The following is a 72,089-nucleotide window of genomic DNA, read 5'->3' on the forward strand; positions in this document are numbered from 1 at the left end:
AATGTCAAAATAAATGTCTTTACTAGTGTTGCATGATACAGATACTAGAAAGGTATCTCGATACCCAGCTGTTAAAAACAGTTCAATACTTTTTTTTATTACTATCAGTATTAGTATCAATACTTTTAGAATAGCCTGATGCTGTATTTTCTGTGAGTTGAGTGGATGCATGACCAGAGCACTAGCTTTAATAATACAATAATATATTTGATTTGTAGGGCACTTTATAGTTGTGGAGCAAATCCCAAAGCGCAACATTGTAAAAGAACAAAGCTAGCAAGAGTAAAACAAAAAGATTTAAAAAAAAAAAAGGTTTTATTTTATTTTTATAATCGATTATGTTTCGTCCCTGCATCGATGCTGAATCGTCCACGTCCGCATCGCGATGCATCTTAGAATCGAGAAATGTCCACACCACTAATCTGAGATAATAACTTATTTAAATCACATCCTAAACAAGGAGATGGCTGATCCCATTCAACTCAATGTCGGGCCTAACTCAACGTTTCCACACTTGGCACCAGTGTGTTCACGTGCTACACAGTGACGTGATGACCCTTCCTTCTTTTATAGTTTCCTTGTATCTGTGTGTGTGTCTGTGTGTGCGTGTGCACGTGTGCACACGGCACGCGTGTGTCTGCCTGTCTCCGCCTGAATTAATAACATTACCATCCGACAGATGGACGGGTGAAACCTGGAAGGATAAGTGGTTACAAGGAGCCGCACCTGTTTCCCATAACGTTACCCCCCGAGTTCCTCTCCTGTGGGGATCCTAGGAGTGCTGACTCTCCACATCCTGCCCTGTGCCACCCTCCAGCTCATTGTTAAACCACAGTGGATCCACAGTGACCATTACATCAGGCACATACTGCGATCTGCTCTCAAAAAAACCCAACTAGATTCCCGAAAGTGGCAGAAATAGTTTAAAAGGTTGCCTTTATTCATTCACAGCAGGCAATTAACCGTGACAATATCTGGAAACCATTTCAACCACCCAGTTTCTATGGAAAACTCACAAGAAGTCATGATTGAAACGGCTAATTAAGTTCCTACTTTGCAAGTTACACGCACTATAGGCAGCCATAATCCTTGTTGCATGCCAGGTGATCTTGGTTCCTTCCTATGGTGTAGTATCAGTTTTTTTTTTTCACATGTTTGGTTTAAAAGACTCGCCCAACGCCCATGCTTATTCACAGGGTCAGTTATTTCCATGGAGGGAGGGGATGTGTTTTTTTTTATTACCAAATCAAAGAAATTAGAATCAAATTAGGATGAGGTTATTATACACAGATTAGATCATCTTAGATAAAAAAATATCTGGGTTTATCGCAGTATCACGTAGGCCAAGGCATGCCAACAGTGTCGTGAATGGACCAGTCACTCACGCCAATTCATTTTTAAAAAGCAGTGACTTGGAAGCGATCTGGAAACGATGCGTCACCGTGCAGTTTTTTCTTTCATCTCAGAGCCACGGCTGTCCGGGACCGGACGACGGACGCATGCCACGGCTAGAGGTCACAACACGCTACACACTCCCCTAATGGACCACTGGGGAGCAGCCCGGCCCTGGCAGTCACATGTCAGGGGGGGGAAGACGAGGCCGAGGGTAGAGGGAGGAGCCTCGGCGACCACAGCCTGCTCCCCGATCCCCGCACACACAGCCGCCGTGTCCCACAAGAAAGCAAAACACTCATCTGCCGATGGCCTTCCTTCAAAAAGGGAACCTTTTAATGTGATTAGGAGATTTCAGCTTGCTGCCTCCTCGCGAACCCCAGACTTAAGATCAAATGGGGATAATCAGATGGAGGCAACAGCTGTGAGCCACAGAAGTGTGTCCAAAAGAACACAACTTGTTCTGAAGCTCTCCCCTGCATAACTTACCATTAATTTATCGCTAATAAATATCGTCATATAGATATGTTTTTAATTCATATTTATATATAAATATCTATATTCGTCTTCTTTTTTTATTTGATATATATAGGCCTATAAGACATTTTATAATAGTTTAGGTGCACATTATCAAGCTCAAGACAAAACAAAAAAAGTGTAAAACTAAGTTCTACCTAGAAATATGCATGTTCTTTTTTTATGCTCAACTTGGCCTTGGATTGGAACAGCCCATACACCTGCTCCTGAACGGAAACTAGCTTGTGTGATAAAAGATCCAGGTCTGGTCCATCTGATGTCCTACTGGGACAAAGCCATCTACCAAAAAGGACTAAACGATGGGACGACGGGAGAACTGTGTTCATCCTCCTCCTCTCACTTTTTTCTCTGCCACTTGCCACTCACTGATATAACTTCCATTAGTGCAAAAATGGCTGTGCTGGTGCAACGCTCCTTTTCAAATCTATTTCTGTATCGAGTCTGTAATTTAGGTGGCTCCATTACTACATTATTTATTTATATTGAGAATCACACAGCCCCAAGAGGAGGAACCACAAAACTATGCTCTTCAATTACAGACCTCACAGTCTGTAACCACGCCTTAAAAGTGATCCCCTCCTCACATCCCCGTCTGGAAATGACACAGCCGAGGAGTAAAGAGAGCACACATTCTGCCCAGCCAACACAAAGATATACCGGCCGAGACTAATCTACATGTTTTACAGCAATACAATGTTTATCAACTGTGTATCGTGATTTATGATCCCATTGTGGTTAGATACGGAAGGGGAAGGAATTTTGTTTGTGAGTGTGTGTGTGTGTGAGAGAGAGAGAGAGAGAGAGAGAGAGAGAGAGAGAGAGAGAGAGAGAGAGAGAGAGAGAGAGAGAGAGAGAGAGAGAGAGAGAGAGAGAGAGAGAGAGAGAGAGGAGAGAGGGAGAGAGGGAGAGAGAGAGAGAGAGAGAGAGAGAGAGAGAGAGAGAGAGAGAGAAGACTGGAGAGAGGGGATACTGGAGAGAGAGGGGGAGGAAGAGAGAGGGGAGGGAGAGAGAGAGGGAGGAGAGAGAGGGGGCGCAGTGAAAAGGTCATACAATAGAAGTGGTAGAGCATTGGCTTTGGATACATCTGTGCTTGTCCATTCTTTTGTGGCTTGTCACATCAGCTGTGTCTTCTCCCAACATTGGGGGGTGTCCCCCCCCCCCCCCCCAACACACACACATCAGCTCCGCTGTTTGTGAGTGACAGGGAGACTGGAAGGTGCTCTGGCATGTCGCCCAACTGCAGGTCAATACTTCCAGACTCTGCGGCTGCAGTGCTTTTCCTCTCAGTCCCTGAAATATGTCTTCATTTCCCCTGCCACTCCACACACACCCAGCCGTTACAAGAGTCTCTCCTCGCAGGGTAGGGCTATGCATGCTTCTCCTGATGAATTGAAAATGGGGGACCCTGATGTAAACAAGACGAAAGTCTTTCTCTGGTCTGACTGCATCCCCTTAACAATTGTGTGTATTGAGCTGTACTGTATTGTACCCATTCTGCAATCTGTTAATAAAGTTTTCAATCAATCACATCTCCCTCACATATCTCTCAAAAGAAACTTTACCAACTTTTCCGCAGGAGTTCCCCTCTCTCTCTCTGGTGGTCTCCCAATACAACAACACCCAGGCCGTCCCTTATTAATCAAGTGTTTTCGCAGACAACAACATCGCTAACGTTACTATTTAAGAAATGTTGAGTCATATTCGGAGTGAGAGACCAGTCGTACCGCCACAAAACGTCACCCCAAGTGAGTTAGCTATATAATCCATTAGCGTTATTATATATCACGTTAAAAAGGAAAGCCTAGCAGCGATCATCACAAAACGTGCTCACCGTTTATCTCTCAAGACTGACTCACTCGAGTCAAATGCTGTGATTTGTCCCAGACCGGCTCAGTCAGTGTGACTGGTGGAAATCACAGTTGTTAATGCTGTTAATTAATAACGTTACCCGGTGGTTGTTGTGCGGATAGTGTAGCTAAACATTAGTTGAAATGTACCGGGCAGCAGGTAAAACGAACAACCGGCAAAAGATGCAATGTTGTTGTCCTGCGTTGCACTGACTGTCTGACTAAACAGCCCGTGGTGTTGCTCGTTTTACTTGTCCGGTTGACACACTCACTCACACGCCGACAAGGGCAAGTTGCTTCGTCAGTTTCAGCACCATTCGCCGGGTTACCGTTACCGTTACTTGTCTGCAGAGAGAGACCCGCTAGCTAAAGCTTCTACAGCTCGAGAGTCGAGAGGAACCGCTACTAGCTGCGAGTGAAACAACACAGCAGCAGCAGCGACGGTAACGAGACACCGCGAGGAGGCGAGGAGAGCCATCATGCAACTTTAACTTCTGCAGTGTTCACTCAAAAGTATTAGGAGGAGGAGGGGGGAGAAACGAATAACTTACATGTAAATCCATATATGATGAGACATAATATTGTCGCTCGTCGTTGTCCATTGAATGGCAAAGTATTCTGCAATCTTTTCGCCATGATTCTCCTCCGTCCGTGCGCTTTGCCACTTTAGGTTCCGTGCCTCTCTCTCTCTCTCTCCCTGGCGCTCTTCTTGGGGAACTGTTTTCCATAGCGACCGACACGCGTGGGTCGTACCATTTCACACACACGCGCGCCCCCGCTCACGCACACACACACACGCACGCGCGCGCGCACACACACCGTTTTGACTTTTATTCTTCTTCGACAGATTATTTTTCTTCTTACTTTTTTTTTTTTTTTTTTAATAAGCAACACATTCATTCAAACTTTCGAATCTCCCTCATGGAAAAGTATCATGGTAGTTTCACCAGCTATATATTGCCATTTTATAAATATACAATGATAGTACTGGGTACAAAAGATACAAAGTACTACTATAGCCTACTGAGTGTAGTGCTAATCAGATGTACAGAGTTGTAGTACAATGTACAGTGATACAGCCGGTATAAGTTACAGGAACTGTCATGGTCAAAGTTATGTATTGCCAATTGCCATGGTACCTTTGTAGTTTTGTACATAAATGGTGATATGTGATTTAGTAGCCTTCCATGGTCAATTATTTATACAATGGCAGATACCATTGGAAAACAAAACAAATACCATCAAACTACAATGATACTTTCTTGTAAGGGAAAGTCGGTCACTAATTTATCAATGAACCAACTCCAAAATGTGTCACTTTGACACTTAACCCCTAATTGCTCCTGATGAGCAGGTTGGCACCTTGCATGGTCACCTCCGCCATCGGTGTGTGAATGTGTGAGTGAATGGGTAAAACGTGAGGAACAAATTGTAAAGCGCTTTGGATAAAAGCTGCTATATAAATTCTCCTACACATCCCTTGTGGATTGTATTGTATTATATACGTAATTGTTTTTATATGTGTAAATAAACAAACAAACATCGCATCACATCCATCACATCACATCCATCACATAACATCACATCCATAACATCACATCAATCACATCACATACATAACATCACATCCATCACATCACATCCATCACATCCATCACATCACATCAATCACATCCATCACATCCAGCACATCCATCACATCACATCAATCACATCACATCCATCACATCAATCACATCACATCCATCACATCAATCACATCACATACATCACATCAATCACATCACATCCATCACATCACATCCATCACATCACATCACATCAATCACATCACATCAATCACATCCATCACATCAATCACATCACATCAATCACATCACATCCATCACATCACATCCATAACATCACATCCATCACATCCATCACATCACATCCATAACATCACATCACATCCATCACATCAATCACATCACATAACATCACATCCATCACATCACATCCATCACATCACATCAATCACATCACATAACATCACACCCATCACATCACATCAATCACATCAATCACATCACATAACATCACATCAAGCACATCACATAACATCACATCAATCACATCCATCACATCAATCACATCACATCCATCACATCACATACATAACATCACATTCCATCACATCACATCCATCACATCCATCACATCACATCCATCACATCAATCACATCACATCACATCCATCACATCCATCACATCACATCAATCACATCCATCACATCACATCCATCACATCACATCAATCACATCACATCCATCACATCACATCACATCAATCACATCACATCCATCACATCACATAACATCAATCACATCACATCCATGACATCACATCCATCACATCACATCCATCACATCCATCACATCAATCACATCACATCACATCACATCACATCCATCACATCACATAACATCACATCCATGACATCACATCACATCCATCACATCACATCCATCACACCACATCAATCACATCACATCCATCACATCCATCACATCCATCACATCACATCCATCACATCACACCACATCACATCAATCACATCACATCCATCACATCACATCCATCACATCACATCCATCACATCACATCACATCCATCACATCACATCAATCACATCACATCCATCACATCAATCACATCACATCCATCACATCACATCCATCACATCACATGCATCACATCACATCAATCACATCACATCAATCACATCACATCACATCCATCACATCACATCCATCACATCACATCACATCCATCACATCACATAACATCAATCACATCACATCCATCACATCACACCACATCACATCAATCATATCCATCACATCCATCACATCCATCACATCCATCACATCCATCACATCCATCACATCACATCCATCACATCACATCACAGCCATCACATTCCATCCATCACATCACATCCATCACATCCATCACATCACATCACATCCATCACATCGCATAACATCCATCACATCACATCACATCCATCACATCACATCACATCCATCACATCACATCACATCCATCACATCCATCACATCACATCCATCACATCACATCACATCCATCACATCCATCACATCACATCCATCACATCACATCACATTCATCACATTCCATCCATCACATCACATTCATCACATCCATCACATCACATCACATCCATCACATCACATCACGTCCATCACATCCATCACATCACATCCATCACATCACATCCATCACATCCATCACATCCATCACATAACATCAATCACATCACATCCATCACATCACATCAATCACATCACATCACATCCATCACATCACATCCATCACATCACATCCATCACATCCATCACATCCATCACATCCATCACATCCATCACATCACATCACATCAATCACATCACAGCAATCACATCACATCACATCCATCACATCCATCACATCACATCCATCACATCACATCACATAACATCAATCACATCACATCACATCCATCACATCACACCACATCACATCAATCATATCCATCACATCCATCACATCCATCACATCACATCAATCATATCCATCACATCCATCACATCACATCCATCACATCCATCACATCCATCACATCCATCACATCACATCCATCACATCACATCCATCACATCACATCACATCACATCCATCACATTCCATCCATCACATCACATCCATCACATCCATCACATCCATGATCCATCACATCCATCACATCACATCCATCACATCCATCACATCACATCGCATCACATCACATCCATCACATCCATCACATCACATCCATCACATCACATCACATAACATCAATCACATCACATCACATCCATCACATCACACCACATCACATCAATCATATCCATCACATCCATCACATCCATCACATCACATCAATCATATCCATCACATCCATCACATCACATCCATCACATCCATCACATCCATCACATCCATCACATCACATCCATCACATCACATCCATCACATCACATCACATCCATCACATTCCATCCATCACATCACATCCATCACATCCATCACATCCATGATCCATCACATCCATCACATCACATCCATCACATCCATCACATCACATCGCATCACATCACATCCATCACATCACATCCATCACATCAAATCACATCACATCCATCACATCACATCCATCACATCACATCACATTCATCACATTCCATCCATCACATCACATCCATCACATCCATCACATCACATCCATCACATCGCATCCATCACATCACATCCATCACATCACATCCATCACATCACATCCATCACATCCATCACATCACATCCATCACACCACATCACATCCATCACATCACATCACATCCATCACATCACATCACATCCATCACATCACATCCATCACATCACATCACATCCATTACATCACATCCATCACATCCATCACATCACATCCATCACATCCATCACATCACATCCCATCACATCACATCCATCACATTCCATCCATCACATCACATCCATCACATCACATCCATCACATTCCATCACATCCATCACATCACATCCATCACACCACATCACATCCATCACATTCCATCACATCCATCACATCACATCACAATGGATCACATCACACATTTAAGTAGTGTGCTCTGATTTCCATCTTAGGGAAACAGTTGTCTATCTGTAGACTTAAAGGACAGGTTCACTTTTTCCTATAACCTGTAGGTCATATTTAAACACTGTCTGGCATGATGTTGAGCAGTACAGCCAGGTCATCACTGATACCTTTAGTGTTGCGAAACCTAGCGCTGAGCTGTATCCTCTCGCCAGACTCCAATGCAATCCAATGGGGCCAAGTGCTTTAGCCTTCAAAAACCATGATACATGTCCTTTTGCAAAACAGGTTTTGTAGGCCAGTTACACATGTGACTGGGCAAGCAGCCCAGGCCTATGAAACTCATTATAATGTTTGATATGATGTATCGTTTCCAACCATTTCCCCAGTAAAACACACTGTATCTGATTATACTGTGAGATTCATATTTCTGAAAATTACATGTATCATGGTTTTTGAAGGCTAAAACACTTGCCTCATTGGATTGTATTGGAGCCTGGTGATAGAAAGCAGCACATTGCTAGGTTTCTCAATACTAAAGCGATCTGTGAAATGATGCCTTGTATCAGTCAGCGTCATGCCAGACAATGTCTAAATAGGGCCTGAGTTCCAAAAAAAGTGAGCGGATCCTTTAACTGTTCAAGATCATTGGAATATCATATGGATTTTCCCTTTTAAAAAGCTAAACTCATAAACCCATAACTTCAAGTTAAGTCAAGTGTTCCTTTATTAATCCCCTTGGGGATATTGAAGTGTCATACCAGCATGGGGGGGGGGGGGGGTGTACAGGTAAGTACATAGGTAATAGAACATAGAACAAAGTGTGCAGGTAATAATGACAATAGTAGTAGTAGTGAACAGTAGTGGGTGGCAGGATTCAACCAGACAGTAGTAATAGTGATGATGGTATACATGGTCCAAACCGTGCACCAGAGTCTGTGCAGTGTTTATTAATAAGAGTCACGTAGTCCTAACAGTTCTCAAGTTCACCAGCCGTTAGTTCTCCAGCAATTGGCACTAAATTGGCATAATGTTCATATTTCCTTTTTTAAACAATTGGTTACCAGGGTAAAGTTGGTTTGATATTGAATATTCACGTATTTGATTTCTCTCTGCAATACCTCTGCCCCTTTGTATATAGGGAAGTCAACATCTTTATTTTCATACTAGGGTAGGGTGGACAACAATAAGCTAACTTTTTTTTTCTTTTTTTTTATCCACTTTTTCTCCTTATTTTTCTCCCATCCCAATTTCGTGTATCCAATTCTCCCCTCCCCTGTCTTGAACGTTGCTCGACTATGCCCCCCACTGGTCGGTTGTAGAGAGGATAGAAGCCTTGCATCACGTGTCCCCTCCGGCACACGAGGAGGCAGCCTGTCACATCTTTTCGCCTGCCAGCGCGGACTCTCATTGGCGAGGTGTAAAGCATGGGAGGCTCACACTACCCTCGCCACTTTCTGTCTCTGCTGTGCAGGCGTCTCCCAACCGACCTGTAGGGGTCGCTGTCCACAACGTCCAATCCCCACCCATCGACTTCCACCCACTGACTCTGCCAAATGAGCCCGTACGACGGCCGGCCCAAGCCGAAGGCAATGCTGAGACTGGGATTCGATACCGGAGTCTCTTGCATTGGTGACGAGCGCAATCTCCGCTACGCCACCCAGCCGCCTGCAGCTAACTTTTCTTTTGTATTTTATCACCTTTTTTAATTATCATTGAAATTCAACAATGTTAACAATGAAGACTTAGAGTTCCAAAACCAATGCTGGTTTAATTCTAGAGATGAAATGATGTAGATGAAAAAATAGCAACCCCTATTGCTATCTTTATCTCTTTTTCATCTACATCATTTCATTGAGCTGTAATTAACACATAATATAGTATCATCTGATGACATCACAGGAGGAGATATTCAAACGTATTAACTCTCAATAACTGTCAAACTAAATGAATGTGTGCAAAACAGTTTAGAGCCTTGGGATATGTGTGAGATTATGCAATGGACAAAATAAATCAACATTGTTGATTTGAAAGTTAAAGTGCCCCTTTAACTAACAATAAATTGATAATGATTTGATCTGTTTACTAATGAAGAGCACATGCTATAATTGATGCCATTATTAGATTATGTAATAAAAATGAATGAATGTATCCTTTATATACTATATCATAGCTGATGAGAAATTATAATAATGACTTTATGATTAAGATGCTATATATAACATACAGCCACTAGAGCAACAGCATGTCATTTATCCAATGAGGTGCATTCCACATGGGAAATGGGATGTAGGAAGGGGATACATGCCTGCAACATGTAAACAACAACATTCATTAAATTATAACTTCATTAATCAATCATTTTTGGTGGGGGGGGGGGGGGAATCAATACTCCACACCTTTCTAAAAGATCTGTAGATGTAGTATTCAAAACAACTGATTACGTTACATAAAAATGTTATCTAGGCCTATTTTTAACGCTTTTGTTAATACACACATTTACATATAAGGTATTAGTTAAAGATCACCTAACTACCTTTAAACCTTTAACAAATGGTTACATCAAACAAATCTATACAGATAGATGCAACCTATATTTTATAATACTTTGTTAATAGTTAATAATTTGTTTGTAAAGCATCTATAAACATTATCTGGATGGTTATTGTAAAGTTGCTACTGATGTTTATAATGCTTTGCAAATTATTAATAAGTACTGTGTAGTGCATATATAAAAATAATTTGGATGGCCATTATAAAGTTGTAATGTTCATAAAACTTTAAAATAGCTTAATAAATGGGTTATAAAACATATAAATATTATTTGTATGGCTATTATAAAGTTGCAACTGATGTGATAATACTTTGACAATGAATGCTTTGTAAAGCATACATAAATATTATTTGAGTGGCTGTTAAAAAAGCCTTCATTAACCACAGACTGACAGGAATGTAGAATCTCCATTTTCCCCACAGAGACAATACTTAGAAAACAAAAGTCCATATTTTGGCAAAGGCTGAGACCCTGCAGACTTATGAGGCCTAAAAAAACAAGAATGAATATGAATTAATGAAAGAAAGGATATTTTATTTTGGTGTCATACCATAATTTATGTTTTTTTCTCCATATGGCATTTTATAGGCCTACACCTATTGAAATGAATCATTCCATTAATTTTACCATACACGGCAAAGGTTGGGGGTTCCATTCACAGTTGTAGCTCAATAGGTAGAGCAAGGCACTAACGCTGCCAGGGTTGGGGGTTTCATTACCTGTGTAGCTCAATGGGTAGATAAAGGCACTAACACAGCAAGGGCTGTTGGTTCAATTCCATGACTTTTTGAGGTCTTCACTCGACTACAGGCAGCGCTATACAGTTTTTAAATGGGTACAAGTTGCTAAATTAGTACAGGTACATAGTGCTTACCAGTACTTACACAAAGTATTAAACTTGCTGATGAATACAATCTTCAAAGCGGAACTTTGTCCAGGAAGAGATACTGAATTCCAGAGGTGGGTGAAAGTTATAGTATCTGCAAGACAGGTTTTCTATAGTCAGCTATAAGAATCCTTGCCAAGGATTTAATTAGCACACCAGCCATCAGGAAGTTATGGGGGAAAAAATAATTATTGTCTGTCAAGAATACCTTTTCAAATTAAAACAATACCCTATATCAGCAAGCTACGCCAATATTTTGTAAAATATAAAAAAGTGAAAAGATGTTGTAAGTTAAACTACCCTTCACAATGAGAGACAGAATAAAACACTCCACATGCACAATGATAGACAGTTGAATAAATCACTCCACACGTGGAAGCATGCACAATGAGAGACAGTAGAATAAAACACTCCACATGCACAATGAGAGACAGTAGAATAAAACACATGTGGAAGCATGCACAATGAGAGACAGTAGAATAAAACACTCCACACGTGGAAGCATGCACAATGAGAGACAGTAGAATAAAACACATGTGGAAGCATGCACAATGAGAGACAGTAGAATAAAACACTCCACGCGTGGAAGCATGCACAATGAGAGACAGTAGGATAAAACACACGTGGAAGCATGCACAATGAGAGACAGTAGGATAAAACACACGTGGAAGCATGCACAATGAGAGACAGTAGAATAAAACACACGTGGAAGCATGCACAATGAGAGACAGTAGAATAAAACACACGTGGAAGCATGCACAATGAGAGACAGTAGAATAAAACACACATGGAAGCATGCACAATGAGATACAGTAGAATAACACACACATGGAAGCATGCACAATGAGAGACAGTAGAATAAAACACACATGGAAGCATGCACAATGAGAGACAGTAGAATAAAACACACATGGAAGCATGCACAATGAGAGACAGGATGCTTGCTTACTCATATATTCCACAATGTGTTTTCAAGCTAGCACAATGGCTAGTCTACACACTGGCGTCTTCCTCAGGGATGATTGCGAGGAAGACTGTCAACACTCTATGTCTCGATCAGAGGTATATAAAAAATTGTTTTTGCCAAAATGGTGCCAAAATGCAGTGTAGGCCATGATATTAACCTAGATCAGGGATATTTGAATAACAATTCAGTAGCTATTGTGTGGCTAGCTTTCCAGATTGCCCACAACTCACAACTCAGCAGCTGGGCTATTCTGCAGCACTACCTAATTTGCATGAAAGCACACTCTACCCATTGAGCTACACTGTGAATGGAACCCCCAACCCTTGCCGTGTTAGTAAGTATGATCTTAGGGCTTACCATAGCACAGAGTCTGCCTTGTTGAAAGTGTCCAATGACTTGCTCCTCACTGTCGACTCTGGTGACCGCGCCGTCCTGATTCTTTTGGACCTCAGCGCAGCGTTCGATACAGTGGATCATGACATTTTAATTGATTGTCTCCACAGTATGGGGTTGGTGTTCGTTGCACTGTCTTGATCTGGTTCTCATCCTATCTCAGCAATAGAGGTTTCTCTGTCAATGCACACAACTGTTCCTCCCTCCCAGCTAGTCTCTGCGGGGTCTCCCAGGGTTCCATCCTAGATCCCATTATGTTATCTATTTACATGCTTCCCCTTGGTGAAATCATTCAAAAGTCCATTTCCTTCCACTGTTATGCAGATGACACACAGGTTTATCTCCCCCCGAAACCAAGCGAGCGGTGCAATCTCAACAGTCGATCGACTGCCTTGAGGACATCAAGTATTGGAATGGCACAAAACCTCCTGCAGCTGAATGAAAGCAAGTCTGAAGTTGTCCTATTTGCCCCCCTCCCCTGACTCCATCAAATTGATTACCAACAGCCTAGGCAACCTGTCCACCCTTGTTAAACCCTATGTCACCCTGGTGTGATATTTGACTCTGCATTTAAGTTTGACAAGCAGGTCAGTGCAGTAGTAAAAGCCAGCTTCTTCCAGCTTGCCAAAATCAAGTCTTTTCTCTCATGCCTTTAAAGCCCTAAATGGGCATACCTCTTCTTATATTACAGACCTCTTAACCCCCTATTCTACCTCCAGGTCCCTAAGGTCATCTGACTTGGGGCTCCTAGCTAAACCTAAGCTCAGGGATTGACCACACCTTTGCTGTTGCAGCCCCGAGACTGTGGAACAGCATCCCCCTCTCTGTCAGATCTGCCCACTCTGTTGATTCGTTCAAGTCCAGGCTGAAAACATACATTCTTTAGCGTTTGGATCCCCCTAGTGTAGTTGTGATTTGTGATTTGTGTCTACATGTATGTCTGATTTGTTAATTTGTTACTAAGCACTGCTGTGTGTTTTAGTCTTGTTTTTTTGTGATTTTACCTGCTCTGGTCTGTGCAGCACTTTGGTCAACGTGGGTTGTTTTTAAATGTGCTTCATAAATAAATTTGACTTGACTTGATAAAATTAACGACTTAGGTTGTAGGCCTATAACATGTCACATGATAGAAAACAAATCAAATAGTATGACCAAAATTAAATATCCTTTATTTCATTAATTCATATTCATTCATTTTATAAGACTTTACCCAAACATGGACTTTCATTTAGTCTAAGAATGGAGATCATACATAATCATTCCTGTCACAGTCTGTGGTTAATGAAGGCTTTAAAAAATATTTATGTATGCTTTACAAAGCATTTATTATCAATTCAAAAAGTATTATAAACATCAGTTACAACTTTATAATAGTCATACAAATTGTAACTGCAAAGTTTCATGTTCCAATGTCCCGTTTTACCTTGCACGTTACTTCACAGGTAGGGTATGGGAGTGATCGTACGCAGTAGACAGCAACAAACACAGGACATTGGAACATGAACATTTGCCGTTACATTTAAGTAAGAACGGTGTGGCTCCTCAGTTCACTACCTGTGTCCTCCCTAATCACTGCACCTCAGTGCAGCACCTGTGACCCTTTAAATACATGACCAGTGCTGTCAAATCTAAAGCCCGCCACCAGGTGTCTAATAATAATATTACAAAGAATAAATAATATGCCACCATCATAATTGCTCCTACACAAATAATTGTTATATATGCTTCATAAACCATTTATTAAGCAATTGCAACTTTATAATGGCTATCCAAATGTTTATAGATGCACTATACATTATTTATTAATAATTGACAAAGCATTATAAACATAAAAAGGTGATTAAATATTAAAATAATTATAATTAAAAGGTTGCTGATTGTTGTCCACCCTATCCTGAGTATGTAAATACAATATTTGCATGCAAAGGGATGTATTGAAGATATAAATTGAATATGTGGCGGCCAGGTAGCGCAGCGGACTAAGCGTCTGTCTACCACCACAGAGCCAGTGGGATAGAATCCGGCTGTGGTGCCTCCGGCTTGGCCGACCGTCCATACTAACACAATTGGCAGTGTTAGCGGGTGGGAAGCCGGCGTGGGTGGGTCCTGGTCGTTGTAAACACAGCAAGGGAAGGATCTGGGAGAGGTAGTGTGACCTTCCACACGTTACACTCTCCCAGTGAGAATCCGTGCTGCCAGGTGAAAAGAAGTGGTGGGCTGGCTACACATGTGTCGGAGGAAGCATGTGATAGTCTCCGCCCTCCCAGACCGACAGTAGGGGGTAGAGTGCGCAACGACCAGGAAGGGGAGTGGGAATTGGCATAATGACTAACATTGAGATGGGAGAAAAACGGAAAAAGAAGGGGGGGGGATATAATAATAATAATAAAATAAAATAAATCGAATATGTGAAAATGGGAATATCCAATATCAAATCAACTTTACCCCGATCAAACAGTTGCCTAATTTATGTTCTGTTGTTACAGGTTATGCATGACTTCATCTGTCTTATGCTATTACTATATTACTGTTCACTATTCTCATATTACAGGCTACTCTTATTCTTGGTCGTACAGACTTTAAAATGGTATAATATTAAACATTTGAGGCTATGAAGACTAGATGATGACTAGAATTATACTACAATTAAACCTAGCTTCATTCTTTTTAAGTTTGAGACATTACAATTATATGATATGTATAATATACTTCATATTATTATTCATTCATTCATTCATTCATTCATTCATTCATTCATTCATTCATTCATTCATTCATTCATTCTAAACTCTGACGAGAATAAGATCTCCATCCTTATCCTGTTAGATCTCAGTGCAGCATTTGATACAATCGATCACGATATTCTAATCGATCGTCTTGAAAACCATGTCGGTTTCTCAGACCATGTGCTAGGCTGGTTTAAAACATACATCAGAGGGAGGAAATTCTATGTTAAACTAGGAGATCACATGTCTGATATATACGACAACAACTATGGAGTTGCACAAGGGAGTTGCTTAGGTCCTTTACTCTTCTCCCTTTACATGTTACCGCTGGGTGATATCATCAGAGAACATAATGTAGATTTCCATAGCTATGCGGATGATACACAACTGTACATATCTGCTGAACCAAATGATACAGCGATTAGCTCCATTACAGACTGCTTACTGGCAATAAATAAATGGATGAGTAAGAACTTCCTGAAACTAAACGAGAACAAAACTGAAATTCTAATTATCGGCTCCAAAACTAAAAAAGAAACATTAATAAAGAACCTGGGGGGACTAACCCCTTGGATCAAATCTGAGGTCACTAGTCTTGGGGTTGTCATAGATTCAGAACTGAACTTCAATTCTCATATTAGCAAAGTGACGAAAACATCGTTCTTCCATCTCAGAAATATAGCAAAAGTACGACCATTTATTAATCAGAACGATGCTGAGAAGCTAATTCATGCATTCATATCTAGCCGGCTAGACTACTGTAATGCACTTTTCACAGGTCTCCCTAAGAAAACCACAGAGAGGCTTCAGCTAATCCAAAACTCTGCAGCCCGACTGCTAACTAGAACCAAAAGGAGAGAGCACATTAGTCCAGTCTTAGCCGCTTTACACTGGCTTCCTGTAACATTTAGAATTGACTTTAAGGTCCTTCTCCTTACATACAAAGCTCTAAATGGACAGGGACCTAGCTACATCGCCAACACTCTAATAAATTACACACCAGCAAGAACACTGCGATCATCAGCTGCTGGACTACTAGAGGCTCCCAGAAGCAGTCAAAAGAGGATCGGTAATGCAGCCTTTATCAACTATGCCCCAAAACTATGGAACAAACTACCCCAAAACATCAGGGAAGCCAACTCGCTAGACATCTTTAAAAGACAGCTTAAAACCTATCTCTTTGCTCAGGCATTTCACTGATAGATATCTGCTACCACCTAGTGGCAAGAGGAAACATCAGGGATATCCTGACACAACTTGTATTTATTCTTGCCCTGCCTACTCTTTTACACTGCCTATCAAATTCATGTGTCGGCTATTGCACTTTTTACTTCTTACTGATGACTATTTTTAAACTGAATCATTTTAAACTATTCTTATTATTCGCTATGCTCGCTCATGCCTGTTTTTTTTTTTTTTTTTTTTTTTTTTTATGTCCGTCGGTTAGTGAACCAGGTTAACTGTGTCCTGGCTGTAGCATTGTAGAACCAGGTTAACTGTGTCCTGGCTGTAGTAGAACCAGGTTAACTGTGTCCTGGCTGTTGTAGAACCAGGTTAACTGTGTCCTGGCTGTAGTAGTAGAACCAGGTTAACTGTGTCCTGGCTGTAGCATTGTAGAACCAGGTTAACTGTGTCCTGGCTGTAGTAGAACCAGGTTAACTGTGTCCTGGCTGTTGTAGAACCAGGTTAACTGTGTCCTGGCTGTAGTAGAACCAGGTTAACTGTGTCCTGGCTGTAGCAGTTTGGTTTGTTAGAACAGACTGTAATCTTATGCTTATGGCAGATCAATCAGCATGGATTGTCTGTAAACTTTAATACATGGCAGTTTGGTTTGTTAGAACAGACTGTAATCTTCACTTGCTTATGGCAGATCAATCAGCATGGATTGTCTGTAAACTTTCACTTGCTTATGGCAGATCAATCAGCATGGATTGTCTGTAAACTTTATGCATTGTTGTCATAAAGTGCACCTCGTCCATTTATGCCTTGCACTATATAGCATTGTATATTAGTACACTGCACAGTATTGTATATTGTATGGTAACTACGTCTACGAACATTGTACACATGTCTAAACTGAACACTGTGACCTCTTTTTTTACTTCTAATTTTTACTATGTTTTTATTTCATACTTATCTTGTCATGCACAGTCTCTGGAGCGCAACAGTAAGAAGCATTTTGTACAAAAGTATTCTGTACTTCTGTATGACAACTATTAAAGAAACTTGAACTTGAACTCACTTGCCATATCTTGCTATGCTCGCTCATGCCTGTATTTTTTATGTCCGTTCTATTTTATAATTTTTATTTTATTTTATTTTATTTTTATTTTACTATTTTTAAACTGAATCATTTTAAACTATTTTTACTATTTGTGTTACTGAAAACTGTAAGCGGAGAGCCTATTGGGATGCTAGATCCTAATGTGAAACACTGTGATTCTACCTGTCTATCTTTTTATGCTCGCTTATGCCTGTATTTTTTACTGTTGTGAAGCACTTTGAACTGCAACCTCTGTATGAAAAGTGCTATACAAATAAAGTTATTATTATTCATTCATTCAATCTTCAAGCCAATTTTTTGCTGCAGTTTGCTGGCAAGATTTTCTATATGGTATTTAGAATTTCTCATCAAGCCAAATGCCAAGATATTTGTATTCTGTCAGACCCATTCACAGTCGATAATATGCAAATTATTGTAAACAATATCTCTAGAGAACATGATGATTTAAATTTTTTTGCATTTAGTACAAATTTAAGATGAATAAGATTAATATATTTCACCTTTCACAACCCGGACCTGGCCAAAGCCGGCTGGGACTGTGTCATCATGATTTAGCTTGTGTACCGTTGGTGGTATACATTTTGAAAGGTGGCCTGGCAAACGGAGAGCTTAGTTCAAGTTTCAAGTTTCAAGTTTCTTTATTAGTTGTCATACAGAAGTACAGAATACTTTTATACAAAATGTTTCTTTCTGTTACGCTCCAGAGACTGTGCTAGACAAAAGGATAAGTATAAAATAAAATAAGTATAGCAAGTATAAAATAGAAATCATGTACATAGACACAAGTGTTCAGTATGTACATATGTACAATGTTCAATGCAGAGTAGAAGTAACTGAGTTACCATACAATATACTATACAATATACTAATTACAATATACTAAATAGCAAAGCAGAAATGGGATGAGGTACAATTTAGGTACAATTTACAGTAAGGTGTAATGAGGTATGGGTTGTAGTGCAAATTATTTGCCAATAAATATAAAGTGTGTTTAGGTGTTCTAAAGTGTGTAGAGTTGGTGCTGCAGTGAGTTTGCGTGACCGCAGCAGTTCAAAGAGGCAGTTGTTTGGGTGGCTGGAGTCTTTGATAATTCTCTTAGCCTTACCCATGCACCGCTTGTTGTAAATGTTCTGGAGAGTGGGAAGCCCCCCTCCAATTGTGCGTTCGGCTGAACGGGCCACTCTCTGTAGTCTGCTGCGGTCTTGTGCAGTGCTATTCCCAAACCAGGAGGTGATATTGCCAGTCAGGATGCTCTCTATTGTGCATGAGTAGAAGTTCTTAAGGATCTTCTGACTGACTTGGAACTTCCTTAGGCGCCTGAGGAAGTAGATGGGGGGGACAGGAACCCAACCATATACCATACCACACCAGACCATGGCTAGCCCCAGCCAGGCTGAACATAGCTAATGGAGACTAGGCATAATAGCATGTGTATGTGTAGCCCTTTGCAAAAGGGCAATGGGCCCTCTCTAAAGGGTTTGGGCTTTTGTTTTGGGATCTATGACACATGCTTAGGAAAAAGAAAAGCAATGACCCTGTACTGTTGTCAGAGGTTGAGCATTTGAAAAGAAGGAAAAAAGCAAAGCTCCCCATAATTAAGAGAAAGTAAAAGGTATAGGGTGCTGGTTGTCATGGATCTGGGCTTTCTTTTTTCTAAGCAGGAAATTACACCGTGTGTCATGGATGGTAAATGGTTAATGGACTGCATTTATATAGTGCTTCTATCCAAAGTGCTTTACAACTTGTGCCTCGCATTAACCCATTCACACACCGATGGCGGAGGCGACCAATGACATGCAGGGGTGCCAACCTGCTCATCGGGAACAGTTAAGGGGTTAAGTGTCTTGCTCACGGACACTTCGGCATCGAACTGGGAACCTTCCGATTACCAGACAACCGCTCTGCCTCCTGAGCCACTGTTGCACAGATCCCAAAACAAAAGACCAAAACTTTTAGAGTGGGTCTAGACTTAGTGCACCTGAAGGGCATCTCCTCGGTCTGTTCCCCTCTTACCTATCATCCCTCATGGTGCAGAAACAGAGTCGTTTTGGATCTTTTAACTCTCTCTGTACCATTTGCCCGCACAGAACTCGGAAAAACAGCCTTTTCCTATTCTGCTCCATCTACGTGGAACTTATTGCAAAAGGAACTGAGGCTCCCGAACCTAATTCCCATTGGGGATTTTAAACTTCTCATATGCAACATTGAGAGGGCATCCATGTTCTTGTTCTTGCTCTTAATGAAATGTATCTAGATTTTTGGCCTCTCTTAGATTTTTTGTTGAGTTACTTGTCTTGTATTTGTCTGGAACTTGTTTTATGTATTTGTTGTGTTTGTTTGGTGGATCAGGTCGCTCTTGTATTTTATTTTATTTTATTTTATTGGACAAGATACAAAAAAATAAAAATACAAGATTCCAGAAAACATCAAGGATGCTACACAAAAAAGTCAAGACTTATTTCCATTGTGGTCCTTGGTCTCAGACAGACAAGCAATACAAAACATGACCACAAATAACAATTTGACAAACTACATAGACATGTACAGTTTGAGACTGTACAATCTTGTAAATGAGACTGTGTCTCAATGAGATTTTTACCTGTATAAATAAAGGTTTGAGATGAAATGAAATTGGGAGGAGGTATAGGGTAATTGGTTCAAGAAAACCTTAGGCCGCAAGTCTTCACTCAATGCTGCTGTTCCAATTATGTATTATGATGTGATGTCAGGTTTTGTGTGTGTGTGTGTGTGTGTGTGTGTGTGTGTGTGTGTGTGTGTGTGTGTGTGTGTGTGTGTGTGTGTGTGTGTGTGTGTGTGTGTGTGTGTGTGTGTGTGTGTGTGTGTGTGTGTGTGTGTGTGTGTGTGCGCGTGCACGTGCACATGTGCCTGGCCTGGTGTGTATCAGAGTCAGAGCCAATAGGCATGCCGCCTGGTGGAGATCTGCACTCATCCACTGGGGAACAAACTGTGCAGGTTCCCCCATCTCCCGCAAAATATAACCCGGCAGTCCCACGACCATAGTGTGATTAAAGCATGGCCCCTCCTCACTATTATATCCCTCCTTTAACCCCCCCTTGATTTATTTATATCCTCAAAAGAAGGATAAACCCCCCCAGGTGAAAGCAGTGCCCTTTTCACCAATCAATCACCCCTCCTGGACCATTTTGCGTGTTATGGTAATGTTCCCCAGTGTAAGGGAGAGAGAGTCCCATGAGAATGTATTAATCGAGGACTATGAATCTAATCGTTTGGGTTCTATGAAACAATGGGCTTATTAGTGATAATGGCCTCAGAGTTTCAGCTGAAATATTTTCACATTAAGCTTATTTTATAACTTTGGCCTAACCTGGGCCATGTCAATGGGGAAATCTGGCTGTAAATTCCTTTCGTAATACAGAAGTCCTCTAGTAGTAGAACCAGAAGGGTTTATGGGTGTTTGGCTGCATGTGACCTTTGTATAATTGTGGTCGTCTCACTGAGAGTTTGGCGAAAACATTTAGTCTGAATGTGTGATTACAATTCCTCCCTGGCAGGCGATGCTGCTGCATTGGCACCACCTCTCCTGTGTGTGACCAGTGGGGGTGAACATCCACACACAGGGCTGTCTGGGAGCGATTGGTTTTACAGTCTGTGAAAACAGCCTTTGTTAAACAGCATTCCTCACCAGTCACATTGGTGAGACCCCGTACACCTAAACCCCCCCACCTCTGCTCCGTAGCCCCCCCCCACACACACACACACGCACACACACACACACCCCACACTGCACCATCCCCTGCCAAGGCTTGGCCATCTAAAGCAGAGAGAGGTCACCTCACTGCTGACGTTACACGCTAGTGTTGCCCATAATGATCTCCCTCTGAAATGACCCCACTGCAACACAACATGACCTTTAGAGGACACATGCGAAGACAATTAAGCTAGCGTGCCTTTTTTTTTTACCTACTGTATAGATGCTGCATATTCAGCTCAGAAATCGCTCCTGCATTCTGTCTTGTTTGGATTTGAACAGGTTTGGCAAGGGATTTGCAGTAAGGTATAATGTAGGCCATGAGAATGCGGGAAATCCATCCTCCTGAAGTATTTCAAATCAAATCAAATCAAATTTATTTGTAAGGCCCGACAACACACGTTAATGTCCCCATGGGCCGGACACGTGTTCTTTAAACAAGTCAAGAAGAAACATCACATGCAATAGGTCAAGAACAAAACACCATAAAGTCCAAAAAAAATTAAAATAAATGCAAAATAAATGCAACACTCCCAGACATACCCCACGCGAAGGTAAGGAAAAACTCACTAAAACCTAGCAATAGAAAAAAATGCACCACAGGCAATGTGGAGGAGAGAAACCTTAGAAGGGCCATTCAAGGGGGGGATCTCCCTTCTAAAGGTGCTCCCATAGTCGAGCGGACTGTACACGGACTGGACTCTGCGGAGGTCCACTGGACTCTTTGAGCTTTCATAGTCGAGCGGATCTCCGCGGACCAATTTCCTACATGTCTCGCAACTGAACATTTTGAAAGATTAAAGATAGAGCTGATAGCGGATCTATTTGAGGCAAAGGGGCGGCGCAGAGAGGGTCGCATCCTCCCGGTCATCATCACGGGACGTCCAACACTCCGGTCATCACTCCGAGACAGCCACTCACAGGGAGACAGGGAGACGGGACAGGCGTTAGACAGTTTGCGTGATTGTGATGGGCGGACATAGCAATACAAGTGGTAAGCATATATGTGAATAGAATAGACATATATGTAGTGAGCATATTATGTGAATAGAATATAAGTACTTAACCCAGCAATGAACTCCACGTCTGAACCACGTTGACAGACCATTGATTGATTGAATGATTGAACATTTTATTAACAGATTGCAGAATGGGCTCAATTAAGGGGATGCAGACCAGAGAAAGACTTTCGTCTTGTTTACATCAGGGTCCCAGACAGAAGACGGTAAAAAGCTGATCCATGGCCTCGGTGGTGCACGACACGTAGAACAGTCACTGCAATCTTGGCTATATGCTATACATATGAAAGGAAATAGGGGTGGCTACGTGGCGTAGTGGGCAAGGCACTAGCCACGAAATCTGGAGACGCTGGGCTTGCCTGTTCGAGCCCAGCGCTCCACATTTGCTTTCAGTTTAGCTGGTCGTCCGTACTAATACACATTGGCCGTATTAGGGGGTGGGAAACTGATGGGTGGGGATCGGGCGTTGTGGACAGCGACTCCCACAGGTCGGTTGGTGCGCCTGCGCAGTAGAATCAGGAAGTGTCGGGGGCAGCGTGAGCCTCCCACGCGTTACTCCTCGCCACTGAGAGATCGAGCTGCGCAGGTGAAAAGATGCGACTGCTGTTACCTCAAGTACCGGAGGGGACTTGTGCTATGTATGACTTAGTCCACATTGCAGCCGGCTTGTGGGAGGCAAGAAACAGCGTTCGTGACAGGGGAGGGTTGAATTGGATGATACGAAATTGGGATGGGAGAAAATATAGAAAATGGGAGAAAAAGTGGATAAAAAAAAACATATGAAAGCAAATAGAAAGTGAAATTAATTTGTTAGTATAACATAAGCAAGTAATCAAATTTTAAACTGCAAACTGGTTAAGCCACCAGAATACCACAGTTATGGCTGGGTATCCACTGAATCACATTGATCAGGGTCCCCGTGTAACGGGGAAGCCCGTGGGTATGTCCACAGTCACGGAAACAGGTGTGTTGACGAGTGACTGTGGCAGTGCGGGCTGGTAAATTAAACTCACTTCCCCATAACAGGGTTAACAGACGCATAGGTACGGTAGTTAGGAGTGAATTAACTTCTTAGTGCAGCGGCCTGTGTCGTCGCCCGCGGACGCGGGAGCCCCCTGTTCGACTCCCCCTCGGGACATTCTCATTTAACATCAAACACAACGCAGACCAGTATGATCCGTCACACCCGCGGGGTCTTAAAATAATCATCAGGTCATAATCAGAATGTTAGGCCTTAAAAGTCTTAAATAGGTCTTAAAAACATATTGGATTAGGGAGTTACTTCTAGGTTGTGATAACTTCTCTGTGTCTTGTTTAATTGTGTTTGGGGGAATGTCCGGGCTGCAAAGTAAGCAGTATGGTTAATAGCCATCAGTTCCCCTCCAACAATTCATATGGAATTACTTCTTTCATAGTAATTTTCCTGCAGACTTTTTCCCCCCCAGTATGGCTGTGAGACGGGTATTAAATTCTATTCAAAGTGGTCTTAAAAAGGTCTTAAAAAGTCTTAAATTTAACTGGTTGAAACCTGCAGGAAATCACTCAGTATCAAAACAGTTTGAGGAAAAACTATATAAAATGTAAATTATTTCATTTTAGGAGCCAATCACAACATGACTTGCTTGTCAAACATTTGACTAAAGAAAACAAAACAGAATTAAGCGATAAGGTTTTAATTTACACGAGTATTGTAAAAGGTATCGTTGTAGAATCTGTACTGAATGCAAGTATCAATATCGAATCACGTTTGAACGTTACCCATAACCTGAGATCAGTTAGGTAATACATGTATATGCTGACATGCTCTCTCTGGTCCGAGCTGTCAGAGATGGTGTGTTCAAAAGCTCAAAATAGAGCTCAGGATTCCTATTAGCATCTAATTAGACCCGTAGCTTCAACGCCAATGGACATGGGTCTAATGACATAGCAATTCTGGTGCTAAGAGCTAATCCACTCTGTGTTCTATTATAAACTTCAACAGCCAAGGGTTTCAGTGCTCCCTGGATCTGAAGATGGAATTCCCATGAACACAAACAAGCAACAAGACCAATACGCTTTGTTGTAATGGATTTATATCGCCATCTGCTGGATTGTACACAATAAAGAACATGAGGGACGTCAGGGGCCGGGGGTTGTTGGTCCAATATCTTCAGCAGGGTGATTTGGTTTCCCTGTCTGACTCTGCAACTTCAAATCATTCCCATGAGATGATATAACATATTCATTTTATTTACCATGTTCACCCAAAGCCGTTGGCTGCATGAGGACACAGTTATTTCTTGCAGATGTTTTTTTTACATACTCCACTTCATGCATGAAAACAATTGGCACAAGATTTTTTTTTATAGCTATATATATTATTCACATAATATTCAGATTTCATGGAAGGAGCTGTACAGAATTCTGAGGTATACCATCACGGATCGATGCAAAGGTATATATTTTTTACTATAGGCCTACCGTTGACCATTATATATTCATATTGGGGAGAAAAATACAGGTGAATCCAAAAAAACAATTGAGTATTAAAAAAAGGAAATAAAATAGATAACGTTGAATGAAATAGCTCCATGGCAAAAAAAAACATCACATTGAAAACTAAATACTGTCAAATACCATTATACCGTCAAAACAAAGGAAGATATTGTGATTGTCAACTAGTCTCAACTAGGCACTGGTGCCACTTTTTCACTGTTGATACCAGTGGACCTATCTCAAACCCTCTTTTCCTGATCCTCTAATCACAACTGTTGCTTTGAAATAGATCAATTCAGAGTACTAAACGATTTTCTCTACTAAACTCAGCCCGATACCAAGTACTGATCCGATTTGTCGCTTTTACTGAACAGTTTACTAAACTTTGCTTAGAGTTTGGGGTCATTGGACAAAGGTTATTTGAATATAGAACCATCTTATCCATGATTAGATAGATCTAACATGTGTGTTAAAAAGTCACTTTGCTTGGATTTCCAGCATGTTACACATTTCATGCTATTGGATTTTAGTATCGGGGGAAATTCTCAGATTCTGATGACCCTATTTTAGTCTGGTATCGGACCGATACCCAGTGCCGATATCGGTTGCATCCCTACAAGTCTCAACCTCAACCCAACGACATCCTTGTCCTTGTTTTCTGTTCCGTCAGAGCGTGTGACACTGTGAATTAAGTGTCGACAGACAGGGAGGGGAGGACGAGACAGGAGCCTTAAGGGACGAGGACATGGATGATTAGCAGGGAGGACAAGGTGTTGAAAAGATATTCCAAGTTCCGAGGACGAGAACCATAAGAGGAAATTTAAGCATCAGTATGTAGGATGACTTTAAAGCAGATGTGTATTTCAGTATGTGGTGTAAAACTGTGGAATTCTCTACAGAATGATTTAAAGAGTTGTACAAATAACGTTCAGTTCAATAAAATGTTGAGGGGTAATAGTTTTCCCTATGACTATTCTTTTCCTTTTTTTCTCATGTTATTGTAAGTATTGCTCATATGTGCAACTGAATTGATTGATTGATTGAAAACTTTATTAACAGATTGCAGAATGGGTACAGTACAGTACAGCTCAATACATACAATTGTTAAGGGGATGCAGACCAGAGAAAGACTTTCGTCTTTCTGACAGACCATTTATTTCTATTGTTCTATTGTTGAGTAAAAGAGTGGGCATGGTAATAGTAAAATACATAAATATAGGCAATAAAACTATAGAAAAGATTTTTTTAAATAAACAATTGTAAACAATATAATTAATGAATATAAGAATATGAGCAAGTAAGCAGTGTAATCAAAGGTGATAGGTGAAGATGGGGGCCTGTATGCCCTATCAGTTATATTGTACGTTACAATAAATATGGGCAATAAACACTTAGAATCTGAATATATACTATGTAAAGTATACAGTATACACAGGTGCAGTATGCATAAGGTACCCTAACTGGTATGATATGCATACAGTATGTATAACTACACATCTGTGTACCAGACTACCAGAAAATTAATACATCTAATACAATGGTGGGGGGGGGGCACCTCACTTTTACTCATCAATAAATAGCTGGTGTCACTGGGTTTTAAACAGATTACAAAGGGACAAAACAACTGTCTAATTGTGTAGGTAGGATTTTAACCAAGACCAAGAGGAAGATCCTTGTGGATTGAAACAATGTCTACTAAAGAAAAGTTCTAATCGCCAGCAGAATGTGGGATCCCCTCTCACATCGTAAGCAGGGTGTTTCCCACACTGGTCTCTCTCTCCAGTGTTGGCAGACACCTCTCAGGCATAATGTCTTGTCTCTCTCATTAAAAAAAAGCAGCAAGAGAAAAAAGATATATAGATAATGTAAAATACCACGTTCGCATCTCACTCATTCTTAGGTAACCCCAACCCCTCCTATATGCTTAAAGGGACACTGCCAAATTTTAGGATTCATACATTTACTGTATGGTATAAGTATGTATACAAGTCTGGAGCTGCTCCATATAGCGTGAATTGGGAAAATTGACAGAGTACCCAGGGGGATGTTATACACAGGTACACTTTCTGTTTGCGAGCTGGGAACACTACTATGAAGCTAATAAAGAATATAAAAGCTTATTCTGTGGGTGTCACATTCATCATCTATGGAGCAGCTTCAGACTTTATACATGATGACGTCACAAGTTTGAGTCTTACTTCTCAAGATTTCTGGCTTTGGGAGAGTAGCTCTTGAACGTTCCAAGACCATGGAAATAACATACCGGTATTTGAATCCTTAATGGTGTTCACCTTTAAATAAATCCAAACAACACGTACGTATATATGAAACGATCTTTATTAAAGTTAAATAATAATAGAATATAATACAAAAATAATAATAAAATGCAATTCTATGCTCATCTAAGCCAATTGCCATATAATAGACATATGTACGATTCAAGAGAGGCAATAATCTTCCAGACTTACACGGGTGAATTCGACATTCACCAATCAAATAGTATGCTAAACATTTATAAGAAACTGATCACTTACAAGCATGTTTGCAAACAAAACATTTGGATGATTCACTTTGATAGATTGTTATTATCGCAGTTTCTCTATGTTCTGATTTAATTGGCCCCCCCCCCCCCCCCCCCAAATAAACTCAATAACAACAAAAATACCCAACATACTCTCACCGTAGAGAAAATGTAGCATGCAGCACATAAAACTCTAGGAAAGCTGTAAAACACAGTGTGACACAGATGCACACACAGGGAGGGAACTCCCTTTGGACCAGAGCTGTTGAACGTTGTGGTTTTGACACGGCTCTGCCTCCGAGGTGCATCTATCTCGGGGCCCAGGCCACGCCAGAAGTCACACCGGCGTGGAAGAGAATAAAACCTGAATGCTCCTCTATTCCGTTCCCTTTCCCCACCCTTCTCCGCTCTCTCTTTTGAGTTCTTCCCTCAGTCCTCCCGTTGGTACGCCTCGTCAATCTCGTCGATCTCGTGCTCCTCCTTGTTCCCCTCCAGGAAGGAGGCGTATTCCGCCATCCTCTGGATCTCCTCCACCTTCATCTCCGCCAGCTTCTTCTCCGCGTCCAGCGAGAGCCTCCGCGTCTCCTCCACCTGGGCCTGGGCCAGGTGCAGGTTGGTCCTCGCGGTGATGGATGCTTCCTCGGCTCCTGGGGGGGAGACACGAGAAAAACAGATCTTTAGTCAAATTGCACCACGGCGGGGGGAAAGAATAGCAGGCGCTCCTGTCCGTCATCTCTGTTTTGGTTCTAAACCGCAGGGGAACCGGAGCGCCGTCTCCATCTCAAAAGTCCTATTGACCAGTGGCTACCGATGCGTATACTGACAAAGTGTGAGACTGACAGTAACTTGAAAAGGACAAGGCCCAAACAGTCATCTTCAAAGCGCAGAGACGATGACGTAGAGGCACACAACAAATATCGCGGGGTATGCAGGCGGCTAAAGCCTTCCTCCGAGTACACCCGTTTTGATTACCACACTGACAGGTCGACGTCTATCTGAGAGATGCAGAACCTGTGTTTATTTACACTGTTATGGGAAGCCGGGACCATTAGGCTCAAACACTTTCACCAATGCCACTCTTCCGTGGCGAGTTTGAGTTTCGGTTCAGTTCTCCTCTTTGATTCAAGGCTTTGCAGTGAACACACCTGAGTTGTAGGCCGCCTCGGCTGCCATCTCGCTCAAGCTGACAGCGTTCATCCAGGTAATCTCGTAGCGCTTGCATTTCTCCATCTTGTCGCCAATCTGCCAGGGCAGAGGGAGGGGGGGAGAGAGAGAGAGAGAGAGAGAGAGAGAGAGATCAGTGACAGCTCAACAAACATTTCACAACTTAATTTCAAGCTAGGAAACTATAACTGCATTATTATTATATAAAAGAAGGAAGGGTCATCACGTCAGAATACCAGCGTTCTGTGCTCTGCTTGGTGCCAGTCCTATTGAAGTCTGTATTAAGATTTTACATATACAAGCTATCTGAGGAAATATACATCAACCAGTATATCAAACGTTAGCTAGTTAACAATTAGGGCTGTACCGAATGTCATTTTTATTTATTTTTTTCATTCGAAGCTTCTATTGAAGTTTTCGAATGAAGCTTTGAATGTCTGTCATCATATTTTATATTTAATCCTAAAAGTTAAATAATAATAATAATAATAATTAAGAAATCCTCAAACAAAATCCTCAATTTGAATAAAGTGATTAATCTGATTAAATGAGTCTTTAAAAAAAAATTGTAATCAACTTTCTTTAATGAATATAACTTGTCAGTTTCGTCAACATAAATAATGCAATAAGCGCACGGTTGGTACGAAAGTGAGGTGACGTCTTGATGGAGCGCCGAGCGCCAAGCGGTTGCAGATAGGCTACATCATTATGATAAATGTTTTATTAAAATTTTTATGACGAGTCATATACTATAATAGTATAATACTATAGTATCAGTATAGCTTTATCTGCAACTGTGAAGAAAAACCCCATTGGTATAAACAGAATGAATAGACACATAAAAAATATAATTATAAAAAAATATATGTTGATTTAGAATTCAAATGTCAACGTTATGAATGAAGCTTCAAAGCTTCGAACTATTCGGTACAGCCCTATTAACAATGCAACGAATTGCTGATGATTCAGACATTCAAGGTGATAACCTGTTTAAATGGCATAAACGAGGAGATGGCTGATCCCATTCAACTCAATGTCGCCCGAACCGAAAGTTTCCACACGCACCAATGTGCGTTCATGTGCTACACGGTGACGTAATGACCCTTCCTTCTTTTATAGTTTACTTGATTTCAAGTCGTTTCTCATAGATATTATGATACCAGTGGTAGTTAGCGGTAAATGAACGAGTGAGCAGAACAAAGACATACAGTGTCATAGATATGAAGCTAACTGGTCTTAAATCAAAGTGCAATGCCTGTTCACTGCCACTAGGGGCAGAGTTGCTAACCACGAGCGAGCGATTGAATGCATAAATGGATGAGTGAGGTAGTGACATTGCAGATCATAGAGCTTCACATTTCTTCACATAGTGGTAGCAGTTCTGTTAAAGGGAACTACGCCCAATTTAAGAATTCACACATATTATTCCTGTGGTCTCTAAGAAGGTACAACAATATTAGTGACCAGACTACGAACAAATCCAAAAACTAGAGTGCTAAAACTCAAATTTGAGATGTAATCAGGTAAAAAGTCTGAAGCTGCTCCATAGATGATGAATTGGTATTAATGACATCCAGGGGAATGTTCTGATTATACAGGTATATTTTCTGTTTCAGAACTGAGATCACTACTATAGAATACAGAATAAAACACTACAAAATGAAGCTCATGTAAAGACAACATATTCATTGCCAATGTGCTCCAGACGGTTACACCTGATAACAATCACACGTTTTCTGGCTTTGGGGAGAGTAGCTCATGTTCACAAATATTGATTGAACTGGCCAAGGCCATGGAAATAACGTTTTCATCGTTTGGGTGTTGTTTTTAAGTCCCGCCTCCTAAGAGCAGCAAACAAACAGGACGTACCTCAGCACGCTGGCTAATGATCACCTGCCAGATGGAATCTTCCTCTGCTGGGGTCAGTCTCCCCAGCGAGGCCAGAAAGCGTCTGTGGAGGGCAGTGAGTGTGTGCACCGCCTGTGGGGAAAAACACAAACAGTTAAATACAGTCAGTCACACACACCTAAATGGATATTAATTGAACTATCAAAGATGACTGAAATAGCAAAACGTTAAGATTCATTGTTTCACAGTGGATTTTTAACTGTAAAATGTGAGTGGATGAAATAATAATCTAGATCACCCTGGTATACTGTACTGTGTCTTCTTTATATTTATTTTATTGCTTATGATATGCAATTTGTCTACTGAGACTGAGTCCTGCATTTTATTATTCATTTGTATTTGTACATTTAATTTTTTGTTTTGTCAAAAAACTGCTTTCTATTGCATGAAAAGTGCTCTGTAAATAAAGTTTATTATTATTACATGGTTAACATCCCAAGTGTTCTCACCAAATCAATTCACTGTCAGCAGAGTCTGGCCCCATATCGGAGAGCTTTTGTACATCTGATTGACTAATGAGTTAATATTATACAAAATGCAACTAAATGCTGCTGTGCATTCTCGTTGCAAGGTAGCCTCTGCCATCTTCCTCCAAACAATGCATACATATCCCAGAATTCTATTAGCATGGCAACACCAAGATCAGAGCAGAATAATACAATCTCTCGTGCTTGCCTTGGAGTACTCTGTAACGACATCTACAAGGGCCAAAGTAGTCTGAGAGAGGTAGATATTTGCACTGTCAGTGACCATTGAGGCCGCTCTTCTGATCAAGGAGTCGTGTGAGAGGTTTACCTGTGTGTAGAGAGAGAGAGAGAGAGAGAGAGAGAGAGAGAGAGAGAGAGAGAGAGAGAGAGAGAGAGAGAGAGAGAGAGAGAGAGAGAGAGAGAAAATTACATTTCAGTTGCTATTGCTGACTGCCTTCACACAACAGCATTTACAGTGACCATACAGGCTTCAAGAATGAAAACTTTATTTAACAGATTGCAGAATGGGTACAATACAGTATGGCTCAATACATACAATTGGGGATGCAGACCAGAGAAAGACGTTTGTCTTGTTTACATCAGGGTCCGCCATTTTCAATTCATAGTGACTGACATTTATGACACACACAACATACATCACATCATGACATTTATGGCATTCAGCTCCTCACCTGTGTGAAAGGGACAGCAGCACAGAGTCCACTGCCGACGCTCAAAGACACCATGTTAGTGCGGACAACATCTGTCCATCTACCAAGCCTGTGGATCGCAGGCTTCCTGCCGTTGATGAGGACACTGGAGGTGCTCCTGTGGAAAAATACATATGAATTATTAAGCTATGACGTTACTTTATGGCCATTCAGTGCAAATACTATTTTTGTCTGCCATTACAATTCAACCCCAACAAAGTATCTAGGTCAATTATTAAATGAACAAACTCGAAGGTTTTACTTTTAGACAGTAATATCCGGACGACAAGACAGACGAGTCAGCCCCCCCTGCTACTGACCAGCAGCACATTATCTTTTTCGCCATTAACTGGTAGTTCAACTACATAGAAAAGTGTTTATAATATTGTTATGCTATTGACATTACATTATTAGTCCACTACTACTTACCTCAAGAAATTGAGACACACAGCACCTCTCCTGAGCGCGGCCATGTTGGTCCGCAGCAATAAAATGTCCGTTTGACTTTGCAGAAGTGTCCCGGTGGCGCACATAACACATTTGCGAGAAGCATGCATTATGTAATAGTACACAATGAATAAATAAATATAGGAAAATATTCGGTATTACGTGCGGCTATGTAAACCGTTGGTATAAAGTGTAGGAACTGATTTTCTTTTCGAAAACAACGATATTTTAACAAGTAGTATCTGTCGCCACCTAGAGGTGAAGTCTCCGAAATTCTATGGTTCCTTTTTCAGTCTAATGTTTATCAAGAGAAAGAGGCGCAACTGAAAAATAAAATAATATAGTTTGAATAGTTTGTTGCTATATCCGCAGAAGACAGTTGTAGCTAGTTTGTGAAGTCCCCATGGTATTTATAAGCCCCGAGTGACACCCCCCCTTAGCAAAAAGTACTATTGATCTGTTTATTTTGACCTGAAATGTGCATTGGCATTGGAAAAAGGGGCCAGGGTAGATGCCTATTACGCACAGAGGTAGATGCTGCTGCACATTGACGTGTGTGTGTGTGTGTGTGTGTGTGTGTGTGTGTATGCGTACGTGCATGTGTTTGTAGGCAGACTCATGAGGTCCAGTTTGAGTTCAGGGCATAAAAAGAACACAGGACTTAGTGAGGCAGCAATACAAACATTTTAGATGGTTCTCACTTTGAAATTAAACCTTTTAGTGTTCAGGGATTGGGTTTTAGGCCAGGGTTTAGGTTAGGGTAAACAGGTGAACCTATTGCAGGCATACTACAGTACCATAATATGGCCCGATTTACCACACATTATGTAATACTCTTATACAGGAATACTACCATCTCAAAACAAACTGGTCAGACTACTGCTTGACCTTACTCCTAGAACCCACCTCACCCCTGCCCACTTTGACAACCTAGGATGGCTTAGAGTAGACGACAGAGTACAGCAACTTGCAATGGGCCTGGTCTACAAGATACACTACACGACCAAGGTACCCATGTACATGTCAAAATACTTCCCAAAGGTCAGTGAATACCACGATCACAACACCAGAGGGAGCTCCACAAATCATGTTAAACCCAGATTCGGCTCAAATAAGGGACTAAACACGTTTCGCAATTATGCCACATCAATGTGGAACGCCCTACCCAAAGCTGTAAAGGAATGTGGATCACTACCCACTTTCAAAACCTCTCTCAAGGGACACCTACGGGAGACTGCAATTCAACACTGGCCCCTGTAAATATCCTAACCCAACCCCCTCCAATGTACAGTCATTTACCTAGTATGGTTTTGTCAATAGTCCAATGTACAATTTTGTTTGTTTGTACAGTGTCTCCCCCCCCCCCTCAATGTACAGTTTTGCTTATACAGTGTGCCCCCCCCCCCCCCCCCCAACCACTTCCAATGTAGATTACCCAGTATGGTTGTCAATATCCCAGTGTACCCAACCCCCCCCCCACCCAACCTCCTCCAATGTACAGTTTCTACGTCAAATGTATATACTCCCTTTTCCTGACTCCTTCTGTATCACAAACAGTACTGTATTTGCAAATCTGGTATGTCATAAATGTATAGATGTAGCAGTACTGACTATCTGTATGTCATGTATGTCATATATGTCCTGATGAATTGAAAATGAGGGACCCTGATGTAAACAAGACGAAAGTCTTTCTCTGGTCTGCATCCCCTTAACAATTGTGTGTATTGAGCTGTACTGTATTGTACCCATTCTGCAATCTGTTAATAACGTTTTCAATCAATCAATCAATTGTTTTCTAAACGTCCTCAGCTTCAGGAGGAAAGACTCTTCTGGTCTGACTGGCCAGATCTCAATGACCTCTGCAACCAGACTGGAGTTCAGCTGAAATGGACAAGACTCAACACACAGACTGAAGTCCCTGTCTCTGATGAACTTATCACAGACCCCTGTGTGGTTGTGAAGGCCAACACCGCAGGAAGAGACTGTCGGACTGCACAGAGTCTCTGCAAGGAGGGTTCTGCTTAGCATGAAGCAGTCTGAGAGCAGGCAGTACTGGTGTGGACTCAGATTACAGGGAAAGCTAGCCTGTGTAGAGTTTGCTGACCAGTCTCACACTCAGTGTTTAAGAACGCCACTGTTGGTGTTTTTTTTTTACATTTACCATCAAAGCAAGACTGCAGGTATTACCCACTAAGTACAATCTGTCCACCTGGTATCCTCAAACTCACAGTCCATTCTGTTTAAACCATCAGGATTCACAACAACACCTAGAATCCATTGCAAACATAACAAATGGATGTAATGCATACAAACACCTGTACATACCTCGTCATGACCGTATTGTGGACATTGTGTCTGATGCGGTACAAAACATCTCACCATTTAGTAGTGCAGCAATGTACAAGCATACTAGAGTGCTACCAGAATGGTTTGGTTTTACCAATGATATCTTTGCAAAAATACCAAATACAATGTTGTTTTTGTTGACACCAGCCACAAGGAGGTGCTAATCATAGAAGTAGGCTGTGCCTGGCGGCTACGTGGCGTATTGGGCAAGGCGCTCGCCACGAAATCTGGAGACGCTGGGCTTGCCTGTTCGAGCCCAGCGCTCCACATTTGCTTTCAGTTTAGCTGGTCGTCCGTACTAATACACATTGGCCGTATTAGGGGGTGGGAAACTGATGGGTGGGGATCGGGCGTTGTGGACAGCGACTCCTACAGGTTGGTTGGTGCGCCTGCGCAGTAGAATCAGGAAGTGTCGGGGGCAGCATGAGCCTCCCACGCGTTACTCCTCGCCACTGAGAGATCGAGCTGCGCAGGTGAAAAGATGCGACTGCTGTTACCTCAAGTACCGGAGGGGACTTGTGCTATGTATGACTTAGTCCACATTGCAGCCGGCTTGTGGGAGGCAAGAAACAGCGTCCGTGACAGGTGAGGGTTGAATTGGATGATACGAAATTGGGATGGGAGAAAATATAGAAAAATGGGAGAAAAAGTGGATAAAAAAAAAGAAGTAGGCTGTGCCTTTGACCTGTACATGGACCAGGCTTTGCGGGACGCGTAAGTATATAAAATACCAACCACTGCTCAATGTGATGGCCGGCCTTGGGTATAGGTGTAGATATAGTGTACTTATATTCTGAAGTCTTGGCCATGTATGTAAATGCACCATGACCGGTCTGAGAATTGCTGCAATGTCTAAAAGAAAAGCCAAACAAATAGCCAAATATTGCTCTGGCTCAACTATTATTGGCAGCTTAGCCACGTGGAGAAGGAGGTGCTATGTGTACCCTTAAGTGTTCAGTGCTGCTTGGCCCCAATATATTTGATTCCCTGCTTATGTAATATAATTTGTGGAACCAAATAAAGTATTCAAATGTGTGTGTGTATGTACTCATCTATGTGTGTGTGTGTGTGTGTGTGTGTGTGTGTGTGTGTGTGTGTGTGTGTGTGTGTGTGTGTGTGTGTGTGTGTGTGTGTGTGTGTGTGTGTGTGTGTGTGTGTGTGTGTGTGTGTGTGTGTGTGTGTGTGTGTGTGTGTGTGTGTGTGTGTGTGTGTGTGTGTGTGTGTGTGCGTGCGTGCGTGCGTGCGTGCGTGCGTGTGTTTGTAGGCAGACTCATGAGGTCCAGGTTTGAGTTCAGGGCATAAAAAGAACACAGTACTTAGTGAGGCAATACAAACATTTGAGATGGTTCTCACTTTGAAATGAAACCTTTTAGTGTTCAGGGATTGGGTTTTAGGGTTGGATTTAGGTTAGGGTGAACAGGTGAACCTATTGCAGGCATACTACAGTACCATAATATGGCCCGATTTACCACACATTATGTAATACTCTTATACAGGAATACTGTTGTTTTCAAAACATTTTAGTTGATTTTGAGTATGTTCTGTAAGGGTCAAGTAGCCTACAGTATTTCTGAGTAGGTTTGAAAACCTCATTTTTGTCTTGACAAAGTTTGTCTTCATGTTCATCTTTGGACCGAGGGAATCTGATCAACTATTTTAGTGGTGCCAGATGGCTCACAAGCTGTGATTACCATCATTAGCCCTAATAGATCTAGCAAGCTACCAAGAGGGGACCAATGTTTTCTGCTCTATATTCCACGTTGAGCAATTAGCTTAATTGTTGACACATAGGTTAGTTGTGGAAAAATATCAAATGAATTCGAAATGTGTCATCTCCAGGTAGTTCATCATCTGGGACTCATTAGAGCCTCGGTGATTGCACTCTTTATCTTTAACCTCATTAGCTCATATTAAAGCGTAAATACCTTATGTACTTATTTCTACCATTAATTGCAGTTGCTTTCGAGAAATAAAAAATGAAAAATAAGAAAAGTTCATGTTCAAGTTTTAAGTTTGGTCCTGTAGGAGCCTCCAGAGATTGTACTTCATACAGTAAAGAGTAAAGGAGTAAAAGACAAAACACTACAAAATATACAAAACTAAAATGTACAAAAATGCAAAATGTCAAAATCATGTTAGAAAATAATATGATTTAATATTATTATTATAATATTATAATTATATTATTAATATGTCAGTCTCATCAGCCCTCTCACTTCAGGTGACCATAGATTGAGACAAGCTGTCAATGTGTACATTTTCCAAATAAATGTTTTTGCCGGACCCAGAGGGCCGGCCTACAATAGGAAATGTCTCTAACTGACTGACTGGCTCCTCATTGTTGAATAAACGTATGCGTGAACGTCATGGGCCGGGGTCCGGCTTGACTAGGCCTGCGTAGTCTCCTTTGATTATGCTTATTTGTTGGTTTACTATGGCAAAAGGAACTAGTTGCACTGCACTGTCGAAACACATTTAACACTGACAGTAAGAAAAACCAAGTTTGCTTTTAAAGATGCATTATTATTACTATTATTATTGTATACAGCTGTTTTTCCTGAGAACAGTTTTTTAGCATCACAATCCACAATCAACAAAGCAATCTTTAAATAATTAACTCCCACATGAGTTAATAAGCAATGATCATCATCATCATCATCAACATCATCGGATGGTAAATGGACTGCATTTATATAGCACTTTTATCCAAAGCGCTTTACAAGTTATGCCTCACATTCACCCATTCACTCACACATTCACACACCAACGGTGGAGGAAACCATGCCAACCTGCTCACCAGGAGCAATTAGGGGTCAAGTGGTTTGCTCAAGGACACTTCGACATGCTGCCAGAAGGAGCAGGAATCAAACCAGGAACCTTCCAATTACCAGACAACGCTCTACCTCCTGAGCCACTGTCGCCCCCATGAACATCGTCATCATCATCATCGTAATCATCTTCTTCATCTTCTTCTCTATCATCATTATTATCATTGGAGAGTTGCCTGCTTATGGAGAAAAATAAGTGGAGACTGCAGAACCCAGTATCAGAGTCTAAAGTGCAGTCACCTCTCATGTCTGAAGTGACAGTCAATAGTTACCAGTGTCCCCGCCAAACAAAACAGACTGGCAGCACCAGCATAGTAGTCCAGCCTTCTGCAGGAAGCAAATACATGTATTCTGTCTGTACACTCCCCCCCCTTATGCACAGTTTTCCAACATAATTGATCATACAAACAAAAACACCTTATATGAAAAGGAGACAGTATGTGCAATAGAGGTCTTGGAACATGGAATGTTTGTGTCGTTCTCTGTCATCCAACATGGCCAACCTGTAACACAGCAACCATTGTTTTGTACGTACAAGATACAATAGTTTTACAAGATACAAGAGTTTTATTTGTTAGCGGGCAATGGACGTAGATGTGTTGATACAGTATATGAGAAATATATAAACAAAAACGTAATAGTTTGGTGTGTTATTACTGGATCTTGTAAACAAGTCACAGTAGAACAGTAATATCGTGCTTTTCCAGCGTTTTTCACCTGCACAGAAATTAGGCATTTTCTTTTGAAAGTGGTTACCGTGGTTACAGGTAGCCATGCTGGAAGAAAGATAATAAAATTTGATTTGCATCTATTCAAATTGTGAAAAGATTTAGTGTATAAGGGCGTGGGACATTGCTAATAACCCATTTAACCCTTTCACTACCACACTACAGAAGGTTAACCTTTCACTACCACACTACAGACGGTTAATCGTAGTTTTTTTATGCTTTGATGGCCAGTAACGATAGGTTATGTATATAACCTAGTTATATGAGTACTGGCTGAGCGTCCTGCTCTTCGCCATCGAGATATACCTCATCTCCAGTACCTACTGTACTTCATAAACGAACAAACAAATGCACCCAGCATCTGACCAGGCCCCGCCCCAGTGGCTTACTATAAGACACCGGGCGTGGTCCCCACTCGCCCTTCCTCGGAAAACAGTTTCCATCAGAAAAGTTCCCCAAGGGACCTCAGGGCGCGGTAAGAGCAGGACGCTCAGCCAGTTCTCATATAACTAGGTTATATACATAACCTATCGTTATATAGTCGTACTGGCGAATCGCGTCCTGCTCTTCGCCATCGAGATATGGGGACAGAGCAGACGCGAGGACCGACAAATGCACCCCCTGAGGACCCGAAAGCCCACATCAGGGGGGAGGGGAGTCCCGTCACCCCTCCTTCCTAGTGAAGAGGGGGCGGCAGTCAACTCCACCCAAGTGTGAAAAAGAGGGAACCAGAAATCGCCTAAACGCACAGCACAGGCGGGACCACGTGTGACACAACACCTCGTGGTCCACACCCACACACCCCTGCTACCCCACCGAAGGACGGGACGCAGGAGAGGTTCCAGACCTCAGAACCGCCTGGAAGACAGAACCCCCGGTCATGTCCATGAGGTAAAACCTTACGAAGGGACCCGGTGAGGACATGAAGCCGCAGCACAGATGTCCTCCACCAAGGCCCCTCCTAACAGGGCGGCAGAGGCCGCCACCCCACGTGCCTTACCAGCGCGAGAGCCACCGTAACAGATAAAAAGCTGATCGGTAGCCCTGAGGCCCTGAGTACGGCTGAGGTAAATCCCCAAAGCCCGGACCGGACATGACAGGTGAAGGCCCGCCTCTAACTCACTAGCGTGAGGAGGCGGACGAAACGCCTGAACCATAATATCCCTGGAGCGGAAGAACTCCGGATATTCTTCGGCACGAAGGCTGGATTAGGCCCCAGAGTGGCACCGCTATCGAAACGAATAGACAGACACCGAGAGAGCACAGAGCTCACCCACGCGCTTAGCGGAGGTGATGGCCAGCAGAAACGCAGTCTTGAACGACAGCTGTTCCAAAGGCCTTGCTCAAGAGGCTCAAACGGGGCCTTGGACAACCGACCGAGGACCAATTGAAGATCCCAACTCGGAGCCAGAGAACATTTCACCGGCTTAAGGCGCCGAGCGCCAAGCAGTAAACGCTTCACAAGAGGGTGGTGTTGTGTATGTGAATCACAACGGTGTTCACCGGGCCTTTAAGATGGCACGGTAATGTTGCGACACTGCTGTAATATACCGTAAAGCGTTGTGGTAACGGGAGATGGTGTGTGTGTGTTGTGCACTGGTGGAGCGGATCAAATAAACCGTCAAACGTTAAGTCGCAGTCCGGTGCGTTATTTGAAGACATAATATTGACGACGAGGATGGGATTATGGATTCCCTACTTGCACCTCTCTCTCCGTTCCTCGCCCTGCCTGGCGAGCCACCGGTTCCGTGGATTCACTGGCTGGAAGCGTTTAATACGTTCATAATAGCCATCGGGCTCGCCGACGCTGACGCTGCTCGGAAGAGAGCCCTGTTTGTTCACAACCTAGGAACCGAGGGACAACGGATCTTTAGGACTCTCGGAGCTGCACCGAGTTATGCGGACTGTGTCACACTGCTGTCGGGACATTTCGCTGCTCCACAAAACGTCATGCTCCGGAGGATCGTCTTCCGTCAGCGACATCAACAAGTGGGTGAGTCGATCCACCACTATGTAGCTGACCTACGGGGCCTGGCTAGCCTCTGTAAATTTGGAGTGCTGGAAGATGAACTGATACGGGATCAGCTAGCTGAACATACTAACAACCCTAAGCTCAGGGATAAGCTATTAATGATGCCAGATGAATTGACATTGACAAAGGCTGTTAATATTGCTTTCCATCTCGAGTCAGCAGCAGGTTTGGCAGCACAGCTAGCACCCTGTAATGTTTTCCCCAAACCTCTGATGTTGACTCAAACAGTGGCGCCGTCCGGGGAGTTTCCCGAACCGGTTTTCCCGGAGGACAGCCTGGAGGTAAATTTCGCTGCACGCCGGGGTACGACCGCGTCAACAGCACGCCGGGCCGTGTGTGGAAATTGTGGCTCCTCATCACACCCCAGCCGGGCTCCAGTTTGCCCTGCCAGGGGACAGAGGTGTCAACGCTGTGGCAGGCAGAACCATTTTGCCCGGGTCTGCCGCTCTGCTCCCGGTGCTGATAGCATGCCGCCACGCTCGCCACGTCCACCTACGCCGACAACCATCCATTCAGTGGACGCCACCTCTCGTGCATTTAAATGGTGCACGGTGGAACTGGACGGGGTGGTTCTCCCACTCCTGTTGGACACGGGGGCCTCCAAGTCACTTTTGAACATTTCCACGGTTCGACGACTTTTCCCGCGCCGGACGCTCACCGCCAACGCAGAGGACCTGTATGGGTATGGACACTCTAAGATAGGAATGGCAGGCACAATCACCTTCACCGTGTGCTACGGGACCAAGGCCCTTCCCTCATTCACTTTCCAAGTGTCTCATCAGGGAGCCAACCTCATGGGCTACGATTTGTTTTGTGGGCTCGGGTTCTCCCTGGTGGACAATACAGGGGCTGACATTCTGTCTGTGGGTTCGCCCTGGCACCAGCGCTGGCCTGCTCTGTTTAGTGGGTTGGGCTGCCTCACTGCGTTTCACCACCAGCCTCTCCTCATCCCGGAGGTGCGTTCGGTGATCCAGCCGCTGCGCCGCCTGCCCCTCGCCCTACGCGACGATGTCACCGCCGAGCTGCAGAAGCTTTTGGATGCGGGCATCATCGAGCGTGTCGACGCTTCACCATGGGTTTCCAACCTGGTGATAGTCAAAAGGAAATTAGGGGGACTGCGTCCATGCGTCGACCTCAGGCAGGTGAACAAAGCAGTGATTCCGGATAAGTACCCATTGCCCACAGTGGAGGAACTGGCGGCACAGTTTTACGGCTCCTCAGTTTTCACCAAACTGGACCTTCGCCAGGGCTACCTGCAGGTTCCACTGCATCCTGACAGTCGCTACCTTACGGCTTTCGTGACGCATGTCGGAGTGTTTAGGTATACCCGCATGCCTTTTGGTCTCAGCTCGGCCCCCAGCTGTTTTCAAAAAATAATGGCCACCATCTTCGCCGGCATCCCGGGCGTGGTAGTTTTTTTGGATGACATAGTGGTCCATGGTGCAACATCAGCCATCCACGACGAGCGCCTGGCGAGGGTGCTGGACGTCCTTTCCGGTCACAACCTCACGCTGAATGGGGACAAGTGCACCTTCTCTGTCCCAGTCATCGAATTTGTGGGGTTCCGCCTGTCTGCTGATGGCCTCAGCCCGCTCCAGTCTAACGTGGAGGCCGTGCTGCGCCTGCCTGAGCCGTCCTGCCCAGCGCAGCTCTCGTCGTTTCTAGGGATGACAGCCTACTACCTTCGCTTCCTTCCCCAATACTCCACAACCACCACCCCGCTTCGGAGGCTCCTGAAACAGGACGCGGTCTGGGAGTGGACCCCAGCCTGCTCTAGCGCTGTTCGCCAACTTAAAACGCAGCTCACCTCACCACCAGTGCTCGCGTTCTTCGATCTGGCGAGCCCAACGTTTGTCACCTGTGATGCGTCCAATACGGCGATCGGGGCTGCGCTGTCTCAGGTCCAGCAGGCTTGGAGCGCCCAGTGGCGCTTGCCTCCCGCGCTCTCTCCCCAGCGGAACAGAAGTACTCGGTGGGGGAGCGTGAGGCTCTGGCCTGTGTCTGGGCGTGTGAACGGTGGCACATGTACGTGTACGGACGTCATTTTACGCTGCGGACGGACCACCAGGCTCTTACCGCCCTGCTCGCTACATCCGGGTCGGGCCACAAGCCATTGAGGATTCACCGCTGGTCTGAGAGGCTCCAGCCATATAACTTCACCACAGTGTTTACTCCCGGCAAGGAGAATGTAGTGGCTGACCTGCTCTCCCGTGCCACCCCTGACCCGGCACCCAAAACGTGCCCGGATCCGATGGAACCGGAGCTTGTCCTTCAGCTTCACGGCCCGCTCCAGGCCACGGTCTCCCTGGAGGACCTTCAGCTTGCATCGGAGGGGGACTCCACGCTCGCCCAGCTCCGCACCTACATCAGGGGGGGGTGGCCCGTGAAGGTCCCGGAGGTGCTGGCGCCTTTTCATCGGGTCAAGGATGAGCTGTCCTGCTGGAGCAGTGTTTGTGTGGCTCGGGGGCTTCGCACAGTCATTCCCAGTGACCTCAGAGCACGCATATTGACCATGGCGCACGAGGGGCACCTGGGCATCGTGAGGGTGAAGCAGCGCTGCAGGGATCTGGTGTGGTGGCCGGGCATTGACCCCAGCGCCTCTGCAGCCTTTGCCATGGCCACCCGCACCTTGGAAGCACATCCAGCTGGACATCTGTGGGGAGCTCCATGGTGTCCCACACCACCAGCGTTTCCTCCTGGTGGCATATGACCTCCATTCCAAGTGGCCGGAGGTGGCCGCCTCGGGGTCTGTGACTACCCGTGTGGTCACGGATTTCCTCTCCGCCCTGTTCGCCCGGTGGGGCATTCCTGACACCCTCACTACGGACAATGGGCCGCAGTTTGTCTCTGCTGACATTGCCACTTTCATGGAGGCCAGGGGGATTAACCACGTCCGTACAGCCTTCTACCACCCGGAGGCAAACGGGGGGGTGGAGAGGTTTAATCAGACATTGAAGAACGGCATCAGAGCGCACCTGACGGAGGGTCTGCCGTTCTCAGCCGCTTTACTCCGCACTCTGCTTCACTACAGGGCGACGCCGCACACAACTACGGGCAGTTCCCCAGCCCTCCTGATGATGGGACGCGAGTTGCAGCTTCCCCTGGATCGGCTGAGGGTCCCGGCAAGTATCGCACCGGCAGTGATACCCTGCAAGGGCACCAGGGTCGCAGATGCTCAGCATCGAATGAAGCAGCGGTTCGATAGGAGGCGGAGGGTGAAAGCGCCTTCCTTCACAGAAGGAGACTGGGTCCGGATTCGTCGTCCCCACCGGGACCACAAGCTGCTCTCCTTCTGGTCGGCACCGATATGGGTCACGGCCCGGCTGGGCCCGGCCACCTTTCGTCTGGCCGATGGATCACGGTGGCACGCAAACCGGTTTAAGAAGGTGGCAAACGACCCCATCTCGGACCCAGAGTCTAGGGAGGGTTCAGAGCTGGACATTGAGGACTGGGTTTTGCCAGATGAGCCGCAGCGGGGCTCGCCATTGCCAGCCGAGCCCCAGGTTCACCTGGAGGCCTCTCCAGACCGTGCCCAGCGGGGCTCACCATTGCCATTGCCAGTCGAGCCCCAGGTTCACCGGGACGCACGGCCAGTCCGCGTCCGGAATAGACCGGCCTACTTGAGAGACTATGTTAATTGAGAGATAGACTATTTATGTTACAGATTATTTATATTTATTCATTGACCGTTTTAGTCAGAGCATAGTCTGTTGCGTGGCAGAATAATCCACAAGACTATGTCGGTGACTGGCAGTCTACCCGGTTCACCTAGGTAGGCTGCAGGGACTGTTAGTATGAATTACATATGAATTAAACTGTATGGGGAGGTTCTTCGGGGTTCCCTGTGGGGGGGGGAATATGTTGTGTATGTGAATCACAATGGTGTTCACCGGGCCTTTAAGATGGCACGGTAATGTTGCGACACTGCTGTAATATACCGTAAAGCGTTGTGGTAACGGGAGATGGTGTGTGTGTGTTGTGCACTGGTGGAGCGGATCAAATAAACCGTCAAACGTTAAGTCGCAGTCCGGTGCGTTATTTGAAGACATAATAGGTGGCCTTACACCACTCTTGGAAAATACGCCACCTACCCGCGTAACCCGCAATAGTGGAGGGAGCATGCGCGTTCCGGATGGTACCAACCACAGAAGGATCCATCCTCTCCAGACTCACCCTCTCACCAGCCAAACCATCAGCGGCTGGCCCAGCACAGGGAACTAACACAGAGACCCGTGCGCTTGAGAGAGGGCCCGCGATGACCAAGGAACAGGCCACGACGGGGATACCAAGAGCTGGATCAGGACCGGGAACCACACAGCTGCGCCCCGGTCCGGCGCAATCAGGATCAAGGACCTGCGCTCCTCAACGTACCCGCCCCAACAACTGACCTAACAGATGTATGGGGGGAAAGAATCCCAGGCGGCACGGCATCGGTCCCAGACCTGCCTGACTATGTCCGGATGTAATCCCCACCCATCAGGGTGAGGACCGCCCCGTGACATCACACCTGTACCCACATTCACCCTGCCGGGGATGTGGAGAGCCCTCAGGCTGCGCAGATGGAGAACGCCCATAGCCAGCCACCCGCCGCCCGGTGCAGACGGGGGGAGCGTACTCCTCCCTGTCTGTCGATATACGACGCCGACGTCGTATTGTCCGTCCTGATCAAACACCGTTTGAGGACCAGAAGGACCGCCTTCAATACCAACACATTGAACGCAGCGCAGACCGGGCAGCATGGCTTGCCAGCTGCCCCCTACTGCGTTGGCCCAACGCGTCTCCAGCGAGGGAGGCGTCGGTGAAAACGTGACGTGTGACAGCCTACTGCCCATAGGGACCCCCCTGGTGAGGACCCCAGGCCCTCCCCAGGGGGCGAGGTCCCCCAGTACTGACACAGGAACCTTAGCCGCTTCCACTTGCCTCTCACCGGGTCTATTTCCATACTGGAAAAAAACCACCTCCGTAACCTCCTCCTGGGGTGAAGAAGAGGCCAAGAGGGACCACGGAATGAACAGACGCCATCATACCGAGCAGGCGTATCACGGACAGCGCCGTAACCGTCCTAGGACGGAACCTCCCGAGCGTGTCGACAACACGCTCTGAGAGGGATGCCCATAGCACTCCACCCGTTGACTGGGAAGAGGAGTACTCTACTTCCAGTCTACAGCAAACCCCAGGCTGGTAGGAAACCTGCCTGGTATGAGACCTGACGATCCACCTTGACCACCAAGGACCAGAACGTTGTCAGGGCAGAATACACTTCGTAACCCCTGACGACGCAGAGGCCCCAGTGCGGCCTCCACGCACTTGGTGAAGATGCGGGGAGCCAGAGAAAAACCGAACGGCAGCCTCTGGTACTCATACGCTAAACCCTGCAAAGGAAGCGTAGGTAAGCCCTAGGATGGAAGATCGGGGATGCGAATACGCATCCTACAGGTCTATGGAGGAGAACCAGGCCCCCACCTGACAGTGTTCAACAGGTAGGAGACGATCCAAAAAATGCTGAACCTTCCCATGGGTCTGACACCCCCCCCCCCCTCCCGATTTCTCGGGCACCAGAGAATACCGGGATGAAAACACCACGACGATGGCTTGCTTCGTCCACAGAGATTGGATCTCGTTGACCAGAGCTGTCACTGCTGGTGACCCTGACAATAGGGTCTGTACCAAACCCGAAAACGGGTGGGGTTGTGTAAACACAAGTTCCCGCCTCAGCGTTCTCCCCATCCACCTCGACATATGGTACTGCTGTAGCCATATGTGATGATACTCCCAACGCACCCGCCGCCATTTGGCGCAGGTCCGCTAGGAACTGTAGATAGGCGGCCCGGTCCCACCCGCTGTGCATAGCCAACCCTGGACCCGTGCGAGCAGAGCATTCCGTGGAGTCGGGACATCTGACCCTGACACTACCCACGAGGCAATCGCACCCAAGGGGGAACCCCGACAGAAAGGGCCGGTTTGATACGGGGGAAGCTGACATCAGTCTAGGTGACAAAAGCTCCCCCACTGAACACCCCTCCAGAACATGCTGAGGAGTTGTTCTGCAGCTGGACATGCAAGGTGTGAGGCCCCCATGGGTTCCTACACACCGTAGCCCTGCAGTGATATTACTACCACCCAAATCACGTGCGCCTGCGAGACCACTGCCAATCTTTCAGGAGTGGGAGGCACCAACATGATACCCGGCCTGGCGAAGGCGAGGTCGGGGAAGCCCGCACTGTGTGCCTCAAAAACTTGTAGTTGACAGACGTAACACCAGGCTCAACCAAACACAGCTTATGGTGTGGGAGCCGCTTGACAGCACAACATTCTCACGGACAGACCCAGGCTCAGCCATCAACTGGGTGTCAGCCCCTGTCCCCATGAGAAGCGAAACGTGGGGCCGCATGCGCTTCAACGAAGGCTCACGGCCCGCAGCCAAAGGAAAAACGATCAGAGCCCCTTTTCCGCTGGTGTTGGGGGAGGGAGTGATCGGGGAGCGGGACTGCTCGCGGCAGGACGGCGACGGCTTGTATATTCCAAGCCGAGCTCATCCAACATGGCCGATCCCTCGGCCGCCAAGGCTGTCGGCCTTGTGGACACCTGTTGACTCAACGCCCAGGATACCTCTGGCGGGGGAAACATGGCCGCCTGTCGAGGGCCTCGCCATAGCCGCTGACGAGGCCGTGCTCTCACCTCTGGCTGCGTGGCGTGAGGCGGTGCTGGGCCTAGGACAAATACCGCCCGCGCTCCAGCAGAAGACCAATATCCTCTGCGGAGAGGGGAGCCCTGAGGAGGGAACCTCCCTGCGGTTATAGCTTGCGGCTAGGTCAAAGCTAATAATGTCAACAACCTCGCATGATGTTTCGATGTTGGCTGGCCCTCATGGCCCCGCCACCAGACACCATTTTTGACAGAAAAAACAGCAAGTCGAACAAAGTTACTAATCGCTACCAATTCCATACCGTGGCGGTACAGGCTTTAACAGCCCACCAGCCACTTGCCGGGCCGACCTACCTCATGGCGTCGGCCGTGCGGGGCACTGTTTCAACATGTCAGAGGCAAAGGACTGACGCTAACACGGAGCACCAGTGGTGATTGCAACCAGCAACCTCCACTGTGGTGTGCACCATGAAGGGGTTAATGAATAAATGAACTAAACACCACCAATATAAAGTAGAATGGGCTAGCCCAAACACACACGTTAATGGGATGCGGACCAAAGAACCAGTCCCGCATATCATTCATATATTCACAAACAGCACACCAGCCCTAGACCTCAGCCCATTCACCCATGAAAAGGTAAACAAAGCCCCCCCGCAATACTCCCACAGTAAACACCGATTGACCGTCAGCATGAATAGTCAAGAGGAGGGAAGACTGTAGTGTAGACAGACATTCCCTCAGCGGGGAGACAAACATAAACAGTAGCCCAGCATAGCATAGCGTTAGCCGCACACTCCAGGGTAACGGGGAAACAACAGCCTTTACCCAGACATCCTGCCCCTGGCGCCGATACACAACTCGGTTGTCTCCCGGGACAACTCGAGCAACATCACCAACGCCAGCATTGTCATGCCTAGTGACATCCCACAGCGGGGAACATTAGAACAGTGACACAGCATTATAGCAGTAGTATTAGCAGCGCGCCCCAAGATCGCCTGGAAAACGTCCAACTCAGAGGGACGTTTACCCAGACATCCTGCCCCTGGCGCCGATACACAACTCGGTTGTCTAACAAAACAACAAGCAGCATTACTAACACCAGCGTTAATGCATAGTGGCGCAGATCCTACACATCACACGCCGTCCCTCTGTCTGTTGTCAACAAGACGAGGGGACCCCAGTACAGACTCGACGCGGAGATGCATCAAAATGCATCCAGCTGCAGAGTCGCAGAACCCATACGAGCGCCGTCGGAACATGCCGAAGATTCCAGGGGTTGGCAAATCTCCGGCGAATACTCAACATTGCAATTTCTCTATACTTTTCATAACGTTAGTTCACAGGGTGCAAGCATCCGCCATGATGGAAACGAAATAGAGGAAGGAGTGGGGACCACGCCCGGTGTCTTATAGTAAGCCACTGGGGCGGGGCCTGGTCAGATGCTGGGTGCATTTGTTTGTTCGTTTATGAAGTACAGTAGGTACTGGAGATGAGGTATATCTCGATGGCGAAGAGCAGGACGCGATTCGCCAGTACGACTATATAACGGCATTTGTGTTGAACACTACAGACGCTGATCAGCTGGATAGATATGAAAACATTGTTGGATCAAGCTGAAATTGATGTCAGATAGTCCTTACCTTTGGTCGGGGGTATTCCAAAAAGAATATTCCAATTGTCTGATCGCGATTTCCAGTATTGGTGTCCATCTGGTCCCGGACATAATTTGGCACAACTTATGGATAGAGTGTGCCAGATGCGTTTCGAAGTGGTCGGATAAAGCAATTTACTCTGCTCCGTCTAAATATAGTGCCCGGAGACATTTGTGTGTAACACAGGGTTAGATATAAGGTTTCAAAGGGTGGGCGACACTGCCATCTGGCAGGATGCGGCCGGTATTGCACTTTGGCAATCTCAAAATCCTTTCCTATGGCAACACCGAGGTCAGTGGATGAATAATGAATAAAAGAAAAAACGACCAAAACCCAAGATATCTCGGGTCTGGCGTCCAACGCATGGCGAGTTAACACGACTTATCTCGGGTTTGGCGCCGAATGTGTGAGGTTTGGTTCTTTCCCCACCACGGGCTTCTTAAAGTACTGTGATGATTGGTCCGCTCCCCACCCGCTCGCTCCGTTCCTTTAAGGTACTTTGTTGATTTATTGCATTCCCTGCCTCGCTCCGTTCCTTTAAGGTACTGTGAGGATTCTGTGTTGATTGGTCCGTGCCGAACACACACTTCTAAGTCAAGTATCAATTACCATCACGCACCTGATGTGTGTTCTAATCAGCGCCCCAAGAGGCTTTATAGACTCTGATTCCCCTAGTATCGATGTTGGATCGTTTTGAAACATTCCCTGCATTTGCCTGTTCCTTCCCATCGCTGCTTTCCCTGTTCTGTTGCTTCCCAGGACTCTCGAGAAATATTCCGTTTTGAGAACCTGCTTCCCCGTTACGAAGCGGCCGCCTCGTTTGATCTGCCCGCTTTACGCGTTGCGCTCTGGTGAGTTTTTGTAAACAGTCTTTTGGATCTATCGTTTTTTGTGTGTTTTTAAAGCACCGAAGAGATCCTGTTTTTGTTCATACTGTTCTCACCTTTTTGTCTGTTGGAATTACACGTTTGGATTACCTAATTGTTTTCACTCTGGACACTGCTCACTGTGTGTGTCACACCGAAGATCTGTCATTTGGATTATTAGTTTGGACAATTCACCTCACCTGTCGGTTTCAATTGTGCGCTGAGCTAACTCGGATTCTCTCTCTCCCTCTCCGCCTCCATCCGGAGTATATGCTGGGAGGATCTGCAGAGCGGCTCAGACGTCACGGACAAATTCCACAACATCACCTTCTGGGAGAAGCTGCAGAGCAGCAAACATTCTTCACATGCCTGTTTCCCAGTTTGTTCTGTTCACCACCTAATTCATTCTTGTTACTCAGTAAATAAACACGCCCTTGATTTTGGCTAACTCTGAAACAACTCTCTCTGTGCCGTTTGCGTTTGGGGTCGGTTTCAAACCATAACAGAATGTGTTAAGGTAGAGTTAGAAAAAAATAATAGTTTTGATTAATTTGCGATTAATCGCAAGTTAACTATGGACAATCATGCGATTAATCAGATTAAATATTTTAATCGATTGAGAGCACTAATAATAACCCTAACCCTATGATTTATATATGACACATACTATAATATAGAGGTAGGCTTCAGAACCAACCAAGTGCACGATTAGTTAGTGCATCACTATTTTGAACTACGAGTCAGCCCTGTCTTGAATCAATTGACTTTCTTTTCCAAAAAACATTTAAATAATTCTGATTCAACTTTTCTTTTCTTCCTAGAGTCCATTGTACTGCGTTTTTTGTCTTTATTGACTTTTTTATTTTAAAATGTCCTCCCTTTTTCATTCACTCTTATCTAATTTTCTACTGACCATGGTATACCTGGAAGCACTCAATATGCAGTGGTGCTGTGCATTGCATGCATACAGTATATCACACACAGTGATATAGTATAGTGGTATACAGTAGGTAAACAGCTCTGGTCATGTGACAACTTACACTCAACATGTGACACTGTACATAATTTCATTGATATAATTTATTATTTCAATATTTGCTGGAAATGCATCATTCAGTAACATTTCAGAGCCTTAACTAAACTTTTATTTACGGTCACTATTGTGACCAATGGGATGAAATAACCCTTTTGAGGTTAGAGCCTCTCGAGTAGTAGACTGTACAGTATATCTAAATATAGCTGGCCTATTAGGTGCAATACTGCAGACTGGAGATGACGACATTGCTTTGAGAAAAGGTGTATATTCACTCCTATAAAATCTTCATGGACAGCACTCTCTCACAAGAGCGCAACAGAGCACACAAGAATATACACTTATTTGATTCTTCTTTTGAAACTTCATTACTAGAATGACACAATGTCTAGTGTATCTGCTGGGTCGCTGCCACATCTGAACCATACTGCTGCAAACCAACTGCATCATTGGATTCTACAAAACCATATCTTTCTGAATTTCTCCTTCTTTTAGATGATGTTATAGATGAGAATGATATATAGATAATGATGTTGATTTCTTGAAATGTGGCTTTTTTTGCGTGAACCCTGTTCAGTGACTGAGAAATGTGGTCTTACTTAACGCTGTGTCTTTGGTTGCTACAGAGAAATATATGGCTGACAACAATTCAGCCCAGTCAGGTGGTGGCGGTTATTCCTCGCTGCGACCTCTCAACTACAAGATCGTCATAGTGCAGGTTCTGATCTCTGTCTTCCTTTACATCAATACTGTGCTCCTCGTGACCTTGTTTAGCAAGGAGTCCTTTCGCACAAACATGCGCTACATCTTCTTCGCTAACACACTGCTGGCCGACTGCTTCTTCTTGATACTCGCTAACATCCTGCTGATCGTGAACTACTACCGCGCTCCCATACCCGTTTTGATATGTCTCATCATCTGCGGTTTGTCTACAATGTACCTCTTTGTCACTCCTCTGACTTTAACAGCCATGACCCTGGAGCGCTTCGTTGCCATTTGCATGCCCCTGCGGCATGGAGAACTGTGCACCCCACGCAGCTCCCTGCACTGCATCCTCCTCATCTACATCCTGGGCACCCTGCCCACCAGCATCACCATCGTCATCTTCTTCGCCTCGATCAGCCAAAGCGTCTACACCCAGAACATGTATTGCTCCGTGGAGATGCTCATCATTGAACGCTGGCAGGGTCACGTTAGGTCGGCAATAAGTCAACTCTATTTCCTAACGATGTCTGTCCCCATTGTGTTCTCCTATGTAAAAATAATGAAGGTTGCAAAAACGGCTTCAGCGGAGAGTAAAAAGTCTACGGGGAAGGGTCTCAGAACGGTGATTCTCCACGCCTTCCAGCTGTTTCTGTGTCTCATTCAGCTGTGGTGTCCTCTTGTAGAAGCTGCTATCCTACAGTATGATTACGACCTGTTCTTTAATATCAGATATGTCAATTATGTAACATTGATTCTTGCTCCAAGATGTCTGAGTCCTCTCATATATGGCCTACGAGATGAAAAGTTTTTCTTTGCATTGAGATACTATGCCTTCTGTGGCCTTAATAAGAACATTTCTACAGTTATTGCTGGTAAATGAATTAGGCCTCTGATCTTCTGGTGTTGGGGAGTGGAAATCTTGCTGCAGGAATAATCTTTTTTCATGAATTATTCCTGACCAGATCGTCAATCAACTGTAACCCTAAACACTTTAATTTGGGGATTATCGTTTAAAGGTAATGTGGGAAATTAACGTCAGGCTTGAAAAATATTCAGGCTGACTGTAGACTTATGTCATATATATATATTAGTTAATTAGGAACATTGATTAAGTTAAAAGTGATTGATAAATAGGATTAAAGTACAATCATTATCATATACATTTGAGGACATTATATAAGTCGGTTTTCTTTTAAATAGTACATTGAGAGGCTTTTAGGCCAAGGTTAAAGCGGCCCTTTATCTCCAGAAAGGTAGCTGAGGGTCCAGGGCTGGACATATGTGCATTTCCCTGTTACATAATTCTATGATCTGGCTCAGACCATGTCCTGGACAGGGTCCTTGAGGATGCATGACGTTAATTTCCCACAGGTATAATCTGTAATGCTGTCAAACAGTGATCATCTAGGCTTGTAATTGCACTTTGTTTCCTTTTTTGTTTTTGTGTGATGTGTGGGTTGGAATGTAGTAGGCTAACTTATTATACTGTGTATTTCTCCAGATCTCTCTTGGTAGAGCCTGATGTGTGGCCAGCAGTAGCAACCCCTCCCCTATACCCACTGAAATTCATCCACACATCAGACATAAAATTAAAACGGTAAACAAAGCGCATTATCATGTTGTCGTCTTTTGCCTAGAGATTGCTGTTTGACGACACCTTTAAGTCTTTTCATTTAAATTTCTATATATTCTTTTTACAAATATGTTTTCAGATAATAATTCACTTTCCCTAACAGTTGTATACTTGTATTTATCTTAATGTGTTCACAGTTTAGCCCATTTCTTATTAGCACCACAGTATGATGATAATAATATTCACAATACACGAGTAAATGGCTTTGTCAATGTCAAGAAAACTGCTCAAATCTAATAAAAAATCTAAACACATAGCTATACTCTTTCTGTCTCTCCATCCATCACTCTCAGTAGGAGAAAGTAAAATTACTTTGATTTAACATTACTGTTTAATTATCCCCACCAGGCAAAGCATTGCAGTATACAGTATAACATGTGTACATGGAGTATATGGAAAAGCTACAGAGTAAATAATTATGCTAAGCCAATGTATGTACAGTATACAGTGGTACAAGTATGCATACACTATCATAATAAATCTAGCCTATATAGATTACATGTATACAGTGTGTACAGTGTGTACACAGCGTTATTTTACATTGTTATTATTATCAGTGTTGGGCAAGTTACTCAGAAAGTTAGTTACATAGTACTCCTTTAAAAAGTAATAACTTTTTTATATATAATTTTACTGATGACTTATCAATTTATCAAAGTAATTTGTTACGTCACTGGTTACTTTTGATTATACGCCAATGTGGAGTGAGAGAGACGAGGCAATGAGTCGACGTTCCGATAATAATAAGCTTTACTGAGCATAGCCACAAGGCACACGTTCCAGGGGAAAACAAAACCGTACAGGGCTAGACTATGACCGATAGCAGAAACATACGGAGTGCATTAGTGATAGCAACCAATACCAGGTACAAGTGCATGACCGGAGCCAGCAAAGTCATTAACCCCAGAATTTCGCCAGGGGGCATCAGAGGATTGCCTATGTTCAGAGAGTTCATGAGTCCAAAGGGCAGATCATGACAGTACCCCCCCCCCCCCCGAAGGGGAGGCTCCCAGACGACCCACAAGACCGACCCGGAACAGACATGGGCGAAGGGCCGAGATCCCGGAAAAAACCGGGGATGAGGACACGGAAAACAGGAGCCGGGGGGGGGGGGGGGCAGGAGGGGCACAGCAGCAGGGGGGCCAGGGAACAGGACCAGAGAGGAGCCCGGAGAAGGGCGCACAGGGCACGGGACCAGGGGCACCGGAGAGGGGGACAGAGACAGAGGCCCGGAGAGGCGGGCTAGAGACAGGGACAGAGGCCCGGAGAGGGGGGCCGGAGACAGGGACAGAGGCCCGGAGAGGGGGGCTGGAGACGGGGACAGGGACCCGGTGAGGGGGGCTGGAGACGGGGACAGGGACCCGGTGAGGGGGGCTGGAGACGGGGACAGGGGCCCGGTGAGGGGGGCTGGAGACAGGGACAGAGGCCCGGAGAGGGGGGCTGGAGACAGGGACAGAGGCCCGGAGAGGGGGGCTGGAGACGGGGACAGGAGCCCAATGGCGGAGGCCGGGCACTGGGACAGGGGCCCGGTGAGGGGGCCCGGAACAAAGGGGGCGAGGGCGACAACTCCAGAGCAGGACCCCGGACGGGGGCCCCTCCAGGTGCAGACCCCGGGACCGAACCAGGGGGCCCGGAGATGAAGGGCGGAGGCGACGACCCCAGAGCAGGACCCCGGACGGGGGCCACTCCAGGTGGAGACCTCGGGACCGAACCAGGGGGCCCGGAGAAGAGGGGTGGAGGCGACGACCCCAGAGCAGGACCCCGGACGGGGGCCACTCCAGGTGGAGACCTCGGGACCGAACCAGGGGGCCCGGAGAAGAGGGGCGGAGGGGCGGGACCCCGGATTGATTGATTGATTGAAAACTTTATTAACAGATTGCAGAATGGGTACAGTGACCGTCACAGGCCCGGATTGATTGATTGATTGAAAACTTTATTAACAGATTGCAGAATGGGTGCAGTGACCGTCACAGGCCTGGATTGATTGATTGATTGATTGAAAACTTTATTAACAGATTGCAGAATGGGTACAGTGACCGTCACAGGCCCGGATTGATTGATTGATTGATTTGTGTCCCAGGCCTGGGGAGGCAGAGCCTCAGATATCCACATTGTCAGGGAGTGTGGATTTATAAACCCTGTGCTGCACATGCCCGGGGATCAAATCCTGGCAGACAGGGGTTTCACACTCGAGGATGACTTTGCATCTGTTTGCGGTGCACAACTCATTCTACCCCCATTTACGAGGAACAAGAAGCAGCTGTCTGCAGAGGAGGTGGAGAGAGCCCGGAAAATCTCATCAGTGCGGATCCACATTGAGAGGGTGATTGGACTAGTCAAGAACCGATACACAATACTAAAGGGTCCAGTGCCAATTTGCTGTGTTCAGAGTCTAGCAGGTGAAGCCAATCGTGATCAATACAGCAGCATCGACAAGATCATCCGAGTCTGTGCTGCTTTGGTGAATCTGGGAGACAGCATTGTTCTCAAGGATTAGAGAGACATTTGTGATTGACCTGTGATATAGGACTAGGATTATTATTGCAGATGTTTTGCGTTAGATCTCGCTGATAATTTACACTATTTACCATTGTAAGTAAAACAAGATTAAATTGACCAATCAGGGGGAAATAGTATAATAAGCAAAAGTATCTGCAAAAGATATTCTACTCAATATTTGATCAAATACAAGATATTTTCACTTGATACAATTTAATTTTTTGCAGTGTACTGTCTTTGCCCTGTGAGCCAGATTACAATGATTGTGTTACAGCATGTAGTAAATGTTTTGTGTAAATATTGTTATGGTGTAGTAGACTATCTTACAAAAAAAAACATACACAATAAAATTTAAGTGTAACTAAAATACATTTATTGTCAACATCCATCTCTTCTATGGTACAAAACAAGACAGCAAGAAGGGTACACCTCTATCACCTGAGTAACAATGTTCATCAAAGTGTTGAGTGTTACAGTCAGGGTTCCCACACATTGCAAAATGAAATTCAAGGACTTTCAAGTACTTTCCTAAGCACAATTCTTAATTTTAAAAAGACATTTAAAAGGATACAATTAACATAAATGCTGTTTTTATAAAAAAAAAAATTTATAAAACCAATTTCTAACAATTAGTTACACTTTAAATAAAGACATAGAATTTCTTGATTCAGAAAATCTTTATGAACAAAACTTCAAAAGCGCTAAAAACTAACTAAATTACAAACATCACAAAACAAACTGGTCAGACTACTGCTTGACCTTACTCCTAGAACCCACCTCACCCCTGCCCAATTTTGACAATCTAGGATGGCTTAGAGTATGAATGAATGAATGAATGAATGAATGAATGAATGAATGAATGAATGAATGAATGAATGAATGAATGAATGAAAACTTTATTTAACAGATTGCAGAATGGGTACAATACAGTACGGCTCAATACACACAATTGTTAAGGGGATGCAGACCTGAGAAAGACGTTTGTCTTGTTTCCATCAGGGTCCCCCATTTTCAATTCATATAGACATTTATGACATACACAACATACATGACATTTATGGCATAGGGACATAGGTATTTAGTACTGATACATTTGTGACATAAACGGTATTCAAATATACAGTACTGTTACCCCTAGATCCTGACAGAGTATATACATATGATGGGGAGGGGACTGTACATTAGGAGGGGGTGGGTGGGTGGGAGAGAGATATACATACGGCGGGGAGGGAATATATACATGCGGTGGGGAGGAGACTGTCTATTAGGAGGTGGTGGGGGTTTTGGGCATTTACGGTGGCCAGTTTCGAATTGCAGCCTCCCGTAGGTGCTCTTTAGGAGCGGTTTTGAATGTGGGTAGGGATTCACATTCCTTTACAGCTTTAGGTAGGGCGTTCCACATTGATGTGGCATAATTGCGAAACGTATTTAGTCCCTTGTTTGAGCCGAATCTGGGTTTAACATGATTTGTTGAGCTTCCTCTGGTGTAGTGGTTGTGGTATTCACTGACCTTTGGGAAGTATTTTGACATGTACATGGGTACCTTAGTCGTATAGTGTATCTTGTAGACCAGGCCCATTGCAAGTTGCTGTACTCTGTCGTCTACTCTAAGCCATCCTAGGTTGTCAAAGTGGGCAGGGGTGAGGTGGGTTCTGGGGGTAAGGTCAAGTAGTAGTCTGACCAGTTTGTTTTGTGATGTTTGTAATTTTGTTTTAAGCGCCTTTGAGGTGCTTTGGTACCATGAGGTGCACGCATAGTCGTAGTACCCTTGAATGAGTGCTCCTGCCAGAGTCTTCAGGGTATTCTTGTTTACCAGAGAGGAGATCCGGTACAAGAATACTCACTATACACACACGACTGTGTGGCCAAGTTCAGCTCCAACTCCATAGTGAAGTTCGCAGACGACACGGTGGTGGTGGGGCTGATCTCGGACAACGACGAGAAGGCCTACCGGGAGGAGGTTGAGGTACTGGAACGCTGGTGCCAGGACAACAGCCTGCTCCTGAACATTGGTAAAACCAAGGAGCTGATCGTGGATTATAGGAGAGGACAGCAGGAGACACACACACCACTGAGGATAAACGGGGCCACCGTGGACAGGGTGAGCAGCTTTAAGTACCTGGGGGTCCACATCTCAGAGGATCTGACATGGTCAACACACATAGACACAGTTGTAAAAAAGGCGAAGCAGCGCCTCTACCACCTGAGACAGTTAAGGAAGTTCAGAGTATCGGGGAAGATACTCCAGTCCTTCTACTCACAGGACAAGAAGGCCCTACAGAGAGTGGTGCGCTCTGCCGAGCGTACCACGGGTATTGCACTACCTCCCCTGCAGGTTCTATACAACAAAAGGTGCAAATCCAGAGCCTGCAGAATAATGAAAGACCCTCACCACCCCAATAACAGCCTGTTCCAGCTGCTGAGGTCAGGCAGACGCCTGCGAACACCAGCTACTAGGACAGAGAGGCTTCGGCTCAGCTTCTTCCCCCAGGCCATCAGAGCCTTGAACAATGAACACTGAGGGTCACAGAACACTGAACCCTACACACACAAGCACACATTAGCACACACACGACACACACGCTGTGCACACTCGCACACTAGCAGCCACTTTAACATGAGAAAGCACTCACTCATGCTGCACACGCCCACACTTATGGACACAAAGAAAGGTCACTTTAAAAATAGTATAGTAACAGTGTATTGCACTACCTAGGGACCCAGCATGTCCTTCATGCTCTGTAAATAACTATGTACAAATACCGTGATGTCCCACTATGTTACCTGTTTATTGCACAATGTTGTCTATTGGATTCTATTATATGTTGTACTACTGTATTGCACATCGTTGCGGGCAAGACCACCCGCATTTCATTGTATACTTGTATGCCGTGACAAATAAAACTCTTGACTTGACTTGAATCTAGTTCGTTGGTTGACTTTTTTTATAGTACAGCAACTTAGTTAGGGTTAGACTTATCTTTCTTTTTTCTGCACTCCGGGCAATACCACGTCTTGCTTTTCGGTAGCCTTTTGAGGTTTAGACACCTGGGATGGAACCAGTCATCACAGGTGTCACAGCCAACCATGCTCTCTGATTCTGTTGTTGTTTTACACAAGCAGTAGACTGGAGTGCTTGTGCTGCTGGCCGCCTGTTGCTCCTGTTGGGTGGTTAACACTGGTACCTGTGCCTCGAGGTTTCTCTGCAGCAGTTCAGGAAACACAAATCCTGTCCAAAGACCCTCAAGGTGCAGCACAAGTTGGTCAGTGAAGGCCTCATTGTGTGCTACTCTAATGCACACAGCATCAATGGGAGACCAGATAAGAAGATCGGCATTTGTACGTCTGGTCACGTACATTTGCAGCTGTACCTGGGTGTAGTAGGGGTGTTGAGGCTTTAGTGTAAAGTCCTCAGCCACACAGTAATCTTGTTGGTCTCTGATAGCGCCCAGACCAGCTCTCAGTTTATATGGGCATTTGATCTCCAGGACACCTTGCCCACAACACTAGCAGGAGATCAGGCCATCTGGGGACGCAGCCAGGAAAGGCTTCTCCTTGTCGATGAAAAGGCCCGACTTAGTGATCTTATGGCCAGAGTGTGGCCCAGGATGGGTAATAGTGATCTCACTGGGCATGGTGTATGGAGGTGGGGATCCAGACAAAATGTGTGTTAGATACTCATATGCGTTGTCCTCGTTATCGATGCCATATTTTATGGTTGCGATGTGGTCCAACCTCTTCCTGGTGGGGCTGCAAATGTCTCTGACCATGGACGGAGACATAGACTTTGACAGCCTGAGTTTGTGGCAGGAAGAGGCTGTGATGCGTCCAACACGCTGCTCATATATATATAATATAAATAATGATGGGGGGAACTGAAATTGAACAGGTAGAAGAAGCAAAGCTACTAGGTATAACATTGGACAGTCATCTGAACTGGTCAACGCATATAAATAACATAACAAAAAAGATGGGGAGAGGGCTGGCTTTAATTAGAAGATGTGCAGAATTCCTAACTCCAGAGTCAGTGATCCTTGTTATATAGTCGTACTGGCGAATCGCGTACTGCTCTTCGCCATCGAGATATACCTCATCTCCAGTACCTAGTGTACTCCATCAACGAATAAAACAAATACACCCAGCACCTGCCAGGCCCCGCCCTAGTGACGTACTATATAGCACTAGGCGTGGTCACCACTCGCTCTTCCTCTATTTTCGTTTCCATCATGGCGGATGCTTGCACCCTGTGAAACTAGTTGTAATGAAAAGTTTAGAGAAATTACGCAATGTTGAGTGTTTACCGGAGATTTGCCAACCCCTGGAATCTTCGGCATGTTCTGACGGCGCTCGTATGGGTTCTGCGACTCTGCAGCGGGATGCATTTCGATGCATCTCAGCGTCGAGTCTGTAGTCTCCTCGTTTTGTTGACAGCAGACAGAGGGACGGCGTGTGAGGTGTAGCTATCGAGCTACCTCACACAATGTAGGATCTGCGCCACTAGGCATTAACGCTGGTGTTAGTAATGCTGCTTGTTGTTTTGTTAGACAACCGAGTTGTATATCGGCGCCAGGGGCAGGATGTTTGGGTAAACGTCCCTCTGAGTTGGACGTTTCCCAGGCTGTCCTGGAGCGCGCTGCTAATACTATATGCTATAATGCTGGGTCACTGTTCTACTGTTCCCCGCTGTGGGATGTCACTAGGCATGACAATGCTGGCGTTTGTGATGTTGCTCGAGTTGTCCCGGGAGACAACCGAGTTGTGTATTGGCGCAAGCGGCGGGATATCTGGGTAAACGTTGTTGTTTTCCCCGTTATCCTGGAGCGCGCGGCTAATGCTATGCTATGTTGGGCTACTGTTTCTGTTTTGTCTCCCTGCTGCGGGAATGTCTGTCTACACTACAGTCTTCCCTCCTCTTAACCATTCATGCTGACGGTCAATCGGTGTCTACTGTGGGAGTATTGCAGGGGCTTTGTTTACCTTTTTCATGGGTAAATGGGCTGAGGTCTAGGGCTGGTGTGCTGTTTGTGAATATTATGAATGAATGTGGGACTGGTTCTCTGGTCCGCATCCCTTTAACGTTGTGTGCATGGGCTAGCTAGCCCATTCTACAGTATATTGGTGGTGTTGTGAGGTCGGGATCAGCGCCTCCCGTCCTGGCATGGGGACATGTTTTTACGGGACTGGAGGTGTGGCGTGGTGGTTGCTGTATTGGCAAAATGTGACTTTTGGCAATATGGTGAAGAGACTATGGCGTGGGCATGGAAGGGGGGCTGAGCGATGGACACTAGGACTCAATGTTATGGAAGAGACAATGTCATTTTTTTTTGGGAGGGATGTTCTATGTTTAGTTCTGACGGTCAACTTCTCCTTTCCCTGATGAGAGTCGCGGTTTCCGGCCGGAACTGTGGCTCATTTGGTAAGCGGTGGAGGTTGGGGGGATTTGTCTGTCAGGTTAGGATTATAAATTGGGGTATTTTGTTGATGTTTTATTATTACTCTTGTTTTGAACGGTTTTGTGTTTTGGTAAGAACGGTAGTTAGCCTTTGTTGGTCCGTTAGGGGTCCAGTGAATGAAGTAAGGTTTCTTGTTTAGTTAGACATTTAAAATTTATTATATGGCTAGGTTTCTTGTTTAGATTAGGCATTTAAACTTTTATTATATAATTATGGTTTCTCGTTTAGTTAGACGTTCACATTTTCTTGGTTATATGATTTGGGTGGGACTAGGGATAGCCCCACATGGGGGAATGTTGTGGAAAATGTGTATACGGGGGTGGAGGTAGGGAAGGGTTTACCTTGACTAGTTTAATATAGGTCAACTAGCAGAGCTCAAAGACACTAGGGCGACAGTCTGGCTGATGTTCTTAAAACAACCTCAAGTATAGGACAGATAGACATTTCAAGTAAATCACATCTTGTTCTTTTCTTCTTTTATCTTGACTCCAGCTTTGTCTCAGGGACGATAAACCTTTAGACTTATCTTCTGTTTTTATTCTCTCTTCTATGTTAAATCTATGTGTCATCTTAATGTACGTCATGTCATATCTGATATAATATGTTACGTCATCATATCTGTCATGTCGGGGCAGGGCTGGGAAGGTATTATCTGGGGGCACGTGGAGTTGGGGAGTCAGAGTGTTTTTTCAGTTATGGTGACCGTCTGCTAATCCATAGACTACCTTCTTTCAAACCTCTTCTGTTAAAACTTCTTTTCTTAAATAAATTACCTACTTGTTGAAATTGGAAACAACGTCTCCTGCTGTGTCAACGACAACCAAGCCACAACAGCCTCCTCACGCTAGTGAGTTGGAGGCGAGCCTTCACCTGTCATGTCCGGTCCGGGCTTGGGGATTTACCTCAGCCGTACTCAGGGCCTCAGGGCTACCGATCAACTTTTTGTCTGTTGCGGTGTCTCTCGCGCTGGTAAGGCACTGTCGAAACAGCACCTGTCCCATTGGTTGTGCGAGGGCATTGCCCTTTGCTACACGTTGGCTGGGCTGGCCCCCCCTGGGGGTGTCAGGGCACACTCCACTCGTGGGGTGGCGGCCTCTGCCGCACTGCTGGGTGGGGCCTCGGTGGAGGACATCTGTGCTGCGGCTTCATGGTCCTCACCGGGTCCCTTCGTAAGGTTTTACCTCATGGACATGACCGGGGGTTCTGTCTCCCAGGCGGTTCTGAGGTCTGGAACCTCTCCTGCTTCCCGTCCTTCGGTGGGGTAGCAGGGGTGTGTGGGTGTGGGCCACAATGTGTTGTGTCACACGTGGTCCCGCCTGTGCTGTGCGTTTAATAGGTTCTAGTTCCCTCTTTTTCGCACTTGGGTGGAGTTGACTGCCGCCCCCTCTTCACTAGGAAGGAGGGGTGACGGGACTCCCCTCCCCCCTGATGTGGGCTTTCGGGTCCTCAGGGGGTGCATTTGTCGGTCCTCGCGTCTGCTCTGTCCCCATATCTCGATGGCGAAGAGCAGGACGCGATTCGCCAGTACGACTATATAACGATATATATGAGTACTGGCTGAGCGTCCTGCTCTTAGCTTGCCCTGAGGTCCCTTGGGGAAACTTTTCTTTTGGAAACGGTTTTCCGAGGAAGAGCGAGTGGTGACCACGCCTAGTGCTAGGGTGGCCAACCCGCGGCTCGCGAGCCGCATGCGGCTCTTTGCCCGTCAATGTGCGGCTCTTCCATCCATAATTTTTTTTTTTTTTTTTTTTTTTTTTTTTTTATGTCACTCATTCCATAAGGACGTAGAATAAACATTTAATTTTTTTTTTTAAATGGTCCATTTGCATGTTCTTGGTATCTGAATCTAGGGACATATATGGATCAGTGTCAGAAATAGTGTGTCTGTTACTAGGCTTGAGTAAATTGTAATGAACCAAAGGAGAATATCAATTCTATTTAAAAAAAAATTATCTTTGACTGTGAATAACACCATGCTAAAATTGACCAGACCTGAAAAATCTAAGCAAATGAATAAAGGGAAGATGATTAAACAGAAGGTTTTGTAGATACAGTACTGAATTCTGCCATCTTTTTTATAATGTAAATTTCTCCACCATTTTTCATCATATTGCAACACCGTTTTTTGCAAGACGTTCACAGAAAGGTAGAGAAACTAACTGCGTTCTGTTTTATGGCAATAACGTTCAGGTTTGTGGGAGATAATCAGAAAAAATAAGAGAAATTAAAAAGTAAATCCAGAAGTCAGATGATTGACAGGGGCTGGTGTGAGCTGGGTAGGGTAGTTTTTCGAAATTTGAAAGCCCTGAGTCTCTTCCTTCAAAAGACTACACTCACTTTTGGCTGTGCCACTTCCTCCTGTCAATATGCGCCGGTTTCCGACTCAATGCCCTGAGATTTCTATAATCTTATATTTCACTAATAACAGTTAAAATAATTGGTAAACAAACGTAATGCTGAAAATATACACTTTTACTGTATATCTCGGGCTTAAGAGGTTAACCCTGTGAGGCCCAAATTAAAAAGAAATGAGCAACTTCAGAGGCCAGAGGGTGGGACATATAAACACATTTACTATAAAATAGCATTGTGAGGCTGAACAACAGGACCAATTGACTATACATGTGCTTAAAGGGGAACTATCTTATAAATGGCCTTTTTCAGTGTTTACCATTGTTTCTTAGCTATGTGGACTTATATTAATAGGATATATGTCTCTAATTCTCATATTGGCGCATTCTTCCAATTCTCCTCTCACAATATTCACCCTCACTGAACTGAGTCATCTGAAAATGTGCATATCTGTGATGTCAGAGATTTCTCAGCTGCATAATAATGTGGCAGTTGATGTGGCAGTTGGCACCAGGCCACACAGTGGTTGGCGCCCAGCCTCAAAACGGCTTAAGATCTTGAGGTAGAAAAATGCGGTTTTTAGTACTTGATTAGAAATACAAAACAATGCATTTTTTGGGAAAAAAACCTAGGTGTTCCATAGACTCACAGGAATTGTGTAAAAGTGCCCAAATAGTGAAAGAAATAGTAAAATAGTTCCCCTTTAACATTTTTTAAATAAACATTATTTTTTTAAATGGCTAAAAGTGATTTTGTAATTTTGCAACCGTGGGTCTCACAGGGTACTTTTAACCCTGTGAGGCCCAAATAAAAAAGACATTAGCAACTTCTGAGGCCAGAGGGTGAGACCTATAAACACATGAAGGGTGCCGTGAAAAAAGGTTGAGAAACGCTGGTATATGGTGTGGCTCTTTGTGGTACCACAGTCATTTTTGTGGCTCTTAGTCTCTGACTGGTTGGCCACCCCTGTACGTCACTAGGGCGGGGCCTGGCAGGTGCTGGGTGTATTTGTTTTATTCGTTGATGGAGTACACTGGAGATGAGGTATATCTCGATGGTGAAGAGCAGGATGCTCAGCCAGTACTCATATAACTAGGTTATATACATAACCTATCGTTATCCAGGCTCTGATCCTTTCACATCTGGATTACTGTCCTGGGATCTGGGGAAGTGCTGGAAGAGAAAAACTGGGAAAACTACAAATGACACAGAACAAAGCAGCGCGCCTTGCTCTGAATTGTAGGAAAAGGTCAAACATAGTAAGCATGCATGAAAAACTGTCATGGTTAATGGTAGAACAAAGACTAAATGTAAATATCATAATGTTTTTTAGAAATATATATAAGAACAAAAAACCTGCTTGTCTATATGATGAGATACAATTCACAATCAACAGACACAGTTACTCCACCAGGCATGTGTCAATGGAAAGATGTACTGTAAAGATGCCAAGAACAAATGCAATGAAAATAACAGTGATGTATAGAGCCATGACTGCATGGAATTCCTTACCACCTGCACTAACTAGGGTTGAAGACTGCAATGAATGAATGAATGAATGAAAACTTTATTAACAGATTGTAGAATGGGTACAGTACAGTACAGCTCAATACATACAATTGTTAAGGGGATGCAGACCAGAGAAAGACTTTCGTCTTGTTTACATCAGGGTCCCCCATTTTCAATTCATCGTAACATATAATATGACATACATGACATACAGATAGACAGTACTCCTACATCTATACATTTATGACATACCAGATTTGCAATTACAGTACTGTTTGTGATACAAAAAGAGTCCAGAAAGAAAAGAGTATATACATTAGGCGTAGAAACTGTACATTGGATTGGGTAGGTGGGGGTGGGGGGGGACTGTACATTGGAGGTGGTTGTGTGGGGGGGGGGGGGGGGGGGGGTGGGGGGGGGGGGGTTGGGTAGGAGTGGGGGGGGGGGGGTTGGGTAGGAGGGGTGGGTGGGGGAACAATCTGTTAATCAAATCAAATCAAATCAAATTTATTTATAGGGCCCGACAACACACGTTAATGTCCCCATGGGCCGTACAGGTCTTCTTTAAACAAGTCAAGAAGACAACATAACAATAAGTCAAGAACAGAACAAGAACACCATAGGGTCCAAACATTTTTTAGATGAATGCAAATAAATGAAAGAATGCAAGCACTCCCAGACATACCCCACGCGAAGGTAAGGAAAAACTCACTAAAACCTAACAATAGGGAAAAAAAGCTCCACAGGCAATGTGGAGGAGAGAAACCTTAGAAGGGCCGTTCAAGGGGGGATCTCCCTTCTTAGATGTCGGTGATAGTAGTGTTGCAGACGGACAGTTGGTAAGCATGCACTCATGTGTGTGGTGAAACACAGATGAGTGCATGCAATAGCAACTGTACATTTTGAAAAATTAAAGATAGAGCTAATAGCGATAGCAACTGAACATTTTGAAAGATTAAAGATAGAGTTGATAGCGGATCTATTTGAGGCACAGGGGCGGCGCAAGAGGGTCACGTCCTCCCCGTCTTAGTCACGGGACATTCAACACTCCGGTCGTTGCTCAGGGACAGCCGGAGACAGGGGGAAGGGGGGTGGCGCAGAGAGGGTCGCGAACTCCCCGACATCATCGCGGGACATCCGGCACTCCGGTCACCACTACGAGACCTCCGGAGACAGGGGGGCACGCAGAGGGGGTCGCAATCTCCCGGCCTTCGTCACGGGACGTCCAACACTCCGGTCAACACTCCAGGACAGCAAGTCATAGGAAGACAGGGAGACGGGACAGGCGTTAGACAGCTCATGAGATTGTAGTAGGCGGACATAGCAATAGATACAAGTGGTAGGCATATATGTGAATGGAGTAGATATATGAAGTAAGCGTATTATGTGAATAGAATAGAAGTACTTAACCCAGCAATGAAACCGCGTTGACTGTTAATCAGTTGACAGGACCACGGACAGACGGCGGTGAATAACTGATCCAAGGCCTCGGAGGTGCATGTAGAGCAGTCACTACAAGCTTGGCCAAGACCCCGAGGCATCCATCACCTTGGTCAGCGCCAGGAGACGGGTACTCAGAGAGAAGGGGGAGGGAGGGGGGGGGGGGGGGAGAGGGGGGGGGGAAGAGTTAGAGAGTTCCCATGTTTGTGGTGCTGCAAAGGAGCAGACATGTAGTACCCTGTAGTGCCATGTAGTACCCCGTAGTGCCATGTAGTACCCTATAGTACCCCATAGTGCCATGTAGTACCCCGTAGTATCCTGTAGTACCCTGTAGTGCCATGTAGTACCCTGTGGTGCCTTGTGGTACCATGTAGTACCCCGTAGTGCCATGTAGTTCCATGTAGTGCCATGTAGAGCTATGTAAGCCATGTAGTACCCTGTAATGCCATGCAGTACCAAGTAGTACTCTGTGGTACCATGTAGTACCCTGTACCCTAACTAAACTACCCTATAGTAAACTACCCAGTGGTACCATGTAGTACCCTGTACCATAACTAAACTACACAGATTAATCTAAAGGTCAGTCCCCGACCAGGTGAGATCAAGGTAGGTTGAAGGAGAGAGAGAAAAGATGAGTCTTAAGCAGGGATTTAAAAGCTTCGACAGAGCAGGCGCCCCTGATGACGGCAGGTAATTTGTTCCACAGGTAGGGAGCGCGGTAGACAAAGGCTCTGTGGCCGGCGGATTTCTTTTTAACCCTAGGGGTTGATAGAAGCCCCGCATTTTGTGAGCGCAGAGCACGAGCAGGCGAGTATCGGGAGATGAGATCGGATAGATAGAGCGGTGCAAGCCCATTTAAAAATGTGTAGGTGAGGAGTAGCACTTTAAAGTCAGAGCGGGCTTGGATAGGAAGCCAATGTAGGGCGGACAAAACTGGTGTGATGTGATCAAATTTTCTAGTTCTAGTTAGTATCCGTGCAGCCGCATTTTGCACGAGTTGAAGATTTTTGATGCTTGAATTAGGTAAGCCTGAAAAAAGTGCATTACAGTAGTCCAGACGTGATGAGACAAAAGCATGAATCAGGGTTTCAGCATCAGCCAGAGTTAAAATGGGGCGTATTTTTGCGATATTACGAAGATGGAAGAATGCAATTTTGGTGACATTTTTTATATGTGCATTAAATGAGAGGGAGGAATCAAAAATGACTCCGAGGTTTTTTATGGTGGAGCTCTGGGATACATGACAGGTATCAAAGTTGAGGGAGATGTCCTGAAACAGGCCTCTGTGGTTTGGGGGGCCAACAATTAACATCTCAGTTTTATCTGCATTAATAAAGTTTTCAATCAATCAATCAATCAATCAATCAATCAATCAATCAATCAATCAATCAATCCGGGCCTGTGATGGTCACTGTACCCATTCTGCAATCTGTTAATAAAGTTTTCAATCAATCAATCAATCAATCAATCAATCAATCCGGGCTTGTGACGGTCACTGTACCCATCTGCAATCTGTTAATAAAGTTTTCAATCAATCAATCAATCAATCAATCAATCAATCAATCAATCCGGGCCTGTGACGGTCACTGTACCCATCTGCAATCTGTTAATAAAGTTTTCAATCAATCAATCAATCAATCAATCAATCAATCAATCAATCAATCCGGGCCTGTGACGGTCACTGTACCCATTCTGCAATCTGTTAATAAAGTTTTCAATCAATCAATCAATCAATCAATCCGGGCCTGTGACGGTCACTGTACCCATTCTGCAATCTGTTAATAAAGTTTTCAATCAATCAATCAATCAATCAATCAATCAATCAATCAATCAATCAATCAATCAATCAATCAATCAATCAATCCGGGCCTGTGACGGTCACTGTACCCATTCTGCAATCTGTTAATAAAGTTTTCAATCAATCAATCAATCAATCCGGGCCTGTGACGGTCACTGTACCCATTCTGCAATCTGTTAATAAAGTTTTCAATCAATCAATCAATCAATCAATCAATCAATCAATCAATCAATCAATCAATCAATCAATCAATCAATCCGGGCCTGTGACGGTCACTGTACCCATTCTGCAATCTGTTAATAAAGTTTTCAATCAATCAATCAATCAATCAATCAATCAATCAATCAATCAATCAATCAATCAATCAATCCAGGCCTGTGACGGTCACTGTACCCATTCTGCAATCTGTTAATAAAGTTTTCAATCAATCAATCAATCAATCCGGGCCTGTGACGGTCACTGCTGCAATCTGTTAATAAAGTTTTCAATCAATCAATCAATCAATCAATCAATCAATCAATCAATCAATCAATCAATCCGGGCCTGTGACGGTCACTGTACCCATTCTGCAATCTGTTAATAAAGTTTTCAATCAATCAATCAATCAATCAATCAATCCGGGCCTGTGACGGTCACTGTACCCATTCTGCAATCTGTTAATAAAGTTTTCAATCGATCAATCAATCAATCAATCAATCAATCCGGGCCTGTGACGGTCACTGTACCCATTCTGCAATCTGTTAATAAAGTTTTCAATCAATCAATCAATCAATCAATCAATCAATCCGGGCCTGTGACGGTCACTGTACCCATTCTGCAATCTGTTAATAAAGTTTTCAATCAATCAATCAATCAATCAATCAATCAATCAATCAATCAATCAATCAATCAATCCGGGCCTGTGACGGTCACTGTACCCATTCTGCAATCTGTTAATAAAGTTTTCAATCAATCAATCAATCAATCAATCAATCAATCAATCAATCAATCAATCAATCAATCCGGGCCTGTGACGGTCACTGTACCCATTCTGCAATCTGTTAATAAAGTTTTCAATCAATCAATCAATCCGGGCCTGTGACGGTCACTGTACCCATTCTGCAATCTGTTAATAAAGTTTTCAATCAATCAATCAATCAATCCTGCACGCGTCTATACTTTCCATAGCCGCATTTCTGGCAGACGCTCTCTGATTGGCCACTGTTGCCCAATCGCGTGACGAGCTGTGTCTTTGCCCATTTCCGCGTCGAACAGCCTGCAAACTACCTGGCGTTCTATTGCCATGCTCTAAGACAAACTCTAACCTTAACCAACTTTGAAAGAGTGCCTAAGCTTAACCGTCGAAAGAACTTGCCGTCACGCTATAAGAGAAACTCTAACCTTAACCAACTTCGAAAGAGTGCCTAAGCTTAACCAGTGTAGAAACAGGTGTCGGCCAATCAGAGAGCGTCTTGCCAGAAATGCGGCTACGGAAAGTATAGACGCATCCCGCACGGTGCAATACTCCAATTCAGCCATTGGGTGGGACGGTCACGTGACCCAAATCAGCCAATGGGAGCGAGGGTCCTGAGAGTGTCTTAGTGGGAGGAGCCTCGTATGGGTCCTGAGAGTGTCTTCGGTCCTGAGAGTGTCGTGTTCTGCGGTCCTGCAGCTGGATGCATCTCACACATAGGGCTTTAATTCGATATATATATATTGTATTAAAAAATATGCACACGGAGACGCTAGAGGTCGCCAAATTGCCGGTGGGCAAATCGTCCTCAAGAGGGCCCACATGTGGGCCCCCAAGTGTTTTAATAGAGTGGTAAGTTGTTTATATCCTCTACTCTGGTCATTTTAACATAAAAACATGTAAAACATTTAACATAGTTGTTGTTATTTAAAAAGAAAAGATGACTAACGGGGTGGAAAGGAACTCAACGGGGTGGAAAGGACCCTAACAGGGTGGAATTACCAACGTCTATGACCTTCGGACATCCACAGCCAACTTTTAACATAATACATACAACTCTCTGTCTCTATGTCTATCTTCTATCTCTGTCTGTTTCGGTCCGCCTTTCTATCTGTCTCTGTCTGTCTTTCTACCTATCTCTGTCCACTTTTCTATCTGTCTCTCTCTGTCTATGCCTCTGTCTCTTTGTGTCTGTCTGTCTGTCTGTCTATGTCTCTCTCTCTGTTTGTCTCTGTCTGTCTGCCTGTGTCTTTCTTAATTTGTCTCTGTCCGTCTTGGTGCAACAAGTTTTGGGTTGATACCATTAGTTAACCATTAGTACAGTGCACCCAAAGTAGGTTTCAGCATTTATGCTGTATATATCTGTTCAAGTGTTTCATGCTTAGCACTTGGAAATTGGAGAAGCGTATACTTACTATAAAGAAAATTATGTACTGTATTAACTATTTTGAGGTTAGCCCCTCTCCAGTAGTAGACTGTATCCAAATATAGCTGGCCTATTAGGTGCAATACTGCAGACTGGAGATGACGACATTGCTTTGAGAAAAGGTGTATTCACTCCTATAAAATCTTCATGGACAGCACTCTCTCACAAGAGTGCAACAGAGCACACAAGAATATACACTTATTTGATTCTTCTTCTATTTTGGTCTATTTTATCTGCTGGGTTGTTGTCACATCTGAACCACTGCAAACCAACTCAGCATTGGATTATACAAAATCCTATCTTTCAGGATTTCAGATTGTCTTTACTGATGCATTATAGTTAATGATATAGATTTCTTGAAATGTTTTTTTTTTTTTTTTGGAACCTTTTTCAGTGACTGAGAAATGCTGCCTCACTTAACATTATGTCTTTGGTTGCTACAGAGAAATACATGGCTGACAACAATTCAGCCCAGATGGGTGGTGGCGGTTATTCCGGGAGGCGACAGATCCATTACAAGGTCATTATAGTACAGGTTCTGATCGCCGTCTTCCTTTACATCAACTTTGTACTCATTGTGACATTCTTCAGGAAGGACTTCTTTTACACAAATATGCGGTACATCTTCTTCGCTAACACACTGCTGAGTGACTCCTGCTACTTGATCCTGACTAACATCCTGCTGATCTTGAGCTTCTTTCGTGTTCCCATGCCGATTTGGTTGTGTGTGATCTTCTTTATTTTGTCATGTACGTATGGCTTTGTCACTCCTGTGACTTTAGCAGTCATGACCCTGGAGCGCTTCGTTGCCATTTGCATGCCCCTGCGGCATGGAGAGCTGTGCACCCCACGCAGCTCCCTGCACTGCATCCTCCTCATCTACTTCCTGGGCTCCCTGCCCACCAGCGTCACCACATTCATCTTCTTTGCCGCAGTCAGCCAAAGCGCCTACACACAGAACAGTATTTGCTCCGTGGAGATGCTCATCATTGAACGCTGGCATGATCACGTTAGGATGGCTATAAGTCAACTCTATTTCCTAATCATGGCAGTCATCATTGTGTTCTCCTATGTTAAAATAATGAAGGTTGCAAAAACGGCTTCAGCGGAGAGTAAAAAGTCTACGGGGAAGGGTCTCAAAACAGTGATTCTCCACTCCTTCCAGCTGCTTCTCTGTCTCATCACCCTGTGGTGTCCTCTCATAGAAGCCGCTATCCTACAGTATGATTTAAACCTGTATCACAAAGTCAGGTATGCCAACTATATAACATTCATCCTCGCTCCAAGATGTCTGAGTCCTCTCATATATGGCCTACGAGATGAAAAGTTTTTCTTTGCATTGAGATACTATGCCTTCTGTGGCCTTAATAAGAGAATGTCTACAGTTATTGCTGGTAAATGAATTAGGCCTCTGATCTTCTGTTGTCGGGGAGTGGAAATCCTGCTGCAGGAATAATTTTCATGAATTATTCCTGACCAGATA

At 44.5% G+C, this 72,089-nt stretch overlaps 4 protein-coding genes across 4 annotated transcripts in view; 2 read left to right on the forward strand and 2 right to left on the reverse strand.

Moving 5' to 3' along the window:
- The window catches only part of nectin3a (nectin cell adhesion molecule 3a), a gene marked incomplete at its 3' end in the record, with an annotated part of 71,037 nt that extends 66,624 nt beyond the window's left edge, over nt 1-4,413 (reverse strand). Inside the window, exon 1 of the mRNA XM_084310672.1 lies at nt 4,328-4,413. Coding sequence (XP_084166798.1) covers nt 4,328-4,412 — 85 coding nt within the window. The 5' untranslated portion in view covers nt 4,413. The remainder of the gene's footprint in view (nt 1-4,327) is intronic.
- Nucleotides 4,414-28,143: 23,730 nt separating this feature from the next.
- Nucleotides 28,144-32,816, reverse strand: diabloa (diablo, IAP-binding mitochondrial protein a; the record flags this gene model as incomplete). Its single annotated transcript, XM_084323969.1, has 6 exons — nt 28,144-28,657; nt 29,156-29,252; nt 31,044-31,154; nt 31,758-31,877; nt 32,242-32,377; nt 32,689-32,816. The coding sequence occupies 6 exons, from the start codon at nt 32,814-32,816 to the stop codon at nt 28,440-28,442; spliced, it is 810 nt and encodes a 269-aa protein (XP_084180095.1). The 3' UTR covers nt 28,144-28,439.
- Nucleotides 32,817-51,473: 18,657 nt separating this feature from the next.
- LOC311225409 (odorant receptor 131-2-like) lies at nt 51,474-55,029 on the forward strand (the record flags this gene model as incomplete). The annotated part of the gene is made up of 2 exons (XM_084310682.1): nt 51,474-52,416; nt 54,779-55,029. The coding sequence occupies 2 exons, from the start codon at nt 51,474-51,476 to the stop codon at nt 55,027-55,029; spliced, it is 1,194 nt and encodes a 397-aa protein (XP_084166808.1).
- Nucleotides 55,030-71,057: 16,028 nt separating this feature from the next.
- On the forward strand, nt 71,058-72,008 carry LOC311225420 (odorant receptor 131-2-like; the record flags this gene model as incomplete). Its single annotated transcript, XM_084310693.1, has 1 exon — nt 71,058-72,008. One exon carries the CDS (start codon nt 71,058-71,060, stop codon nt 72,006-72,008), a length of 951 nt encoding a protein of 316 aa, XP_084166819.1.
- Between the last annotated feature and the right edge of the window lie 81 nt (nt 72,009-72,089).

The sequence above is a fragment of the Notolepis coatsorum genome (assembly GCF_963971535.1).
Source record: "Notolepis coatsorum genome assembly, chromosome: 1".
In the NCBI taxonomy this organism is placed as follows: domain Eukaryota; kingdom Metazoa; phylum Chordata; class Actinopteri; order Aulopiformes; family Paralepididae; genus Notolepis; species Notolepis coatsorum.